This window comes from Leptonychotes weddellii, chromosome 3 (assembly GCF_054177405.1).
Source record: "Leptonychotes weddellii isolate Sample4059 chromosome 3, ASM5417740v2, whole genome shotgun sequence".
Lineage (NCBI taxonomy): Eukaryota > Metazoa > Chordata > Mammalia > Carnivora > Phocidae > Leptonychotes > Leptonychotes weddellii.
The window spans coordinates 92020696-92092784 of NC_138371.1; positions in this window are offsets into that span (position 1 = coordinate 92020696).

Sequence of the window (72089 nt, forward strand, 5' to 3'; positions counted from 1 at the left end):
TACCGTGGAGAGCACAAATGTTCAGGGTTTAATGCCCACCGAGGTCCTTTCCCCATGACTGTCCACCCACTTGGGCATTGCCCCTCCCCTCTTGCTCTCTCCTTCTGTTATCTCCTCAGCTGCTGGACCTCCTTCCTGGCTGGCTCATTTCTGTCTCTTCTTTCTGGCTCATCAATGGCTTAGCCAAATAACAAATGCCTTTTTAGCCACTCTCCTTCCAGTGATTTGCGTGTGCTTTGTCAAATGCTTCAAATTGCTCAGAGTCTGGTTGCAGGGTGTTGGAAAAGGTGCAAAGACTTAAGCCTTGGATTGGTGTCAGAGTGGCTGGGAAGTCTTTATAGATGTTGTTTACTAAGCCTGTTTTGCAAAGAGTTGCATTACAACCATGCCTTACTGCTGGATTTGATTGTCAATTGCACTCTCCTGTGTACTTTGGGCTACATACACATCAGATAGAGTCACTTTTGGAGAAAGAACCCACTCTTCAATGAAGAAGGGCAGAAGAGATAGCCAGTCATGTTAGCGACTTTTACAAAGTCCCCGAAAGGCTGTCAGTGGGAACATCCTTGCAAGCGCCTCCCCGCCCACACCTGCCTCCAGCAAGCACCCTCCCACTCTTTGTCCCACTGTGGGAATATTTGCGAAGGCTCTTTACCTCTTGGACTCATTTTACATTACATTCTGGCAGCAGTTGATAAATTCTGTCTTCTGAGCCCCAGGCCCCCCTGAGATGGCTACTTATAATTGAAGAAAGAACAGATACCAAAACTTGACTCAGGCAGTTTAGGTTTATGTGCTTTGTCAATTTACCTGGGTTATTCCCCGGAGGACCAGGAGGATAAAGTTACCTAGGAGTGAAAAACAAGAAAGAGAGGTCCTTACAATGGGGGTTGTACTTTACACTAAATAAAAATGAACAGTCAACCTCTGACGCAGGTGCTTTTATTCACAAAGGTCAAGTTAAGTAACTTGGAATTCATGTCCAGCCTTCACATAAACATCCAGCCTGTTGCCAGAAGTGCATCATTGTGTTGTGTGGCTTTTGTCTGTACTGGGCAAAGGCACAGTTAGTTAGACTCATGTTAATGACTTTGGGGCTCTGGTTGTGATTTCCACACAGGCCTGGCTTTGCCATGGCCACAGACTTTCTGCAAGAATCAGTATTCCCTAAAGCTCCGGGATCAGGCCTCAGTGCCCTCATGTTAGACCTTCTCCATCTGAGGGCGCATCTGGCCTCATGACTTTAATTACTCCCCCAATGTGAACAGACTTCCAGAACTTCCTTTTTCCGTCTTTTGCTATCTTTGGAGCACCAGTTCTGAGGCCCAGGTCAGGTGCCTACTATATTTTCTCTGTCTCAACCACCCAAGCACACACTCCCACCACCACCGAAAACGACATTTCCCTCTCAACTTTCTGATCTTTATAAACGGTGCTTTTAAAAAAGGAGACTACTGTCCCAATAAGAAGACTCATGCGTATGGATCCAATGCTGTTCGCTGCAAAAGAATTGAGTCCTCTGACTTAAGTGAGGGGCCAAAAACCAAGTTCCTCTCATTCGCTGTAGCTTTTTGCAGCACCGAGTGTCTCCTATGTTATAGGTATAACCATTTTGGCCTGTTTTATTTCCTGTTTTAGACTGTGTGAAATCCTTCAGGGCAGAAACCGTGTTGCTATTTTTTTTTTTTTATGCACCCCACAGAACATCAAATGGTATGTGCTCAGTAAACACTTGCTGAAAGAATAAATAAGAAAAGGACAAATGAGGGATGTCTGGGTGGCTCAGTCTGTTGAGCTGTCTGCCTTCCGCTCAGGTCATTATCCCAGGGTCCTGGGAAAGAGTTCTGCATTGAGCTCCCTGCTCATCGGGGAGGCTGCTTCTCCCTCTGCCTGCAGCTTCCTTTGCTTGTGCTCTGTCTCTCTCTGCCAAATAAATAAATAAAATCTTTTTTAAAAAAAGAAAGGAAAAAAGGGACAAATGAGCAGGTAAGACCTTCTCTTATGGGAACCTCAGCTTTGAGTTCTCTGGCCTTTGATGACAATACTGGGTCTTGTGGCATTCCAACAACATGCCTTCTCTCATTCTTTCTAAGTGCTCAGTGTACAGCTGGTAAGTCGCTTCTAATGCTGTTAGTTACATTTAAAAAGTGAGATGGTTGGCATTTGAGTCTCAAGAGTTTTCGAAAATCAAATCTATAAATACTGATGCCTATTTTCCTCACTCAAAGGACAGAAAAAGTGAGACAACGTCTTGGAAAAGGCACATTCCAGGAAAGTCTCTAGGTTGGGGTTGGGTAAGAATGAATGCATTACCACCTGAAAATGTGATACATATCATTGAACTTTGAGCACTAACCTTGTGGGAACCACACTGTGAAGTTAATCCGTAAAGAGTTGCAGTTCCCCTAAAGACATCTCTGCTTGGGATATGAAAGTCATCTAGAGTTCTAAGAATTCTGCATTCAAGGTCACCGAGTGGATTTTGATATTTTTTTCCTTTTCAAAAAAAAATGCATAAAACTGCATATGTAGAATAAAAAGCCAGGGTAAGAAACTCTCCTAATGAAGTGAGACCATCCTTTCCACCTCAAAAATTCTGAGTAGCGTATGAGTTAATGCTCAAGATGACTGGGCACACTCATCATAGAAAGATGCCAACTTCACATGATCCCTAGTGATTAGGATTACCATACATAATCAAATATCTGAACATCATGGTGTAATTGGCTGAAACCACTCCAGTGAATCCCAGCATACTTAGCATAAGATCCATACTCCTTCCGATGGATTGGGAAGTCCTACATCAAGTTTCCACCAGTTTTTCCCATCCCATCTCTTGCCACTCATCCCATCACTCTCGAAGTCCCATCCAGATCAGTTGTCTCTCGATTCTTTGAAAATATCAACTCCATACCTCACTCTACTCATGCACTTTTCACTTGCTGGTGTACTGTGCCAGGAATGTCCTCCCACACATTTGCATAGCTGGTTAATTCTCAAGCCTTTTCTCAATAATTACTGAAAGTAGTGTGCCAAAGTCTCTCCCAGTCATCGCGCTCCACTTTATTTTTTCTTATAGCTCTTTTCACAGATTGGAGTTTATCTATGTATTATCGTATACCTCCTATTTGCTTATTTACCTATCTATGTGCTTACTGTCTCTCTCTTCCACTAGAATATAAATTCATAGAGTAGAAAACCACAGAAAAACATAGCTCTCACCCTGGCACAAGAAAAACTGAATAATCTACAAAACCAAACTTTCTCGGAGCCCATCACAGACTGAGGTCACAAGACAACCAAGGAACTAAATTCCAAAAAGTGATAAACCTCTTCACATGGAGACAAGACCCACAAACTGGGTCTGACAAAAACAAAAACAACCTCATAGTCAAGAGATAAGGCATTGACAGAGCTGTGCTCAGAAACTCAGAGATAACACATATGTTGGAACTATCAGGCAGAGTCTTTAAAATAACTGTGATAATTTATATTAAAAAATCTAGTGAAAAACACAAACAGCATGCATAAACAAATGGGGAATTTCAGCATAGAAGTGGAAAATTGTAAAAAGGAGTCAAGTAGAAATATGACCAAAACCCTCAGGATATCCAAAATGAATGGATACCATGATGGGCTTATAATAAGACAGACCACACATGAAGAAAGAATCAGTGATCTTGAAGACAGGTCAATATAGAAATTATTCAAACTGAAATATATAGGGAAAAATCAATGACTAAAAGCAAACAGAGCATCCAAGAACTGTGAAACAAGAATATCAAGTGGTCAAACACATGAGTTACTGAAGACCCAGAAGGAAAAGACAGAGAAAACAGACCCAAAAATATAAACTTAAAATGATAATGGTTGAGGATCAAAGACAACAAATGATAGATCCAAGCAGCACGGAGAACCCCAAGCAGAATGAATAAATCCACATACCTAAACAGAGATAGTGTGAGATGGAGAGAGGGCTGATACACTGAGACAGAGCATAATAAAATTGCTGAAAATCAAAGTCAAAGAGAAAATTTTGAAGGTAGACAGGGATAAAGGAAACATAACAAACAGGGCAGCAAAGAATACAGCAGATATGTAGCCAAACCTATGCGAGCCAGAAGACAATAGTGTGACATCTTTAAAACACAGAAAGAAAAAAAAGATTAGCCTGAAGTCACAATTTGATATGCAGTGAAAATATCTTTTTGAAAATTAAGACAAGGGCGCCTGGGTGGCTCAGTCGTTAAGTGTCTGCCTTCGGCTCAGGTCATGATCCCAGGGTCCTGGGATCGAGTCCCACATCAGGCTCCCTGCTCGGCAGGAAGCCTGCTTCTCGCTCTCCTACTCCCCCTGCTTGTGTTCCTGCTCTCGCTATCTCTCTCTCTGTCAAATAAATAAATAAAATCTTTAAAAAAAAAAAAAAGAAAATTAAGACTTTTTTTTTTTAAGATTTCCAAACAAAAGCTAAAAGAATTTATTGTTAACTGACCTGCACTAAGCATTAAGTAATGCTAAATGAAATGCTTCAAGCAGAAGAAATCAGGTACTAGTTGGACATTTGTTTCAACACAAAGAAAAGAAATACACTTGAAATGATACACAAGAAGGAAAACACAGAATATATTTTCTGTTATTTTTAATTGCTCTAAAGGATGATGATTGAAAGCACATGAAAAGATGCTTGACACCCTTAGTCATCAGGGAAATGTTAATCAAAACCACAATAAAAAAAAAAAGAAAAACACACAATAAAGTGCTATTCCAGGGCCACTAGAATGACTAGCATAGAAAAGCTAGACAATAACATATGTTGAGGAGGACATAGAGAAGACACCAGAGACTTTCTACACTGCTAGTGGGAGTGCACAAAAGGGCAGGTGCCCTGAAACACAGTCTAGTGGTCCCACAGTTAAAAACAGACTCACCACAGGACTTCACAATTCCACTCATAGGTATCCACCCAAGAGACATAAAGATGTGTCCACACAAAAACTTGTGCAGGAATGTTCATAGCAGAATTATTCATTAATAGCCAGAAGTTGGAACCTGCTCAAATGTCCATCAACTGACAAGTGGATAGACATGTGGTATATTCATATGATGGAATGTTATTCAGCATAAAAAACAATAAAATACCAACACATACTAAAATATGAATGAACTTTGAGAACATGCTAGGTGAAAGAAGCCAGTCACAAAGGATCACATATTATACAATTCCTTGTATATTCATTTTTTTAAAATAAGCAAATCTTTAGAGGCAAAGGAAGATTAGTAGTTCCTAAGGGCTGAGTGACTGGAGCCTAGGGGATGATAGCCAAAGGGCACAGAGGTTCTTCTCGAGGTGATCAAAATGTTCTAAAATTTATCGTGGTGATGATGGTACATATCTGTAAGTATACTAAAAACCATTGATTTTTATGCTGTAAATGGGTTGTGTGGTATATGAATTACATTTAAATAAACTTCTTAAACTTAAAAGAAAAAGAAACTTACTCTAGGGCAAAAAAAGAGTAATAACGTATTGTGAACTTTATAACATATGGAGAAGTGTAAAATGACAATAGCACACAGGTTTGAAGGGAGCCAGTGGGGGTTTACTTTTGCAATCAGATGAGAATACTACAGCTGAAAATACAATAACTGGAATGATCAACTCAATAACAATAAATTAGGGACAGAAAAAGAATTCATAGCACACCAAGGATATGTTGGTAGAAAATATTCAGATAAAGGCATGGAGAGAAAAGGGAGTGAAAAATGTGAGAAAGAACATGTATGTTTAATTGGAATTACAAAAAGAGAAGAAAGACAAAAAGGCACAAATAATATTTGAAGAGATAATGGCTAAAAAATTTGCAAAGATTCAGGAATGTCTCTGAAGTCCAGGGCACGTGGCAGACTCAGTTAGGTACGTGTCCGACTCTTGATTTTGGCTCAGGTCATGATCTCGGGGTTGTGAGATGGAACCTGGTGTCAGGCTTCCCACTCATCAGGGAGTCTGCTTGAGATTCTCCCTCTCAAATAAATAATTTTTTTTAAAAGAATGTCTCTGATGTCCAAGCAAAATAAATACAAAGTAAGTCATACTTCAGCACATCATAATAAACTCCTGAAAACTGAGAGTAAAGAAAAACGTTTTTTGTTTTTTTTTAAAAAATATTTATTTATTTATTTATTTGAGAGAGCGAGAATGAGAGAGAGAGAGAGTACTTAATTGGGGGAGGGTCAGAGGGAGAAGCAGGCTCCTCGCTGAGCAGGGAGCCCGATGCGGGACTCGATCCCGGGACTCCGGGATCATGACCTGAGCCAAAGGCAGTCGCCCAACCAACTGAGCCACCCAGGCGCCCGAGAAAAACGTTTTTAAAGACCAGAGAAAAAGGACTCATTACCTACAAAGTTGCAACAAAATGACTTACAGTTGACTTCTAAAGAGAATTTGTGGAAGTAAGGAGACATTGGCGTGGCACTTTCAAAGTGTGGACAGACACTATCAGCCAACTTGGAATTCAGGACCCAGTGAACATATGCAATTTGCAAGTGAAACTAAAGTGGTTTTGCCATACATAAAGATAACTTGGTCCTAATAGTTCTGCACAAAAATTAAGTTGAAGACCATCTCTCAGATTGAAATAAGAAACTGTAAGAAGAGTAAAGCAATAATGGGAAGGTCTTATGTGGCTAAAACATATGTAGAATTTAAGTACATAAATACAATAGCACAAAGTGAAAGAGGAGTAAATGGAGATAAATATTTTACTTTGTATAATATCTTTAACATGGATGACTTTTTTGAATAGGTGACATTACACACCTAATCTACAGAACACAAATTCTTTCTGAGTGCAAAACAAGCATTTATCAAACTGGCCACATTATAAAAATAAGGCTGTTCTCAACACATTTCCAATGATTGAAATAGTAGTGTCTTCTCTGACTGCATAGATTTAAGCTAGAAATCCATCTCCAAAATAAATAAATAAATAAATAAATAAATAAATAAATAAATAAAACCTGGGAAATAATCAGATGTCTTAACATTAGTGATAATCTTCTGAATGATGCATGGGTCAAAGGGTTACTTGTAATGAGCAGTGGAGAATATTTTGAACTAGATGGTAACAACAAAATAATATACATAAGCTTTGAGATGCAGCTAAAGCCATGCCTAGAAGGAAATTTTTAATCATAAATACATCTATTAGAAGATAAAAAAATAAGTGATTGAAATATCCATCTCAAGAAATTAGAAAAAAATTAAACCCAAAGAAAATGGAAGGAAAAAATAACAAAAAACAGATATTAATAAATTAGAAAACAAATATATAGTAGAGAAAAATCAGTACATAAAAATTCTTTGGAAAGATTAATAAAATTGAAAATTCTTAATAATACTAAATGAGATAAAATGAAAGAAGCCACAAATCAATATCAGTAATGCAAAAGAGGACATCACGAAAGACCCTACAGATAACTGAAAGAAAATATTATCAACAACTTTATGCCAATAAACTCAACAGCAAAGAAAATGCACACATTCCTTTAAAAAATACAGCTTACAAAAACGGACAGGAGGAAAAAAATTAAAAATTCCAATTTTGTGAACTAAAGTTAATTCTTTATTAAAAATCTACTGTAACAAAACTCCATGCCCACGTAAGTTCACTTGTAACATTTTAAAAACATTGAAGAAAGAAATAAAACCAATCCCACAGAAACTGTTCCAGAAAATAGAGAGGACACTCTTCTTAACCAGTATTATGAGGCCAGCATAACCTTGATTTCCGAATCTTTTCAATGACATTAGAAGAAAGGAAAATTATAGTCCAATCTCTTTCATGAATTTAGACACAAAAATTCTCCATAAAGTATTAACAAATCAAATCCTAAGAAATATAGAAGGATAATAAAACATGAGCAAATTGGGTTTATCTGAGGAAAGCAAAGCTTATTTAACATTAAAGAGTTAATCAGTGTATTTGTCATATAAGTGGAATAAAAACTGTGCTATCATTTCAACAATTGCAGAAGAATCATTCGATCAAGTTTAACAATAATTCACAAAAAAATTCTTAGCAAATTAGGAATTGACAAAAATTACTTTAATTAATGGATTTCTTATAAAAAACCTTTCAACTAACATCATAATTAATGCTAAACTATTTAAACTTTTACCACTAAGAAACAAGACAAAAGTACCTGCTACCACGCTTCTGTTAACATTGTCCTGGAAGTTCTAGGCAGAGCAGAAAGCAAGAAAAGGAAATAAAAGCCATTATGATGGTGTATTAGGTTCCTGTGACTGTTGTAACAACGTCACCACAAATTCAGTGGCTTAAACGGAAATTTATTCTCTTATACAGGTCTGGAGACTAAAAATCCAAAATTGAACCATTGTACTCTAGGGGAGAATTCACTCCTTGTCTCTTTCAGCTTCTGGTAGTTCCAGGCTTGAGACTGTGTCATGTTAATCTCTTCCTCCATGTCCATAGAAACTCCCCCTGGGTGTGTATCCTCCTTTTCCTCTCTCTTATAAGGACACAACATGATGGCATTTAGGGTCCATCCAGTTAATCCAGGACAATCCCCTTACCTCAAGATCTTTAATTTAATTATATCTGCAAAGGGCCTTTTTACAAAAAAAGGAATGTTTACAAATTTCAAAGATTAAGATTTGACATCTTTGGGTAGCCATCAATCTACCCTAATGGAAAACGAGTAAATAAAATTATCATCCTTTACGGACAACATGAGTTTATGTCATTAACTAGAAAAATCTATAGATAAACTGTAAGGTAAGTGAATTTGCTGAGGTTGCTAGATACAAAGCACTATTTTAAAATTAATTGCATTTGACATACAATCAACAAACAACTAGAAAATAAACTTTTAAGAAGATATCATAAGCATTAGCATAAAAACCCACTGAGTATCTAGAACTAAGTCAAACCAGTGATGCACAACACCTCTACAATAAAATACGACCATAACTGAGGGACATCGGAGAAGGCCTAAATAACTAGAGGGGTAGATCATGTTTCATAGATTGAAATATTCAATATTGTAAAGATGTCAGTTCTCCCTAAGATGATCAACGGATTCAAGGCAATCCAAATAAAATTCTTCGTTGCTTTTTAAAATGGAAGTTGACAAGCTGATACTTGAATGTATGTGGGAACGCAAGGGGCCAATAATAATCGAGATAAGCTTGAAAAAGAGCAACAGCAATGTAGTTCTTAGACTACCAGACATCAAGATTTAATATAAAACTGAAGTAATTAAAATAATGGTATGAGTAATTAAGATATACTGGCATACTCACGGGAAAGAAAGTCCAGAAAGAGAGCAGCACTAACATTACTCTTTCCTTAAGTATTTTCTCCTTCCAGACTCCCACTCTCTCCTCACCCTTCCTGGCTTACCTAGTGCACATTATTTTTTTTAAATGCGAGAATTGTCTGTACATTGATCTTAACCCTCTGCTATTATAATCTTCTGGAGGGAGAGTAACAAATCTACTACCCTTTTATGTATAATAAATGCTAGCCCCCTCTGTAATTTCACTCACAGAAAGGAGACCCTGCAGAGAACCTTCTAGATGATCCAATCCAACTTACTGTCTTACTAAAGAGCAAACTTCAGTTCTGAGAGGTAGAGAGACCTGCCAGAGTAACATATGTAGGTAATGGAGGAACCAAACCTAGAGTCTGGGTAAGAGAAATTCTAAGCTGACAGTCAGGAAATTCTAATATCTCTGGCTCCCTATGAAAAATACAAAGAATATACTCTAACCCCGTATTAAAAAATAGCCTTTGCTCTTTGTATATTTCTTAAAATATTGTGATCTGTTTTCTATTAAGATCTGGCAAGTGAAAAAAAAAAAAAGATCTGGCAAGTCTCATCAGAATGGATTTTCATTTATAGAGTCAATCCTCTGGGCAAGGAGTGGGATGGAAGGGGAGACAGGAAAGGCAACTCCAGCATCTCTGAGCCCTCCCTGCTCTCTTTACACTAAACCTTGAGCAGAGAAGACATCTTGACAGGTGCTCCTGGTACTGCTGTTGGGGTGGGCAGATGAGGAATGATAAGGCAGCACCTGCTACAGAAGACAGGAGAAGAAGGAGACGCCAGCAGTTGACTGTGAGCTGAAAGAAGGTGAAGAAGTTCCACCTTGTGGGCCACAATCTGAGTTCTGAATTGATTTCCCCTTTGAAATCCTATCACGTATGAAAGTTCATTTCAGCTCTTCATAAGGTGTCATTGGAAGGGCCATAATCCAGACCTAAGGACGGTGTTAACAGACAGCGGTCCTACCTCTCCTCAGAGGTCAGTGCTGGGGGACAGGAGTAATCCAAGAGCACTCTAAGGGAAAGGAGAATCTTGGGGAACAAAAGGAGCCACCTTAATGGCCTGTGGACCCATCTGAGCCAGAAATCTCTCTCTATTGCACACTTTTCTCTACTACATGAATTAAGATTTATCTTATGAAGGAAGTTACTTGTATCTTCTGCTTCCTCTGGAAGCCTTCTGCTTCCTCTGGCATGTGAACCATTGTGCTGGGAAATCTGACCTCACTTCTTCCCATGTCTGGTCATACCTTTCTCTTATCAGAAAATTGGTCTCCTTAATCCATGGGAGATTTGTTCACAAATAGGCAATCCAACTTTTCACAGGCCAATTTTCTGTCTCTCTCTCTCTCTCTCTCTCTTTCTCTCTCCCCTCAGGCTTCTGTCACAACTTGAAGTTCTCTGGCGGGAAATGCATTTGCATCTGGTGGCTGTGAAATGCGCTGCCAACAATCAGGTGGGAGAGAGAAGAGCTGGGGCACGTATCTCAGCACCAAGAGGCCCAGACATCCCAGATCCTGGCAGTATTTCAACAGGAACAGAGAGAGACTTCCAGAGATGGGAAACAAGACTCTTCCAACTAGGAAAAAAAATTTAGTTTAACCTTAAGCTCCAAATCACCACAGCTAGCTGCCTCAGAGAGTCAGCCAGGCTCTCTTAATGGAAATAACTGGTGGGCAAGGGTTAATATCTATACCCTCAAAATCTCACCTGTCTCTGCCATGCTGGACAGGTCCATGTCAAGACAAGGTAGCCATGGGAAGAGAAAGAGCCTTATTTTTCTCTCTCACCTCTCCATAATGCCCTGTTGTGTCTGGGAAGGCATGGGGATAGAAAGTATGGTGAGAAATTTCACCACATCAAACTGTCTCAATCCCCTTTTTTATAGCTGTTATGGAAAATGGAGGAAGTTTTTAAGCCCTGGGTCCATATGTTTTAAAAAATAATTATAAAATAAGAGAAATATGCATTTCATGCATGAAGCATTTTAAGACACTGGAGTATGGGGCGCCTGGGTGGCTCAGTCGTTAAGCGTCTACCTTCAGCTCAGGTCGTGATCCCAGGGTTCTGGGATCGAACCCCATGTCGGGCACCCTGCTCGGCAGGAAGCCTGCTTCTCCCTCTCGCACTCCCCCTGCTTGTGTTCCCTCTCTCTCTGTCTCTCTCTCTGTCAAATAAATAAATAAAATCTTAAAAAAAAAAAAAGACACTGGAGTATGAATTTCACAAAAACCCACGCTTAGGTCAGAACACTGGTTGGCATTCATCACTTACTATAAACCTTGATTTTAGTGCCTGGATTCCTGGGGATCCTCTGTCTGCTTCAGCAGCCTCTGCCAGCTTTCAGAGTTCACAGCTCTCTGGTGTCACAATGTCACATTGTGAGAGAATGTGTCATTCAGGACATACTCCCATAGTCCTTGGTACAACCCATGGTGAAAATGACCAGGCGATATGTTCTGTGGCTTCCTTTTGTTTTTCCTTTGGAAAGATTTCAGGAGAGATTTGGTAGATTTTTTTAGGAACCATAGGCTTTTGGGGGGAAAATAGTGTGATCACTTATTTATTGAAACATTAGACAGTAGAACAGAATGTCCAAAGGTGACAAGTCCTAGGGCTAGCCTGCCTGGCTTTACTTCTCATTGCCATTAATATCCAGTTGTGTGGACTTGGGTTGTCTATGTCTCAAAAAAATCTTCATACATGATAAAATGGGGATCATAACAGAACTTGGCTTCATACAATTATTGTATGTAAAGGAACACATTGCTGACGAGTACATATTGGCTGGTAGCATTAAAAACTTAAGAGTTTCTCCACATCCATGTGGGAAACTGCCTTTTATTTGTCCTTTTAAAAATAAAATTTATGTATAAATAAATTAAATAAATTTATTATAAATAAATACAATAAAATAGAAAAGAGGAAAAAAACATTCTTGTTGCCGTTCCCCAAAAGAAAACCTTAGTTAAATTTAGTATGTTTCCTTCTGGTTTTTTTATGACATAGATCAAAAAATCGCACACATAGTTGTAAATTTGCTATTAATCCCAATCAAGGAGATGCCTTGTAAACATAAATGTACTGGGCGACCCTATGTCATCTTGCTTGATGCACTGTCCAGAGTGGTCTCTGTGGTCATTCCGTGGAGCACTCCTGCTTCCTCAGCCAGAGGGCAAGAGTCCCAGGGGGCATTTTTACCAATAATAGATCTCTCACTTTTATAAACACAGGTCTAGGCATATGATAAATTCTCAATAAATAGTTATAGAACAGGATTGCGAAACCATGGGGTTATTGATTATTGTTACAGTAGTAATATTGAAAACTCTAGATAGGGAAGGACCACTAACCTTGTTTGCTGGAATGGCTGATGTTTCTTTCCTTTTTTTTTTTAAGATTTATTTATTTACTTTAAGGGGGGAAGGGACAGAGGGAGAGAGAATCTAAGCTCCATGTTGAGCCCAACACCGGGCTCAATCTCACACGACCCTGAGATCACCACCTGAGCCAAAACCAAGAGTCAGATGCTTAACTGACTGAGCCACCCAGGCGCCTCTTGAACAGCTGATGTTTCTAAGGGACAGTTACTGTTAATGAATTCAAAGAAGAATCCCAAGTACTACCTTTTGAGGGTAACTTTTGGTCCCATTAGGGATAACATCAAAGTTTAAGAACTGGTTTGGAAATTTTTATACAGGAGCAAGGATACTTGAGTAGCCAGACCAAAGATGGCTGCTGATTATATTCCTTAAGGGCCCAGCTGGAAGAGGGTCACAGGTGGTGGGATGGTGGAAGAAAGGTACATCTACTCAGTTGGCGCCATCAGGTGGGGTGGTTGTCATAGTCTGGTTGATCTCACCTTGGATACTCTCCCAGGACTGGCTCTCATAGCGAAGTCAGTGTTTGTCTTTGAAGCCCACCTCCTCATCCTCTTCTGGGTGGTAAACTTACTCCTAGACTTGCTGAGCTACTTCTGCTCTATCCAGAATTGACTTTAGGAAATCAACCTTTGCCATTTGTGTGTCACTAGGAATGAATCACTGTGCTCCCCCCCCGGGTGGCTTAATTTTTGAAGCCTCATCTATCATTGTGAGAAAGGTATTTCTGGCTCCCACATCAGGCAACGGGGAAGGGAAGACTTTGGGGAACATTAGATCCACCCCAGGTCCTGGACTTGTACTACAAAAATGGTCACAGCACAATGCTGCCCTTGCTCTTATTTTCCCCAATGCTCCTGGAACTCTCCTCCTAATAACCCTGACTTCAGTATTCTTCTTATCTTCTTTTCAACTATGGAGCGGCACGAGTGGATTTTCTTATTGGATCTTTACAGTAATTAGTACAACTGGTAGGGAAGAGACTAATTATCTCCATTTCACAGATGGAGAAATTAAGATTTCAAAAGAACTGTCAAAGCTAAGGTACCTAGAGTTTAGTGGCAGAGCCAGGAGTAGAAGCCAGGTGCCCTGCCTTGGGCCCAGAGCATTCTCCCCAGAAGCACACCACCGTGGGGAGGTGGTGTCTGAAGTTAGGACCAGTAGCCCTTTCTCGGGGCTGGGTCTTTCTTGCCATTCAAGTAAGGACCAGGCTTTGGTGGAAGAGGTTGTTTGATCCCCGTGAGCTGCCACCCACATCCACAGGTCTGCCCACTGGTGAGACGAGAGGTGTGGGGTGGGTGGTCAGAGTGGCTCTACTTGGCCTCTGCTATCACCAGTCCCTGAGGCAGTCCAGGACTTTCTAGTGGAGCTGAACATTTTTTCCCCCAACACTCCAGAGAAATAAGGTCTTATATGTGCAATCTTTTTATTTTTTTTAAAGATTGTATTTAGTTATTTGAGAGAGAGGGGGAGAGAGTATGAGCAGGGGGAGAGGCAGAGGGAGAAGCAGACTCCCTGCTGAGCAGGGAGCCCAAATCGGGACTCGATCCCAGGACCCTGAGATCATGACCTGTGCTGGAAGGCGGACGCTTAACCGCCTGAGACACCCAGGTGCCGCTATTATGTGCAATCTTGCATGTCTCTCTAGTAATCCCAAGTCAAAATTCACATTTTTCTAGTCTATATTTACTCTTGACTCCCTTTTATTGATATCTGGTTGTCAAGGTATCATTGTTATTGATATGTGCTGAGGGAGAGGGGCTATGGAGACAATCTCCTGGGTGGGTTATGTTGATATGGGGTGGGGGGAGGTTACTTGTCCTAATCTGTCAGTTCTGAGGCTGATAAGGTAACAAGAGCCATTACTCTCTTAGTATTTCCTTGACTACATGCCCTTGGTGTCAAGCACAGATAATATATTTAACGTGTAATATGTGTGTTTATATCATATATATTTTTTAAAGATTTTGTTTATTTATTTGTGAGAGAGAGAGAGCATGAGCAGGGGAAGGGAGGGGTAGAGGGAGAAGCAGACTCCGCACTGAGCAGGAAGCCAGATGCGGGGCTCGAGTCCAGGACCCCAAGATCATGACCTGGGCAGAAGGCAGACGCTTAACTGACTGAGCCACCCAGGCACCCCATATCATATATTTATATGTACATATTTATGCTGTATACAATATTTGTGGAATTGATTTGAACTGAATTAAATTTAAAAAAATATGGTGTAAGGGCTATAACAGACATTTGATAGGACTACTTATACTTCAGAATAGAATAAATTAGTCCGTATTAAATTAGTCCTCTATTATACATTATATGTTCAATTGCTCCTCTGTTATAGGAGGATCCGTCCTCTTGTAAGTGTGAAGACAAAGGAGATGATAGCATATGGTCACTAGGAGTGTCAGGTTTGGAACCTGACACTCTCAGGCTTAAATCTGTTTTGACACTTACAGCTATGTGGCCATGATCAAGGTAATGAATTTTCATCAGTTTCAACTCTGCCATCTGTAAAATGGGTATGATAACAGCCCCATCCTGTAGGTGAGATAACTTCAGAGTTCATGTAAAGCACCTGGAACAATGCTCAATAAATATTAGGTATTGGTATCATTCCAATTAACTGGATGAGAAGACAATGTGGGGGTGGTTATGAAGTGGGAGACTCAGAGAAGTCAGGGTAGACAGACTTTCCAGCAGCTCTTTCAAGGACAAGCTGCAGGGGTGGGAGTCTGCAGATAGACGGTTGGTTCTGAGTCTATTTCAAGGACCCAGGGTGATGAACAGGGCTTGAACTTGAACTAAGCTGGTGCCCAGTTCAAGTGGTGGTGAGGACAGGATGGATTTGAGAATTCTTTAGGAGGTAGAATCAGAGGGACTTGGCGATGGGAAGGGAAGAATTGAGAATAACTCCTAGGTTTCAAGTCTGGGAGCCTGGATGGTGTCATTAACAAAAAGATGCTTTGTGAGAGGAAATGATGAGCTCAGTCCTGGCCCCGTTCCCCTCCAGGTGCTGTGGGATCCACAGGTAGAGATGGCTATAGTCCATGGGGCATGTGGCTCTGGGTTTCTGCTTTCTCTGTGTCCTTCAAAAATAAAGACAACATTTGGATAATATCTGCATAGGAGTAGTAGGGAAACCATGTTTGTGTGAATATCACCCAGGGATAATATGGAACAGACTTTCTCAGTTTTGACACGATTGACATTTCAGATGGGAGAGTTTCTTGCTGTGGTGGTGAGGAAATGTCCCGTGCATTGTAGGACGTTTAACAGTGCACCTGGCCTCCACCCACTGGATGCCAGGAGCATCCCCTCTCCCTGGGTACAGAAACCAAAAATGTCTCCAGAAGTCGCACAATTCCCCCGGTTGGGAACCACTGGCTAGAAGAAAGGCAAGAGTTCAAGGAACTGAACTCTGAAGTCTACCAACATTTTTTTTAAAGATTTTATTTATTTATTCAACAGAGACACAGCGAGAGAGGGAACACAGCAGGGGGAGTGGGAGAGGGAGAATCAGACCCCCCATGGAGCAGGGAGCCCGATGTGGGGCTCGATCCCAGGACCCTGGGATCACGACCTGAGCTGAAGGCAGACGCTTAATGACTGAGCCACCCAGGCGCCCCTACCAACATTTAAAAGGAAGACAGAGGAATCAAAGTGTGAACCATCATCGAAAGAGGAGAGTCCCAAGAAAGAAGTGTTTGGAAAGTCCACTTCTTTAGAGAACAAAAATCTTTGAATTTGGTGCTAAGGAGGTGCTTCAGGACCCTCTTCACACAACTGGCTGGGGACCAGGGCTCGAAGATGGAAATAAATGGAAGGCATGGGAGAGTCAGGGAAAGTAAACTCTACTTTCAGTAACTTTGAGTGAGAAATGAAGGCGTGAGGAGCACAGTAATTAAAGGGGTGGAGCGTGAAGTGAGTGTCTTCTAAGGAATGGAACCTCTTACGTAGTGCTAGTTGGTGAACACTTTGAAGGCAACGGCCATATCTTCCTTCTTTTTGACATGTCATCCTGGATTTATAGAAGAGGCTCAAGAAATATATGTCAGTTAAATCAGGGACTTGTTTTGTACTCTTCCTTGGATTGTGGATATTTTAAAACAGCTCCAGGAAGAAAGTGATGTTTAACACAAAAGGATGAATCACAAATGGCAGAATTTCAGACATGAGTCAGAGATATTTTGGGTGTAGACTTGCCTTGTGTCCTGTAACCATACCACCTACTCACCTCACATTTCCCATATGAACCGATTGTTCTTTTCTTTGCCAACCAGACTTCGTTCCCTAACTCAAGCCATGGGTAATCATTTCACCCTTGACTAATTGACGGTGACAAGTGGCTACTAAATTGGGCAGATAAGGAGAACAAATTTTGTGTCCTTGTTTTTCCTGGGCTCTTCAGGCTGGGCGAGATTGGAATGTTCCCCTGGATTGAATTGCACAAAATTGTACTGTCAATCTTAAGGATGTCTGCCTGAGCTAATGAGATGCAAATAGTGGCACATCAGAAAAAGAGCCCAACTGAAAACCTCATAACTTATAATGTTGTCCTAAGGGCGGCAGCAGAGTACATAAAAGGAGAGGGAAAAAGAACACAGCTCGCAGAATGACTTTTGAGTGATGAGTTGTTGGTTTACTATAGCTTATGAGCCTAATCTCAGCCTCAAAAGATGAATGAGAACAGATTCTGAGAAAGGAAATCTCTTATTCGAAGATGCGGAATTGTCATTTTGGAAAGCGACAAAGGCGAAGTTTATTTTCATTTGGTTTTGACCTCAGTTCGTGTCTTCTCCCCCAGAAGAACTCATAACCAGAAATAGCTTTTTGTTTTAAATTTGATAACCAATATCACTTACACCAAGAACCATCCCAGACCATAGCCGCGGAGAAGCAAGGATTGATTGAGGTCTTACTTATTACTCATGGCTGTGAGTTACAGCACTCAGCAACTCAGCACTCAGTTACAGCACTCAGTCTGCCTCCTAGCAGTAGCTTGGTTAATGTGTGTTGAACTAACAGGGAGTGATTTTTTTTTCTTTTAACTGATGCAGTTTAAAGTCAGATTTTGAATCTCTAATTTGATTTTACATAAAAATTCAGAAAAGTCAGCCTAGTATCAGGTGACACCATTGGCTTTGAGGAGAACAGCTCTTAGGTAAGCCCCGACTTTTGATGTATCGCTAAACAGCGAGCTTAATCAGAATGCCTTTCTTGAAGCCCATATGATAAGCAGTGAAATGCTAATTGAAATGTACTTTCCCCAGCGAACCACTTAACAATTTATATAAATATCAAAGCCCCGGGCTTTACTGTCAGTCTTTGTTTTGGAATGAGAAATTTATAAAAAACATATGTTTCCAACTGTCATTGACAAAGCGTTCTGAAAATATGGCCACTGAATCACATCCGACTTTTCTTTCTGCAGACACCAAACTAGTCAGGGTGCATTTCTCTGTTAATAACATCTTTTTTTTTGGTTTTTTTTTCCAGAAGGAATCTACTCTGCACTGGGGTTTCATTACCAAATTCCGGGGAGCTGTTAATAATGAAGGCGGTGTCGAAGAAAAGAATGGCCAGGGAGAAGGAGATAATATATTTGAAATTCTAATTCTGAAAGATGAGAAAAAGGAAATCAGTTGTGAGAGAATGGTAATCCTAACGAAAAATATGGTCTCGAGGCAACCATTAGATGGTTGAGTCTGGGTCCCTTTCATGGGCCGAGTTCTGTGATTGGGAGTGAAATCCTTCCCAAATCTGAAGAGCTTCCTGCATGAGTTGGGAGAGGGACAGTCAGACTGCAATCCTAAGTCTGGCTCGCAGAAGGACTTGGGAGTTGAGCGGAAAGTGTGAAATCCTACAATAACTGTATCATTGTGCCAGACAGAGCCTCTTTTGTCTCCTTAAGCTATCTGACTTTCCCATAGGGTTCCTTTCCCCAAACATGCCACAAATCGTGTTGCTTAATGAAAAATGCCACTCAGGACAAGGTAGCTTTCACCAACGGCCATACGTGGTGGACATTCTAGTAATTCTAGTCCTATGGGAGAGCAGGCCAGGCTTAGGCAGCTTGGGAAAATGAGTTCTGAGAGTGGCACCCAGGGAACTGCCCGGCTGGTGGGGCAGAGGGAATGGGTCATATGTCAGCCCATGCCCTCCGCGAGCCTCTCCAACGCATCTCGAAAATGCCACGGATCCTGAAACCCATGCAATCGTTTTGTTTCTGGTCTACGTATAAATCTTTTAATTGCGTGTCCTAAGCCTTGAGACATTTATGTGGAATTGTTTTGGGGAAAAAAAAAAAAGGAAAGGAAGGAAGAAAGGAAGGAAGGAGGAAACTTGCTGGCAGTCAAGCGATCTGCATTTCATTTCAATTTAGATAGTTTTGCTATACATTTTTTCCCAAGGTTTCCTGGATTTCAATAATATATCTTTCATCACCAGATCACCAAAAACTAGTTGTGTTGAGCTGTCCTTGGGGCTTTGGAGTGCATATCAGGGATTACTTTATAACTGGGAACTTATGAATTGTACTGGGTTTACAAATGACTTGTTTTTCTCAGTTTAATGGTCAAACCATGAAACTGATAACGTATTGATGGAAGGGTATGTGTATGATATGTTAATGGGTCTTTGAGAACAGGATTAAAATGCAATCAAAACACACACACACAACTAGTTTTAAATAAGACATTTGCTGGGTAGATGAGCTGACTGCCATGGATTGCAGGCTTTAAAATGTCCATTTTAATGTGTTCTTATGTCTCTACCCTTGACACCCCTATCCCACCTACTCTAAGAGCTTGGGGGTTGATTAAAAATTTTTGGCAGCTATCATTTGCCATTGCAACCCAAGCAAGGCATTGTGCAGCCCAGTGGACTGCTGGCAAGAACCAGTCCTGAGCTCCAGTGTTCGCTGCCGTGCATGGTGGAAGTCACTGGGTGCTGAGGGTGGTAGGCTGGGAAGGGCAAGGGAGCATGGCACTTTTCTGAGCACATCTGTTTTATTTCCCATCAGTCTGATGGCTGTAGAAGGGCATAGGGGCCCATAGGTGGGGGAGGGGGTTTCTATAAAAGACATGTTTGGATTTCCATTTTATTGGAATGAAAGGCCCTGCGTTTGCCAAATTGCAAGCCCATAGAGCTTCCTGGGCCGGGAGTGGGGAATTCAGCTGCAGCCTTTGGAGTGGAGGTGATTTATGGCCGGCAAAAGGAAGAGTCCAGGTCCACACAGTGAGGGAGTTGGGAATTGAGAAGGCAGCCCAAGAAAATGCAAGCAGCACTGGAATGTTCCTGCCTCTCCAAATGCTCTCTCAGTATAACATTGTGAGGAGTTGGGTGTAAACGAATCAGAAACATATGGATTAAACTTCCCTCCAAATGGGGGAAAGAGTGGGAAACAATGATTGTCAAACTGGGGGCGTGGATGATTCTAATGTGAACTTACTTGAAAAATATCCCAGCTGACTGACAGATGAAAGGTCTCCCCGTGATAGCCTCTCTCCAGTTTTGGAGGACAGTTACATTGAAAGCTGATAGTCGAAACTGCGTCTATTATTCCTGAGATGATAGATGTTCTCGCATTCACGGCCTGTCCCTTCCTGCACCCTCCACATCCAAGGCCACCTCCAAACTGTAGGGTCTTTCCACTGTCCTCTTAGGAACCCCCTTGGCTGCCACTCCTCTTACCTTTTTAGGTTCCTTTTCAACACAGTGATTTTACTGGTAATTTCCCCCCCAAAGATAATGGAATAAAAATGCGTGTTGTTTAAAGTTGCAGCATCGTTTCTCTGCCACATGCATCCTATGCATGACAATTTTGGTTAATGTTTAAAAAAAAATTGGAAATTTCATTTGGAGAGTTTGTAGTTCTGTGAGGTGTTACTGGGATGCTAAAGTGATTCTTGGGATGAGGTGCCCTAGAAGGAAGGTTGGAGGAGTGAGAGACGGAGGATTCCGCAGGTAATCTGAATCCGAGGCTGAACATAGCTATGCGGTTCCACACTGGCATGGAATAATCGTCATAACATTTCTGGGCTGCTGAAAATGCTCTGGGCATGATGCTAAGATTTCAATGTGTCCTCTGAGAGTAACTATGGGAGCAAGTGTGTAGGATACCCATTTTACAGATGGGAAAACTGAAGCACAGAGATGTCAATCACTTATTTATGTGTACAAAGCTCATAGCACACAGGAGGACTAGGGTGAGGTTCCTCAGCTGCAACATTTAAGAGAGGGCCCCCAAACCAAGGAATCCAGATAAATGTTATTTATTTTTTGTTTTTCTCAGTTTAGTTAAAAAAATTTTTTTTTTATTGAAGTAGAGTTGACACACTGTGTTACATTAGTTAACATTCGTTCCAGGTGTACCAGATAAATGATATTTAAAAGTAAGATTTTTTAAAAATTGAAATTCAAGCAAAATAATTTGCATTGAGCATGTTATCACAGTTGTAAAGAAGAAAGACTGTGACCTTGCACTTACACCATCCCCACCTCCCCCTTCACCCCAGTCTGGGCCCTGGTGCTCACAGCTCCATGGATGTAAGAAATCAGGACCCCACCCTGCTCCCATCAAGTGTCCCCACCACCCACCAACGCCCCCATCCCTGGTGCCCAGGGCCTCGGAGCAACAAAGTCAGAAGCAAGAGAGGGTTGAGCGGACTAGGGGTGAAGCAAACACAACCTGTCTCTGAGGGGAGGAAAACCATTGAACCCAGGTGACAGCAAAGTAATGAAGTGGGAGGGACCAAGAAACCAGAACTGCCCAGGGTTGTGGAAAGAAGCGAAATTGGGTAGGGAGTGCACCCAGGGTCTGGAGGAACTGTTGGGGTTTGTAGTCCTGATTGTTCCAGACTTCCCACCTCGCTGAGGGGGGCAGACAGCATAGTCGGGTCAGGGCAGGGCTCCACAAAGTCCCTGCATGTGAGCATGCCGACAGGGTGGGAGGGCTGTAGGCTTTTGGGGTGGGGGGCGAGGCTGGGAGAGGTTGAGGAAATGGGCAGTGAGGTCTGGAAGGGAATATAGGGGAACTGTGAGTTGTCAGCAGGGAGAGGAGCCAGCTTCACCCCCCTCACTTCAGAGAAGGACTCCTGGGGAGTGTTTATAACCAAACAACTCATTCCTCTCCACCACAGTGGTAACTAGTGTACTTCTCTTTAGAGATGGGGAAACTGAGGCAATGACCATTCAGTCACTTGCCCAACTCACATTTCCCATGAGGTAAAGGTAGATTGTGAACTCCGGCAGGCGGATCCACTGGTCTGGACCCCCTCGTGGGACTAAGAGAGGTCAGGGCAATGTGGAAGACCAAGAAAGGGAGTTTAAAACTCTCAATCCCTCCCCTGGAACTGTCCTGGGTGAAATCTTACCCCCTGTGGAAAAATCCCCCAGGGGTCAGGGCTGGGGATGCATCTATTAACCCTGCCCTGATTTCCCATAGAGTGATGATGAATAGATAGACTCTGGCAGCAGGGAGACCCAGACTGGAGTCCCCTTAAACTCACTTTCCTCATCTGTAGAATGGGGTAGTAATCCTACCCACACAGAGCAGTTGTGAGGAAGAAACAAGAAAACACAGGTGAAGACAGAAGATCTTTAGTGACCTGAGCTGCCCCGGTATGTGTTAATGTCATTAGGGGTTGGATAATCATCACTGTGAATATCATCTGCCACAATCATTATACCAGAAATAATAGCAGTAATAATAGCTAATGTTTATAGAGTGCTTACCATGCTCTAGGCACTGTATTCCCTCCTTTCATCCTTTACCACTGTCTCAGAGGTAAATACTGTGCTATACTCATTTTATTGTTAAATTAGTCTGAGTGCTCATGTTGTAGGCATTGGTTGACCACTGTGGGTTTGTTTCACCACTGATCACATTTTGAGATTTAGGAGGCATTTTATAGTGAAGTTGTCTTAGCAGAACAAACTCAGTGTCTGCCCACCCTCAGGACTCAGAGCAGCCCTCGTTCCCTCCGTGGAGTCCCCTGTGACCAACACGGTCTGCTGTGGTCCCTTCCAACCGTGAGCGATCAGTCCAACTTCCTGGGATAGCCGTACCTCAACTGGCCGGGACGGAGGTGCGGTCTTGTAATTGCTCTTGGATCTCCTTCCCTTCTATTTGTGGATGACCTGGAGTGGACACTCTGTCTCATGTTACTTTGTCTTCCTTACACCCTCAATGAATAAGTGAACAAATGGTATACCAGAGAATATTCCATGACTTACTTACATCTGTTCACGTTTAGCTAAAAGTAAATGTGATTTCCATTCTCAATCAACTATGAGGGGAATCGGTGGTTCTGTTCTGTTTTATTGGTGGTTTCATGTCCCTTTGCCAGAAAAAGCACTACCACCCTCCATAATCCTATGGTGCTTGCCTGAGTAACAGTGCATTTGAGTATTTGTCTTTCTAATCGTTATTTCATGGGAGACCTTAGAACGTACGCAGGGGAGAATGGCAGGGAAGATGTCAGAGAATTCAGTTCATGGCTCCTTGGCCCAGTGATATGATGTGTAAATAGCTCCTTGAGTTTTGGAGATGTCAGCATGCTGAGTGCATGACAGGTAATGAAAGAGGATTGTTCCCACACATTGTTTTTATGGGCTCATTGGCTCCAGTTGTGGAATAATAGAAATAAATCCTGTTTGAAAACATAGCACTGTGCTTCCAGGTAGACTTAGCACCTTGAGAACAGTCAGTGCAACCTGCAGCCTGGACAGGGATGAGCACTGGCTTTTATATCGTCTTGGGTAGCAGAAGTCTGTGAGGGATGAAAGATAAGGAGCCTATGTGGTCCCATTTCCCACTCTCTTATCTGTGACAGTCATCACTAATCAATTATAGCAGATTTTCCCACTTTGCCCAGTTCAGTTTCAGAATTTTCAATAAAGTGTTCTAGGCAGTCATTCCCAATCAGATGGTGTTGGAATGAGGAAGGAAACTTATTTGCCAACTATGTTCTTTCTATAGGCAGGCTCACGTTGAATTTAGTATTGTTTGGTAGCTAAAGTGAGTTTGACTCTTAATGGTGGAAAGTATCATCTATGTACTATATATCTGACTTTAAGAATGTTACTTAAATTTTTTTGAGCCTTGGTTTACTCAGCTCTGAAGTGGAGAAATAATGGTAAATCCTGCAGAGCTATGGGAGTGATTTATAAAGTTATACACTTAAAGTGCCTAGCAGAGTTCTGGGCCATTTAGTTAATTATGGCTCCTCTTATGACTGGCTTTGAGCCTGGAAGAGCTTGAGATTCCACTTGGTCTGTGAAACTGCATCTAGGCTGAATCCTGGTATATTTTGTTAAGATTTTATTTATTTATTTGACACAGAGAGAGAGAGAGAGAGAGTGAGATCAGGAACACAAGCAGGGGCAGAGGGAGAGGGAGAAGCAGGTTCCCAGCTGAGTAGGGAGCCTGACACAGGGGTCGATCCCAGGACCCTGGGATCATGACCTGAGCTGAAGGCAGACGCTCAACCGACTGAGCCACCCAGACGTCCCTAGACTGAATCCTGTTTAAACCTTTCCCTTTTGGGGTCTGACTCTCAGATGGTGAGAAACTTCATCTGCTTCCTTCCTCAACCTCCTTGTAAGTTTTACAAATACCTCTGTGATAATACAAACTGGCAGATTCTCTCACAATGATTTTCCTTCAAGAGGGCATGACTGTTGGGATTGGCACAGAGATTTGAATTTAAGGTAGTGACACCAATCATTTGGATAAAGTTGAAAAACTTACTCCAGTAACGATACTGCTATTGCCTGTCACTGTCACCATGTTAATGGCCTTGGGATTGGTCACCTATCCCTACCACACAACAGTGCATTCTTCACACAGTTCCAGTGTGTTTTAAAATGCAAATCTGACAAGTGCCATTCTCCTCCTTAGAGATTTTCAAAGGCTGCTGTACCAGTCAGCATTCTGGTAGGAAATGGTGAGCTCACTCATATGGTAAGCAGGGAAGTTCAATACAGGGATTATACAAAAGTGTGGGCAGGAGTAAGGAAAACCAACAAGGAATGGGCTAGCAACAGTGGGAGCCATCACCACCTGGAGTTTGAAGGGTAAACATGAGGGAGTGGCTGTAACTCAGACATTCTCAGTAGGGTGATATCACTCCCAAGGGGGAAAAATCGGTTGGGGGGTTGTGAAAAAAAAAGGTTCTCTCTGTATGTACAGAGCACATGTATGTGTAGAGCGCACAAACACACACATACAATACATAAACACATCTCACTGGGGAGTGATTAGGAAAACAAAATGTCTTAAAAAGTTCTGTAGGGAGGTGATAATGGAAAGAAGATTGAGAAACGCTGCTGAAGCTGCAGGATTGTGCCATCTCACAAAATCTATGACCTCACTCCTTGTCTGTCCTCCAATAATCTGCACACGCTGTCTGTGGGCAGAACCCAGCTAGAAGCCAGAGCCCAAGGGACTTGTTGATGTAGACCAGCAGGTCTGCCTCCTGGTGCCCAGAGCAGGGTGAGGAAGGTAGAGGGGACGTTTGGAGGGGCAGATGGAGAAGAGCCAACGGCACCATCAAGAGCTATTAGAACAAAGAGCCAAAGACTTATTTTGGCTCATGAGGGTCTGGGCATCTGGTCTCCCACCCTGCTCTCCCCTCATGCCCCTTTCACTTGACGCTACCAGTTTCCCAAATATTGAGCTAGCTACTGACTCAGGTCCTGTGCCCTTGAAGATGCTGTCCCTTTGATATGGTACATGTTTTCTTCCCTCCTCATCCTTCCACTCCCAGCTTAAATGCAACTTTCTCAGGGAGCCCTCCTTGACCCCCTGGCAGAAATCCATTTTCCCCATTATAATTTCTCCAAGAAGCACTCAGGGCTTCTTCTTTATAGCACTAATTATAATTGTAATTTAAATGCTTATTTGTGTAATCATTTGCTTAACTTCTGTCTCTCCCACCAGACAAAATGTTTTATGAGGTGAGAACTTAGCACATAGTGAGAGCTCAGTCAATATTTGATGAATAGATATGGACCAGCAGGAAATAAGTACACCAAAGGCACAGAAGCTTCCTGAAGCCACTGTCTGTGTTAGAACATAGCTTTAACCACTTATTAGTTGGGTGATCGTAAGCAAGTTGCTTCACCTCTCTTTCTCCCAAACTTTGCTCATCTATGAAATGAGGATAATAATAGTAGCTATTTCATAGGGCCGGGGAGAGAACAAATAAGTTAGTACATGTGAAGTGCTCATGAGAATTGCTCAATAAATGATATCATCATCATCATCATCATCATCATCATCATCAAAACTTCATTGTGCAATTCTATTGTTGACTGGCTGTTTGGCGGTGATATTTGCACTAGTCAGAGTGGGAGAAAAGCGTATGTTACCCTGAAGTAGTACTGACTCTTACCATATCATTTTTGGAACTGAGAACCCAGTTCTCTTGAAACCGGATCCTAAAAACCTTTTTGTTTTTCATTTGTCATATAGTTAGCATCTGGGGAAGAGTTATTTGACAACAAATCAAATTCACCCTGTAAAAAGCAAATATTCATCTTTTTGCTATTCAGATGGTACGGGAAGGCTTGTGCTGCATTGCAAGTCCTTGCTTTGTGGGTTCTTTCCCAAGACTTTGCTCCTGACTCAACACCAAACAAATTAGGGACAAAGGCGGAGAGAGGATAGTAAGTGGCATCAGGATCGCTCTGAGTTCCCAGGGGCATGGTCTTGGGGCGGTCAGAATTGCTTCCTGGGAGGTCACTGGGAGATGCAGGAGACACCTGAGGAGCTACTAATCCCACTGAGTGTGGGCACAGATGAAGGACCAGGAGAAGCATGCAAGGCAGGAGGAGGGATACCACCAGACGGGAGCTCTGCTGGCATCTGTGAGACCCATCCGATAAGTTCTTCTGGATGGAGCGTCTCCTGTGTGGGAACAATTTAATGAGATTGGGCATACAACACTGACTTTTGCATGCAGCCTTTTAAGGATTTCTTCCTGATGCTAGCCACAGGAGTCTTGCGCTAGTCAGAACCTTTCCACTCTGTCCTTTAAAAGTGGGAGAAAGTGAGGTCTAAAGAGGTCAAGTGACTGACCTCAAGCCATGCAGCTATGACAAAATCGGTGTGTGATCTCGAGTCTCCCTGACTCCACGTTATTGCCTTCCATGACTTTCCTTTCAATTCAGCTCTTACCTCCTCTTGCTGCCCTCTATTCAGACTGTAAAAGTTAAAATTCATTCCCATGAAGTCTTGCAAGCAAATCAACTCCATTCTTTGAGCCACACCACCTGAATGGGCATCATGACAATCACACACACACACACACACACACACACACACACACACACACACTACCTGCTAGCCCAGCTCCGTTTCTGGAACCTGAGCAATGTCAGCACCATGTGTCCTTGATTTTTCCGAGTGAACCGTGCATTTGACATGGGTGGGGGCACGCATGGCCGAGCAATCACTGTCACAAAGGGAAGAATTTATGTTTGCATCTGTGTCTCACCTCTTTTCACATCTGGTCTTGGAGGGCCTTTGGGGAATTTGCTGGGGAAGGGGAAGGAGAACAGTGAGGAGGGCTCTCCGTACCTCGGGAGCCAGGGCTGAATAAAGATGAGATCGCCACTCTCCTACCTCAAGAAAAGCAGTGGCTTGATGTCCTTGGTCTGAATGGTTCTCTTGTCAGATATTAAGGGCCTTAGAAGCATCTCATAAGGTCGGTTTTATGGTTCACTGAGCCAGGATTTTTTTTCTCAATGAGGGTCACCGAGGAGAAGGAGTGTATCGTATCTTTAGGGATATGTCTCAAATAGGTCTGGTTTCCCTTATTAACCAGGGGTAGATTTATTACTCACGAATCCATCTAGACCATTTTGAAATAGTACATTTCTGTATCATCTTTGAGGTAAGATCCCATTTGTTTAGCTCATGTTGATAAAGTAGGTCTTTCTTTTCCCTGTACGCGGGTGCAGAACTCAGGGGGTGAGTAGCAAAGACCTTCTAGATATTCTAAAGGCCCATTTAATCTCTCCTCAGCCTTTATTCTCAGAGTTAAAAGGTCTGTGTTCTTTGATCAGACTTCATATGATAGTTTCTCAATCCCATTGCTTATCATACTTGCCTCCCACTTGGACCCCACCTCCTTTGGATACCAAGGACAGAACCATATGCAATATTCTCAGTCTAGATATACCACGGGCTAGGCTTAAGAAAAGGGGAAAGTCTTCCCTTTGGTCTATTTTGACCTTCATGGAAATGCTGCACATTTGGAAAATGTGGTTATTGTTGATAGGATACGTCGCCTCTCTTTGCTATAAGGGTGTAGTAGCTTGATGATATCAAGGGGTTCATTTTATCTACACGGATTATTCCCTAAATGCAGATGGGTTCAGAGTACATCACCTTCCAAACAGTATCCCTTCCACACTGATGTCGGCTGGACAGCTGCCTGCTCAGCTTCCCGGCACTGTGGGGCCATGCCCTGGTGACCACACAACCTTGTCTGATCAGTCCACTTGCTCGGCACTACTGATTTAGTTCAGTGCATGAGAGCTTGGTGTGGAGGGCACCCCACCGGCTGGGGTGAAAGACAGGCTTGCTGGCAGGCACCATCCTTTCTACAAGCATGACCCACAGGGTGTCTTGCAACAGTGTATTCCAGGCTTTTTTGTCTGCAATGCCCAGAGATGAATATCTTTTACATTGCAAATCAGTTTATGCACACGAGCACACCCATACACACACACACACACATCTGAAACCAAAATTTCACAAAATAATGCTCTTATTAAGTGATTTAACAATTAAATTTAAAAATAAATTTAAAAATAAAATATGGTAGAAAACCATTCCCAAACAAACAATATTTTTAAAAGATGCTGGGTGTTTACTATTAAATTGATCTCTGACACAAACTACTGAGCTGAGGCTAGCAGATTGAAACACAATAGGTTAGTAGAACTTTTATGTGAAGGACCCAGACTTTCTCTTCATTCTTTTCCTTTTAAAATTTCTTTTCCTCCCTTCCTCCTTCCCTCCCCTTCTTTCTTCCTAGCTCTGTTTCCTTTTTGAGAAATGCTTTCGCGAAGACATCATAGTACAAAGTTAGCAACATGCCAATCTGATCGTCACTGGAAGATCTGAAATTCATTCCATTTCCCAGCCTATGACTCATATCCTGGGTCATAGGCTGTTAAGTATCCTCAGTGTTACTGGTTGTTGCCAAATTATGCCCCAGGAAGGTTACACCAATTTACCTCCCCAGCAGCAGCGTATGTGGCTTCCCAAGTCTCCACATGCTTGGTAACACAGGTATTGTGAAACTTTAAACATTTTTACTAATCTGATGTGAAGTTGTTCAGAAGATCATTTCCATAATTATTAGTGAAATCGAACACTTATCTGGCAAATGTAGATCAATCAGATTTTCTTGTATGTGAAATGACTATTCATACTTCTGGTCTATTTTTCTATTAGGTAGTGTTTTATTATTTATTATTTTGTAGCATTTTTATATATTCGATGCACCAAGCATCTCTATACCAAACATTTGCTAGTTAAATGAATAGCAAATATTTTTCCCTGTAGCTGAAGGTATAGGAATTGCAATTAATTTTTTCCCAGTTGTCCCCAACCATACATTAAAAAGTCCCTCCATGTCTCTCTGATTTGCTAGGGCATTTCTATCACTTTACAAAGTTTTTATATATGCACGGGTCTCTAAGATTTGTACTCTCTTCTGTTGTCCTATTTCTTCATCTTTGAACAAATATCATACTGTTTTAATTGCTATACTTTCATAATAGGTTAAAAATCTGGAAGGGTAGGGGCGCATGGATGGCTTAGTTGGTTAAGTGTCTGCTTTCAGCTCAGGTCATGATCCCAGGGTCCCTCAGCCCCTCCCCCCGCTTGTGCTCGCACGCTCTCTCTCTCTCTTTCTAAAATAAAAAAATAAAATCTTCAAACAAATCTGGAAGGGCAAATGTTCTGTCGTCCTTCAGGTTTACTTAGCAACTCGTGGCTCTTAATTTCTCTATCTGGGTTTTAGCATATTTATTTAAACTCCATAAAAATTCTTGTTGGTATTTGAATGGAATTATGTTGTGTTTATTGACTAATCTGGGTAGGTCTGCCATCTGTCGAAACTTCTCAAACTGTTTAACAAGGTTTACATCTCTATTCAGATGATCTTTTATTTTCTTAATATTTTGTCATTTTTCTCCATTAAACTTATTGAAAATATCTTGTTAGATTTAGTCCTAAATAACTTAAAGTTTTGTTAACATAATCTTTTCCCATAATATTTTCTAATTGATTATTTTTGATGTATAAGAATACTATTGATTTAGTCAGTCTAGAAATCTTTATGAGCCCTCTTTCTACTTCAGAACTTTGGGTTTTCTAACTAGACACCTGCATTATAAATATAAGGATGGCTTTATTGTTTTCAAATTTTTGTAGTGTTTGATTATTACAAATAAAGCTGTTATGATTATTCCCATATAAATATTTATCTGGACAGAGCTTTTATTTTTCCTAAGTAAAGAGTGGAATGACTGGGTCATATGGTATGTTAAACTTTTTAAGAAACTTTTCAAAGGGCTGTATGATTTTCCATCCATTCCCACTAGCAATGTAGGAATGTTCCATTTGCTCAAAACCCTTGTACACTTGCTATGGTCAGCCTTTTTAATTTTAGACATTCTGATCAGTGTGTAGAAATACTTATTGTTGTTTTAAATTGCATTTCCCCAATGCCTTATGAGGTTGTGTACATTTCCATGTACTTACTTGTCATCTGAACATTTTATTTGGTACAGGGTCTGTTCCCATCTTTTGCCCAGTTTTTAAAATTGGGTTGTCTGTCTTATAATTAACTTGTAAAAGTTTCTTATATATTCAGGATTAAAGTCCTTTGTTAGGTAGATGTTTAGCAACTCTTTTATCACAGACGGTGGCTTGTCTTTAATTTCTTTAACAGTGTCTTTTGGAGAGAAGAAATTTCTAATTTGATGAAATCCTATGGGTTGATTTCATTCTTTTATAGTTCATATTGTTAGTGTTGTGTTAAGAAGTTTTTCTCAAAGCCAAGATTATTAGGATTTTCTCCTGTTTTCTGTTTTATTTTTATAATTTTAGCTTTTACATTTAGGTTTATCCATTTTGGGTTAATTTTGGCATCTGGTAAGAGTTGAAGTTTTGTTTTATTTTGTTTTGTTTGAATGTGTTTATCCAATTGCTCCAGCACCATTTGCTGTAAAGATTTTCCTCTTCCCCATTAGATTTCCTTGGCACTTTTGTTGAAAATCAGTTCCATAAATGTGAGATCTACTTCTGAACTCTCAAGTCTGTTCCATCGATCTACATGCCTATCTTTTTGTCAAAACCACACTATCTCGATTACTGCAGTTTTATAATAAGTCCTGAAACCATTAGTTCAATCCCCTGACTTTTTTCTTTTTAAATGTTGTTTTGGCTATTTTAGGTCATTTGCATTTTTTTAAGAGAGAGAGAGAGAGAGAAAGTGCATGCAAGCATGGGGGAGGGGAAGAGGGAAATGGAGAGAGAGAATCTTAAGTAGACTCCAGGCCCAGCGTGGAGCCCAACACAGGGCTTGATCTCAAGACCCTGAGATCACGACCTGAGCCAAAATCAAGAGTGAGATGCTTAACAGACTGAGCCACCCAGGCACCCCAGTCATTTGCATTTCCATATAAATTTTAGAATCAGCTTGCCTATTTCTGTAAAGAATAAGCTTGCTGGGGGGCGCCTGGGTGGCTCAGTCGGTTAAGCGACTGCCTTCGGCTCAGGTCATGATCCTGGAGTCCCAGGATCGAGTCCCGCATCAGGCTCCCTGCTCGGCAGGGAGTCTGCTTCTCCCTCTGACCCTCCCCCCTCTCATGAGCTCTCTCTCTCTCTCATTCTGTCTCAAATAAATAAATAAAATCTTTAAAAAAAAAAAAAAGAATAAGCTTGCTGGGATTTTGATTGGGATTATAATTAATATCTAGATCATAGCAGCCTTTGCTGTAATAGCCCCAAACTGGAAACAACCCAAATGTCTTTCAAAAGGTAAACAAACAAGCAAATTGTGATATATCCATATGATGGAACACTACTCAACAATAAAAAGAAATGAACTTTTGATACATGCAAACACATGGATGAATCTCAAAACCGTTATGCTGAATGAAAGACCAAAAAAAAAAAAATGTATGGGGTATACTTCCATTTATATAAAATTCTAGAAACTGCAACCTAATCTGTAGTGAGTAGTAGAAAGCACACCAGTGTTCCATGGTGCTGGGGACTGGGGCTGGGAGGGGAAAAGGAAGGGATTACAAAGGGATATGGGGACATTTGGAGGTGTTCTGGATATGTTCATTATTTTTATTGTAATGAGGGCTTCATGAATGCCTATATATGTCAAAAGTTAGCAAATTGTATATTTATTGTGCAGTTTATTATAGGTCACTTATACTTTAATAAATCTATAAAAAATATCTTATAACAATTAATTTAAAAAAAATCCTTTTCCCTATCAACAACACTGTGTAATCTATGGATGATGGTGGGCATCTTGGTGTTGCTCCTGATATATAATGGATTGCTGCTCTGTTGGTTCATAGGGATCGCCCTTCTCCTCTCCTCCCCTGTCTCTTTGTCCTGTCCTTTCTTTTCCCTCCTTTCTTCCTCCCTTCCCTCCCTCCCTCCTTCTTTTCCTTCCCTCCTTCCTTCCTTCTTCTCTTTTCCCCCATAGGTTTGTGACAAAGTCTATCAAATTAAAGTTTCCTAAATCTCTAATTTTTTTTTCCTAATCACATGTGAAAGTTGAAGTTTCCAACTGTTTTTTTTTTACATTTAAAGAATTAACATACATTATTATTCTTACTTTGTTAATGTAAAAGATTATATGCATATATATGAATATACACACACACACATATATATATATAAATGTCCAAATTGCTTGCATTTTTTTGGATAAATCTTATTTAGGCTTGAGACATTTTTATTCTTGAAATGATAGATTTGATACACTACAGTTCATTTAGGGTGTTTTTTGTTGTTTTGTTTCTTTTTTACATGAATATTCCCAAGCGAGATTGACCAATAATATTTCCTTGCCTTTGTTTTTCTAGTTTTGATGTCAAGTTTGGACTCATAAAATGTGTTCAGACACTTCCCTACTTTTATATTTTTTGAAGCAACTTATATAATATAAGATATAATATATCTTTTCTCTGAAGGTTCACAAAACCTCATCTAAAAATCATCTATTGATGGGACTTTTGGATGGTGCAGTCATTTAAGCATCCAACTCTTTTTTTTGGCTCAGGTCCTGATCTCAGGGTTGTGAGATTAAGCCCCGTGTTGGGCTCTGTGCTCTGTAAGGTGTCTGCTTGTCCCTCTCCCTGCTCCTCCCCCTGGCTCATGCACACTCTCTCTCTCTCTCTAAAATAAATAAATTGCTTAAAAAATCATCTATTGTTGCTTTAGGGGTAAGGTATATGTATGCATATTTACAGATTCAATGACTTTAATAATTATGAACCTTCTAAGTGTTCTATTTCTTCCTTTGTTAATTGTTTAAAAGACTTTAATTTTTAGAGCCATTTTAGGTTCACAGCAAAATTTAGTGGAAAGTCCAGAGATTTCTGATATGTGTCTGGCCCCCACACATGCATAACTTCCCCCATTATCAACATCTGCCACAGAGTGGTGTATTTGTTACAATTGAGAGACCTGCATTGTCACATCATAGTCACCTGAACACCATAGTTGGTGTTACAGGGTCACTCTTGGCGGTGTACATTCTGTGGGTTTGGACAGATGTATAATGCCATGTATCCATCACTGTGGTATCATACAGAGTATTTTCACTTTCTAAAATTCCTCTGTGCTCTGCCTCTTCATCCCTCTCTGTCTTAACCCCTGGCAACCACCAAACTTTTTACTGTCTCCATAGTTCTGCCTTTTCCAGAATGTCATTTGGTTGGAATTATAGAGTACATAGCCTCCTTAGGCTGGCTTCTTTCAGTTAGTTATATGCATTTAAGTTTCCTCCACGTCTTTTTATGGCTTGATAGCTCATTTCTTTTCAGTGTTGAATAATATTCCGTTGATTGGATGTACCATAGTATTTATCCTTCTTAGTCGATTTTTGTAGTTTGTATTCCAGAAATTTTACCATTCTAAACTTTTTAAATTTATTTTTTAAAAGATATTCATAGTGTATATTTTTCTATGTCTATGCATTATATATGTATACAGAGAAAGAAAATCTCTATTGTATCTGTGGTTTTGCCTTACTTGTAATCGCTAATACCATTTTCTTGTGTTTTCTACTATTTGCTTGGCTAGACTTGCTTAAGTTTTCTCATTTAAAAGAACCAGATTTTGGGGTACTTAGATGGCTCAGTTGGTTAAGTGTCTGACTCTTGGTTTTGGCTCAGTTCATGATCTCAGGGTTGTGAAATGAAGCCCCGCATTTGGCTCCATACTCAGCAGGGAGTCTGCCTGAGATTCTCTCCTTCTGCCCCTCCCCCTCCACCTGCACTCACAAGGGCTCTCTTTCTTTCTCTCAAATAAATAAATAAATATTAAAAAAAAAAAAACACACCAGATTCTGGTTTTGTTGATTTGTCTGATTTATTAGTGTATTCTCTGGTCCATTAGTTTCTTCTTATATCACTATTTATTCCTTTATTCTCCTTTTTGTTCTTATTGCTTTTCTAATTTCTTGAACTAAACACATAATTTTTCAATAAATACATTTAAATACATTTAAAGCTATGAATTTCCTTCAAAGCACAGCTTTAGCTTCATTTTACAATTTTAAATATATTTATCTTTCCGTCCTAAGTCTGGGCTAAGTCCTCAGAACTATTTTGCATTTCACAGTTTGTTCTGTGTCTGATCTAGACTTTATTCTTGATGTCTTTTTTAAAATTCAATTAGCCAACATATAGTACCTTATTAGTTTCCGCTGTAGTGTTCAATGATTCATCAGTTGCATATAACACCCAGCTCTCATCACATCATGTGCCCTCCTTAAGACCCTTCACCCAGTTACCCCATCCCCCCACCCACCCACCCCTTCTGCAACCCTCAGTTTGTTTCCCAGAGTTAAGAGTCTCTCATGGTCTGTCTCCCTCTCTGATTTCTTCTCATTCAGTTTTCCCTCCCTTCCCCCATTGTGCAGATCCTCTGCACTATAGTTAAAAATAGGGCTACCCTAAGACCTAGCAATTGCACTACTGGGTATTTACCCCAAAGATACAGATGTAGTGAAACGAAGGGGCGCTTGCACCCCAATGTTCATAGCGGCAATGTCCGCAAGGGCCAAACTGTGGAAGGAGTCGAGATGGTCTTCAAAAGAAGAGTGGATAAAGATGTGGTTATATATATAATGGAATATTACACAGCCATCAGAAAGGATGAAAACCTACCATTTACATCGACGTGGATGGAACTGGAGGGTATTATGCTAAGCAAAATAAGTCAGTCAGAGAAAAACAATTATCGTATGTTTTCACGCATATATGGAATATAAGAAATAGCTCAGGTGTATGTTTTTTTAAAGTATTTTATTTGAACAACTACACTTGTCATCTCTAAGATTTCTAATTGGCTTTTTTTGTTTTAACCTAAATTTGTGAAAAAATATTTTTGGTTGGGGGGGGATTCTAGATTGAAACATTTTCTTTCTTCCAGTATTTTAAGATGTTATTTTATTGCTATTTTATTGTTTGCCTTCAGTCTTCTTGCTGCCTTTTTGAAAGTAACATGTTTTTCTCTGTGGCTTCTGCATGCCTTAATTTTTTTTTCTCTATCTTTGATTTTTAGCCACTGGACTATGCTGAGTCTAAGTGTGGTTTTCTTTGGGTTTACGTTGCTTAGGGTTTCTGAATCGGTGCGTTAGTTCTGTCATCAGCTTTGCGAAACTTTCCTCTAGAAGAATGCCTACCTACATATCCTTATTCTCCCACTTGTTCTTTTGGGACTCAGTTACATGTACTTAATTCTCTACATTACTTCTTACACGTCTCCTATGCTTTGCTATGATTTTTCATACATTTTTCTCTTTAAACTTCAGTTTGTATATCTGCTATTCCCTCATATTTAAGTTCCTATCTGTAATTCTTAATTTTTGATGTTGTATTTTGTAGTTCTACAATGCTCATATAATTGTCTTTTATAATTTGTATCTCTAGTAATTTTTTATTATATACCAGACATTTTATTAAAAGGAATTGTAGAGGCTCTGGATAATATGTTCCACCAGAAGAGATTCTCTGTCTGAGACATTGGGCAGATCAGTATGGAGCTGACCACATCAATCTACTCAACTTAGGTTGGGACTGGGTTGCAGTTTTAGTGAGATTCATTTCATTCACCTCTGTTTCCTCTCCATTTCTTGGACATGTCTCCTAAGCTTTTGCTTGACAGGCTTCTAGGTTCCTATCTCCCTAATTTTAAAATACCAGAGAAAATTCAGGCTCATCCTTCAGAAGTGTGCAGTTTTGTCCCTTCCAAACTTGGTAAATGTTTTGTGGAAGAGAACAGGCATGCATGTTTGAGGTGGGACACTGTTCCAACAGAAGAGTTTCTTCTAAATATTGTGAGACCAGTGGACATTTCCCATCTTGTCAAAGTTCCATAGTCTTTCATGCAACCCTAAATTTTTAAAAGAAGCCATACAGGAAGCCAGTTGTGCATTACTGGATCCTGAGGTTTCCAAATTGTTAAGCCAGCCCTATACCACCTCCAAAAGTTTTGTCCATTTCTCTTCCTCCTAACAAATCCCTTGTGTTTGGTAGGTCTCATCCTCAACCAAAACCAAAATTAACAGATAGTGCCTGGAGGAAAAGGACAACTATTAATTGACGACTCACATTGGAAGAACTCTCTCTACTCTGAAAATGTAGAGGAAAAGGACAACTATTAATTGACGACTCACATTGGAAGAACTCTCTCTACTCTGAAAATGTAGTTCATTTACTTCTTTGTTTCTACAACTCTTGATCTTTAAAGACGTGATTTTTTGCAATGTATCTGGATTTTTAAGTTGTTGCAGTGAAATCAGTGGTCTGCCACCACCTACTACATTTTCCCCAAAACCGTGATCATATTTTAAAGTCATTTTAAGATTTCTCTTATTTTTATTTTATTTAGGGTAAAAAAAAATCTAATTTGATTTTTTTAACTGCCATTAATCATCTTCGTTCATGTCTTTGGGATTTTGATTTGCAGGTTCATCTTGAATTTGATTTTTTTTCTTTTTTGCTTCCTTTCTCTTTGTACTTATCACTTAATGGTTTAGTGGTTTTGTAGTTACCTCCTTTTCTCCTTCTGGGAGCTCCCAGACCAATGCTGTGCTTTGTACCGGTGGTTCCTGGCTCTTATTCCCATGGGAATATGGAGCCAGCAGGATGCTTCTCTTAAGTCTTGATTGCAAACTTCCTCTTCATACCTAGGACAATGTGAGAACAACTTCTTCAGCTTTCTGCAATGGGCAAGGATGAGCTGCCTCAGTTTCTGTTTCCAACCAGCGAGTTTAGCTGTTATCCTGCTTCATGCTTATGTGTGTGTATGGGAGGGGGGTGGTGTTTTCAGCCTGTGAGCTACAGGATATGAATTCCTTCCACCCTTATCTTCTTCTAGACCTGGGTTCCAGCAGGTGTCCTGCTGTACCCTTGCTTATTGGTATTTCTGTTCTTTCATCTTTCTACAGAGGTGCCCATCATGCTTTTGACCATGACTATCTTTTTTAATTCTAGTTTTTATTTTTTATCCATCTTAGCTATGTGTTTGAGTTGAGAGGAGGTGAACATGATCAAAGCATAACATTGCAATGCAATATCCTCCAAGAGTTGAACTCTAGATTTTTTTAGCCATTGTATTTTGGCTTTAAATAGCTAGTGCATAAAATCTTCCTTTGGATACAGAACAGCACCTCCCACTGTCACCTTTGTGTACTCACAGTGTTACACAAGTAGGCTTGGATCGGTCACCTTTACAGAATGTAGTTTTGAATTCCACAAAAAATGGGTCATGAATGAGACTCTCCACAGATTTCCCAAAGGAAATGAGATTTAAATAAAGCTCCTATGTGCCCTCAACCATAGTGATATATATCTAATACACATTGCATACCAAGAATTGGACCACATCTCTCACCATTGTCATTGATAATAAAAGGCCAGAGTCTTCAAGCAAGTTTAGTTTTCTTTTTATCCTTGGTCATTTGCTAAATTTTTTCATTTTTCCTTAGATTACTCATCTTTCACTGGACAAGAATTTATTGAGCGTAGTGTTGTCCTTAGTACATAGGCAGACAGATCCTGGGCAAATCCATTCAGGAAGCTCTTATGTTGCTTTCCTAAAAATATCTCCCCAACATTCTTGACTGGTATGAAATGCCCATCATCACTCTCTTTTGAAGGAAAAAAATGAAATTTGTTATAGTCAAATATCTTACTGGGTTTTCTTTTTGAAAAGCCCAATTGCCATCATATATTAGAAGAGATGAGTTTAACCTTGATTTGGACGGGATACAAGCAAGTGCAAGAGAGAGCTGTCCAGAGCAGTGTATTTATAAGGTCCATGGGAATGCCCTAGTTACCAAGAGATGGTGGGAGGACACCATTCAATGATGACAGACAGGAGAAAAAAAAAATCCAAGAACATGGGATTCCATGCATGTAAAAGCAGGTATCTTCCAAAGTGTCTTAACAAACAGAAATGAGGACAATTCAACTGCTCTTAGATGGGAATGATCTCACAGGAAGAGAATTTTAAAGAGCTTAAAAAGTTTTTATATTTCTATACTGATGGGTTCATTTATTCATTTTTTTCATTTGGTTAGCAAATATTTCTTGAGCGCTTCCTATGTGTTAGGAAAAGGAAATGCTAGGTGCTGGAAATACAGATGAACAAGACACAGTCCTTGTTCTCAAAGGGCTCACCGTTGATTGGAGAAGACAGACAAGCACACAAGGAAACATCCAGAAGTGTAGAAGGTGCCCAGAATGTTCCCCTCAGGAGGAGGGGAATGTACCCAGGAGTGAGAAGGGGCTGAATTCCCATCCAGAACATATTGCTTCTTACATGTTTTCCCTAAAGAAAGATGAAGAAGAAGAGCCTTTCACATTATGAGAAGGATGTGGGAATGTGAGAGGAATCTACATCATGTTGGCAAGCAGGGTTTGGAAGCTTCTTTAAGTTTAGATCTTTAGAAAACCAAAGCTCCCCTCCCCCAACCTCTTAACTCCACCTCCCCACCAAAAGGAAAGACAGTGGATGAGCAACTATGAGACATACAGAACCTGTGGGAACTTGCACTTGGCCATCAGTAGCATTTATCCAGACATGCAATCCCTTGGTTCAGCCCTCTAGGAACTCAGACTAGGCTGTTCTCACCTGTTTTCAGGATCAAAAAGAAGTGAGTACTGAAAAGGACCCTCCATTATCATAAAAAATGAGGCTCATGGGCTCATATCATATCCCACGATTAAAAAACAAATGACTAGGAGGTAAAAAAAGAAAATATAAGTATTCTAATGTTCTTGTTTCTGTAACATGAAATATTAGAGGCTTTGCAGATATCCTGAGGTTGGGCATAGTGTAGAATAATGATATCTGCTGCCATTTCTTGAGATATTACTATGTGACGTGTACTGTATGAAGTACTTTATAGGCATAATCTCATTTGGTCCTCATCTTTTATTATTGTTCCTGTTCAGTATATTAGGTCTAGAGGTGAGAACGTGGTGCCTCCTGGGAAGTAAAAGAGATTCATTTTGAGCAGAGTGTGCTCTGCAAGGTGGATGATGCTGATGGATGAGGCTGCGAGATAGGGAGGGGGGCATATTCTGAAGGGCTCAGAAATGTGGATTTTTCTGAGTGCAAACAAAGCAAGTGAGATTGAGGAATTACCACATCCAAATGCGCCCAGCCAGCAGGAAGTTTTGGCATCGTTACTTCTTTCTCATCCCTGAGGTTCCCAAATTTTTTCTTGCTTGGGAAATCCCCTCCAATGACAGATCTCTGCCCATCGACCAACCAAATCCTCCCCCTCCTCTCTGCAGATTGGCCCATCAGCAGCTGGGAGAGGGCCACACAGTGCTGCAGGGGCTAGTGAGGGGAAGATAGCCACCAGTGTTGGCCTCCACCCGGCTCACCCAGAAAATGGTTTTCTCTAGGCGTAATTAAGGATGACTTGATGTCTACACAGCTACACTTAAGTCTTTGTTGGCCTGCTATTGTTCCTACTGAGCGTGACAAGGCCTAAAAGCTCTATTCTGGTTGCCTCAGCCAAGCGCCAAAGGGGAAAGAAATTAAAAAAAAAAAATCACTACTTTCTTTCACTAAACATGCCCATTTACTTGTTTTTCTATTTTATTGCATTAGTCATTGCTATAAACCCTATGTGGTCTATTTTTTCCCCCTTTTATGATAGTGACATTCCATAGCCAGGTAAGCACTCAAACCATGAAACAGACCTACAACATGTATCCAAAGGCAAACCATGAAACAGACCTATAACATGTATCCAAAGATGTTGGCTAAAATTCCAACAAATGGTCCCCTCCATATGGATCCCCAGAGGCTCCCAGACCAGGGGAAACCCTTGTTCCTTCACTCTTCAGAGCATCTCTGAAAGGAGAGTGATTGTAATTATCGTCATTATCATTTTGGTGTATGGTATTGGCCGTGTTCTTCTTTATTCCAAAAACTAGAGTTGCCCAATTTAGCAAATAAAAGTATAAGACACTCAGTTAAATCTGAATTTCAGATTAATGACAAATAATTATTTAGGATCAATAATGCCCCATACAGTTTTTGGAACAGACTTATCCTAAAGTATTATTTAACCTGGCAACCCTACCACCAACTCAACTCTATAAACACATAATGAGTGCTATCTTGACTATCACTAAGTGCTGAAGAGTCACTCATGAATCAGACACACATTTTCCCCTGAAGGGTTTCAAAGGCCAGGAAGCTGGAGATAAGAAGCAACTAAGAAAAATAAACCCGGATATGGATCAGACAACTCACAATATCCACTCACCCAAATACTCACACATACACAAACACCAACCAAAGGTAATTTAATTATGAATTTCAACACACACAAAAATGCAAAACAATAAATGTTAGCATGTATTAAAGTATTCAGGACTACAAAAAAAAAAGAGTAATATGATTCAACCAACTAGGATTCAACCCTGGAATGCAAGAGGGAGTTCAAAATGCAAATATCTACTAATGTAATACATCACATTATTATGTCAAAAAATTGATAATCTCAACATGTAATGAAAAGGAACTTACCAAGTAAATATTTGTTCATGAAATTAAAAAAAGAAAACACTTAATAAAAGCAGGAATGGGGCACCTGGGTGGCTCAGCCAGTTAAGCCTCTGACTTTTGGTTTCAGCTCAGGTCATGATTTCAGTGTTGTCAGATCAAACCCCACGTCAGGCTCCCCACTCAGGGGGGAGTCTGCTTCTCTTCCTCTCCTTCTGACCCTCCCCCTGCTCACATGCTCGCTCTCTTTCTCTCAAATAAATAAATAAATCTTAAAAAAGTAAGAATACATAGACAAGTACTTAATATGATAAAATACAGAAATAAATTTATTCCTAAATATGAGAACGACAACAAAAGTCTTAGAAAAACAGATATAAAACCTGTGTGTATGTGTGTGTGTGTGTGTGTCCCATACCAAAAGTCAGAATCATACTTAGTGGTGTAGTAGCAATATTTTCCTTAAGCCAGGAATGAAACGATGATGGTTATTATCACAGTTATTATTTAATAGTTAACCATTACAATTAACCATTGGTAATGGTAAGTATTAACCATTATAATTGGGCAAAAGAAATAAAAACTAAGAGATATAAATACTTAAAAGGAGATACCAAATCTGTTATCTTCAGATGATATAACTAAAGACCCAGAAAATCTAAGATCATTTGAAAGTGTTAGAAGAAAATTCAACATAGAAGAAAAAATTCAATAGAGTGTCAGTTAACAAATGCTTGTGCAAAAGTCAACACCCTTTTCTATGAAAAGCAAGAATCAATCAGAAAATAGAACAGAATAAAAATTCTACCAATAATGGCAACCATAGACATAATATCTAGAAGTAAACATAATTTATCATATGTGCAGGTCCTACACGAAGTAAACTTTAAGATGAAGGATCACAAAAGAAGTTCTGTGCTAATAAAAGATGTACTGAGTTCTTGGATAGGAAGCCTCAATTTTATAAAGCTATCAGGTTTTTTCAAAATTAATTTCTAACCTGCAATCTTAATGAAAATATCAAGAGGGGTGTTTTTAGCTTGACAATAATGTGTGAAATTCACCTGAAAAAATAAACTTTTGAAAAAGAAGAAGGAACAGAAGAGATCTGTTTGACCAGGTATTCAAATGTATTATGTAGTTATAGTAAATATTATACTTTGGATGTGAAGAAAAAAATTTCAGGGGAAAAAAATCAGTGGGATGGAATGGAGAGAACAAAATTGTACGTGAGCACTAAATATAAGATAAAACGTTTAAAATCTGTTGGATAAAAGAGAATTTCTTAAATTCACATATAGTGAACACACAATGTTACACTAGTTTCAGGTGTAACAGAGATTATTTTAAAAGATACTTCAATTGAGGGCACCTGTGTTGCTCAGTTGATTAAGCATGGACTCTTGGTTTTGGCTCTGGTCACCATCTCAGGGTCCTGGGATCAAGCCCTGCATCTGGCTCTACACTCAGTGTGGAGTCTGCTTGAGATTCTCTCCCTCTGTCTCCCCCTCTGCCTCTCTCTCCACTGGTGTGCTCTCTCTCTCCCTCAAAATAAATAAATAAATCTTAAAAAAAGATACTATAACTGGACCACGGATTTAAACATGTAAAAATACAGTTATGTAAGTTTCCCAAAATGAGAAGTGTAAGAAGCTTTCATAAAGCAGATACATAAGTCAGAAATTGTAGAAGAATAGCCTGGCAATGTTGATGAATTAAAAATGTAAAGTATCTGTAAGCAAAGCCATATATAGAAAGTGAAAAAAGAAGAAAAATATTTTTATACATATCAAAAAAGGCTATTGTGTTTTAATTAACAAAGAGCTCATAAAAGGCACTGAGAATAAAGAATAATAACCACTCAAAAAACTGTATGAAGTTTGTGAATAAGCAACTAACAAAAAATAGAATGGACAATTTCTCATAATTTAATAAAATCAGCAGTAATTCTGTGTAACTGATCAGATGGGTAAAAATTAATGGATTTGGTGGTATCTAGAGTAGGCAATTTGCATGGATAAATCAGCTTTATAAGCCATTGGTGGGCATGTAAGTTGGGATACCCTTTCTTTTTTTTTTTTTTTTTAATTTTTTATTTATTTATTTGAGAGAGAGAATGAGATAGAGAGAGCATGAGAGGGAGGAGGGTCAGAGGGAGAAGCAGACTCCCTGCTGAGCAGGGAGCCCGATGCGGGACTCGATCCCGGGGCTCCAGGATCATGACCTGAGCCGAAGGCAGTCGCTTAACCAACTGAGCCACCCAGGCTCCCTGGGATACCCTTTCTACAGGACAGATATCTGGGTGATATCTACCAGAACTAAAAATGCATGCTTGCTCCCTTTGACTGTTAAGAGCACTTGTAGGAACTTATCTTTGTGTAAACATATGCCAAAGTAAATGTACAAAGTTATTCACTAGAGTATTGTTTGTAATTTGGGGGGATAAAAGTGGAAGCATAGTGCCCACCGTTAGGAGACTGGTTAAAACTTGTGATACATCGGTTTGATGGACAAAAGGGAAACCAGTGAAAAGAAGGGGGCATGAGGTGGATGCTGATATGGAAAGATCCCTGGAGAAGTGTTGTGTGAAAACCCAAAGTGGAGGTGAATGGTGTAGTATAGTCTCATGTGAAAAAAAAAATGTTTTATACATAACAGATAAAGAGAAATACATATGGATATAATATTATGCAAAAATATATAAATATATAAATATGTATAGGTAGGGACTTACCTATGATATTCATATACTGGGAAATGCAAACATTTTTTTGTAAGAACAAAAACTGTTCATTGTGTTGAGCACTAAGAACAGAGATTGAGAGTCAGAAGAGGGGCAGATTATCTTCCATTTTATGCCTTCCCACACGTTTTGAATTTCCTAAGCATACACATGTATAGCTTTCTATTTTGTCCCCATGCCACCTGGAGTTATTTGGGGCTGTGGGATGAAAGACTTTTTTTAAAAAAAATCATCTGTTTTTTTAAAAAATCACGTACATTTTCCTTGTGATGATAGGGGTCAATGCAATGCTCAGAGGAGTGACTGTCCAGATTTGGTAACATCCGACGCTAGCAAGCTCGTGCCTGTTCTTTTGCCTCTTCTCCCACTCCCAGCAGGACAGCTCAGTGTCTGTCATTTTCCTAGGCTCCCCTCCTCACTTCCACGCCACGCTCCTCCTCCCTAGGCTCCTGCTGAGGTCCAAGCATAGATGGAGAACTGCTGCTGTTGGATTAACTGGTGCAGTCACAGCTCCAATCTCTCGCACCTGCCAGGCTCCTGGAGGTCTCTTCTTTGGCCCCCCAGCCCCACCGCCGGGGCTGGTCTAGAATTCCCCTTGCTTGAGCGGTGCCGGCCTCCTCCCAGCCTGGCCCTCCTGAGTGAGCTGCCTAGGGCGGTTGCCCAGGGAGGTAGCGCCCCACTTGGAAGTCGGTGGGGCTTTCAGGTAAAATATAGGTGCTGCCTCTTGCTGGGTGATGACCATGCTTCACTTCTCCAAGCCTCAGTACCTTCAACTGTCAAATGGGGGATGATAGCATCTTCCTCCTAGCTCTGCTGTGGGCAATACAGTGAAATAATGTATGTCCCCCAGTCGGTGAGCAAGAAAACCTAGCTTTCTTTTGCTTTTTTTTGCTCTTTATTTTCCCATAGTTTTCTTTCCTTATGGGGTGGGGAGAAGGGAAGGAAGGCTATTGCTAGGTTGCCAACCAATGTGACAGAGTTATGACGTGACTTAGCAATGACAGCCTTGGAGCTATCCATGCTCCAGACCCTGTCCATCCCTCCATGACCAGGGACCTGAGTCTGGGAGCTTCCCCGTCCCAGTGGCTCCCAGAAGCTCTCCTGGGATGAGCTCAGGCTTCGCCAGTTCCTATTTCTTCATCATTTGATTTACAAGACACATTGCCTATGATCTGGAGGTCTCTGGGCATGGGCATCTAAACAGAAAAGAGCCATTAAGATTCAATCAAACCTGCTGGGTAAAGTTCCAAGTGTGCAGTGAGCCGGGGGCGTGGAGACAGGAACTTCCTAGGAAGCAGCACGGCCAGCCCCAACCAGGTGCTGACAGATTTTAGTCCTCGCTTTGATTCTCCCCTCAGAACCATGGGGCAAGATCCTATTGCCATCGTTACCGTTAGGGATAATTCAGCTTTTGTTTCTTTTCTTTGGAACTTGACAACTCTCCTTTAAGATGATTCAAGTAAATCCCTTATTTTAAAGCCCGTGCTCTTTCAAAAGAGAGGAAAGAAATGCAGATGGTCCGCACAGGTTATGGGGCAGCCTCTGGAGTCCACACACCTGCCCGCAAACCCCACATCTGCTGCTGAGAAGCAGGGGAGCATGTGAATCTCTGAAGCTTTGGTTTCTTCATCTGTAAACTGGGATAATAGCATTCTCTACGTTAGGCTCCAGGTAAGCAACAAAACACCTAGCAAGGGCCAGGCACACAGCGCACAAGAGGTGTTGTCCATCACTATACAGATTGGCCCCACAGGAAGTGAGTTACAAGTGAACTCCAGAGGCAGAGTGCCCGGGGTCCTAATCCAGACTCTGCCATTTGCCGGCTGCGTGATTTTGTCATTACTTAACCTCCCCGTGCCTCAGTTTACCCCTCTGGGAAATAGGAATGATAATGGTCTCCACATCAGGTAGTTGTTGTGAGAGTTAAATAGTTAATATGCACCAAGTGCTATTTAAAGTCTGGTGCGTAGTAAGTACAGGAAAAATACTGGCTTTTGAAAGTATTGTTAATGACAAACACCCAACTGAAGGAGTCCAAAATAGCAAAATTAAGGAAATATATATACACGCATATGACCAAACTCAATGGAAGTAGATAGAAGGCAATGTCAGAAAACAAATTCTATACACAGAAAAATAGAATCGATAAATACACTGAAGTGAAGTAAGCACACACACACCCACTACTGAAAATGCAAGCTTCTGGTGAGCACCGGAGGGATAGGAGACACCTCAGTGAGATCAGCAGCAGTGAGCACGGGGCTTTCCGAAACCGAGGCTGGAAGTGCCTGTGGTTGGAGGTGGGCCCAGAGCAGCCAGTAGCCGATGGAGGCCTTGCTGGAAGAAGGCCCGCGTCGGAGACGTGCACCCTGCCTCTACGTGGGGCCGCTTCTACCTCTCCCTGCCTGGATACCAGCCACCTGGGGCCAGCTATTCTGCCCCTGCCCAGAGCTCTCTTTGTCATCACTGGTCTCTGGGTGGGTCTCTGAGAAGAGACCTAAGGTTGGCACTGTCTTCTGCAGGAGACCTGCCTCAGACCTTTTCCCCCCTCGCCTCAAGGGGCCCAGACCACCCAGCTTCTCAGCCAGCTTCCCGCCTTGCCAGCCCACCCATCGACCATCTTCAGCCTTACGACCCGACCTGAAAAATGATGGAAGGGATTTTCGTCCTCCTCATGCAGTCCATCTTCTGGGTGACCCCTGCACCGAAGACTTTGAGAAATGGATGTGAATCAGTAAACATGAATTCGTGCCCGATACTCACAAAATATTGGGCTGGTGTGGTAATATGTTAGGGGGTGTATTTATATATTATATATATTTATATAATTGACTTCCTGCTGCTTTCCAAGAGCTCAAAAGGGTGAAAGGGAGAAACAGTCCAGCTTTGGGGTGCGACCAAAAATAAGTCAATACAGTAATCAGTGGAGTGTTCGCCAAATCTAAGGGTTTGCCCCTGGCAGGGAGTGCCCTGAGCAGACCAGGAAGGGAAGAGACGGGGCCCTACTAAGGGGGAGAAAGGAACCTCTTTGAAGGACCTAAGACCTGGTAGGTTGGAGACACAGGTGAGAGAGCACAGGGGAACCTGCATGCACAGGGGGTATCCAGCACTCCTCTTACCCTGCTCTGGGTCATAAAGTGTGAAGTGCTCATTCCTTTAGTCTTTACAACATCCCTGTGTGGAAAGCACCACGATCAGGGCCGTATCATAAATGGGGAGACCTAAGCCCAGAGGAGAAGCCAGCCCGTGGTCTCACAGTTGCCAAGCACAAGTGTGGGGCTCGGATCTGTGTCCTTGACCTCCTGGCTGAGCTGCCAGGTGAGATGGTGTGTGTATTCGGAGTCCGCACTTACTAGCAGCCTGTTTCTTTGGCCTTAAAATGGAAGTAATAATACTACCCCTTGGGGTTTGGGGGCCTAAATGAGATAAGGTAGGTAAAGTCTCTGGTTTATTTTACTTTTTTTAAAGATTTTATTTATTTATTTGACAGAGAGAGAGGCAGCAAGAGAGGGAACACAAGCAGGGGGCATGGAAGAGGGAGAAGCAGGCTCTCCACTGAGCAAGGAGCCTGATGCGGGGCTTCATTCCAGGACCCTGGGGATCGTGACCTGAGCCGAAGGCAGACCCTTAATGACTGAACCACCCAGGAACCCAGGCACCCGAGTCTCCGTTTTATAGTAGGTGCTCAGATGTCCCTGGCCATCCCCTCCTCAGTCCCCTCGAAACTACCTTGAGCTTTATGCACTGATCCTTTACTTCATAGCACGTGTGGTCACCATTTCTGGAACGTCCATCAGATTTGCAGGTCTTTGCTTGGTTTGCACAGGTTTCTTCTACCTGGGATGCCTTTTCCTTCCTTTTCCAGGCTTCCAAAACTGGGAAGCCTCCAAGTCCCCATTTAGGTAACAGTTACCCTGTGAAACCTTTGTTCCCTCCAGCTCTAAGAAGCTTTTCTTCCCTCTGGTCCCCTGGGGTCTTCTGTGTGGGCTGCTTCAGAGCACCCTGGGTCTCAGCTTTGCCACCCAGAAAAGGGGACGATGATAGTCTCCCTATTGGAGCTGTGCAAGGTATGTTACACTTGACAGAGCACAAGAAGCTCCTAATAAGTGGTATCCATTATTCTATTCTCATTATTACTTGACAAACTCTTGCTCATAGTATTGTTTCCATTGAATCTGGTTTATTTTCCTTCTTAGCTGAGGGATCAGGGCAGGGATATTGTTAAATAATGCTTTGGTTTTTTTCCACAATGCCTGGCACAGAGCCTAGAATGTAAGAGGTGCTCAGTGAATGACAATCGACTGAAGGGAACAAATATCAAGCTAGAGATCACACAGTGGGGGAGACTGACCTGGATTCAAAGGGATGAGGCTCTGTTCACACCTGCTATGTGCTAAGTGCTTACAGTCTGCAAAGCCTCGTGCTAAGTGCTCTAGTGTATGGGAAGAAGCTCTGGGATTGCTGTCTGGGCCCAGGGATTAGCCTTCTGGTTGGGACTAAGCTAGAGGGTCCAGCACACGGTTTTTCAGCAATTCCAGAAGCACTGGGGCCACCCTTGGGAAAGCTGTGAATGAGGTCCGGCAGAATAGAAGTCCTATGGCTACATGGATATTCTCTTTTTCATCTACTGCTAGATGTCCTATATCCAGCCAAGTGTCATGGGGCCGCTCAAAGCACACCATGGGTTCAATGAATGAAATGTGGAAATCATCCTGAGGAGGAGGAGAGAAATGCTGTGGATTGCTGGGGAAAAAAGAGAAAGGTGTTTTATAGGTAGACAGAAACAGAAGTAAAAAAAAACGCCCCAAACAAAACAAAACAAAAAAAACCAACTATGAAGGGAGGACGACTAGCAGAAGTTTTGCTGGCAAAATATTGGGGACAAACTGTATATCCAACAATAAAAAAGTAGTTATGCAAATTATGACACTCCACTCAATGTAATTATTTAGGGGCATTAAAAATTAAGTTTGCAAAGACCTTATAACAAGATAGGATTGATAGTGACAAATGCAATGACAGAAAATCACACAGCAGACTATTAGAAACCTCTTTCTTTAAATCCTAGGTTTATGCATGATTGTTTTCTTTTCTCTATGTTCTATTTTTCTGGGTTTCTCAAAACTTCTATGACCATGAACAATTTTTAATATGGAAAAACAATGAAATTATAAACTTGAATTATATAACAGATCTACATTAATTAAAGTATTTTCTAGATATAAGCAGACTCCTGGAGTTTATATTCACAAACTCTAGTGCAATGTGCATAAATATCCTTTCCCTTTCCTGATTTTGATGATTGAGAATATACTGAATATGATTTACATACATCATATTTTAGGGTGAGCATGTGTGAATCTCTTGCTATGTCCTTTAACTTGAGATGATCACATATGTTTATATCCTTATGATATGTACATATACATATATATACGTATATATACACACACACATGCTGGATCAGAACATAGTTGTGGTGGAGAAAGATGGACAGATGGCTAGACTGGTGGGTAATAGAATAGGATAGACCCCTAGTGCGTGCTGGCAAGTTCAAAGGTGTGTTACAGACTGAAAAAGGGAAGACGTTCTAGCAAAAACACATCCTGTCTTGAAATGGACTCAAAGTTTGAGAAGAAATTGGACAACAGAGACTATTTGTGGTTTCTTTCCTTCCCATCTCTCTCTCTCTTTCACACACACACACACACACACACACACACGCACACACACACACACACACCCTCCCCTCCTCTCCCTCCCCATCTCCTCCTCTCTGACTGATGTATGAGTTGTCCGGCCCTGAGGCAGCTGCAGCTGAAGAACACTGTCCCTGGGCATTTTGCCCGCTAGAAAGAGGCAACCAGGGCTTTGGAGAAATGTGTCTGACAATGACAAAAGCCCAAAGTGGTCAAAACCGGCTGAGTTTTTGAGAGAAAAGATCTATTTTTTAGACCTGTCTGGGCGGGGCTGTGTTTTGAAAATAATTATTTAAGATTGAGTGTAATCCGTTTAATGTGCAAGGAAGTTACTAATTTCAGAGAGAAATAAAGATCCTCAGAACCCAGATTCCTCTGAGCTCTACCTCAACCTTAGCCTGGGGTGATCACTAAAACTCCTTTGGTGAGAAGATAATTTTATTTTAATTCTCATGCAATGGCTGAGAAACTTCCATACAAATGCCAGCTATCAATCTTTATGAGTAAATAATTGTCCTCACAATTTGGGTGTGGTACAGGAGAGGATGACATACTTTAGGAGCTATAAACCTTCTTGGATATAATTTTCTTCCTAGGCTATTATAAACATAACAACCTTTTTTTTTTTTTAATAGCTTAAGCTATTGAAAGAGAAAAAGAAAAGATTTCAGCAACAGTGCAGATACCGCTTTACTTTTTTGTTCCATCCTAGAAAGAAAAATGACTTTCTCCCCACACTTTAAAATGTGAATGAATTAATTTGACTTTGAAATTCTCCTGACACTCCTTGAGGTAACTGGAGCCACATGTGGTCAAATCGGATTTGGCAAGCAAGACTTTTCCAAGCCTTTTTTTTTTTTTCTTTTTTCTTTGTTGCCTTCTCTTGGAGCAGACTAGCTTGCAAGGACCCCCTGCCCCCCCAACTCACTGGAGAAACACTTCTCCAACAGATAAGACACCCAAGCCTGAAATCCAAGCCATGACTTCAATGGGGGGAACGAAATACTTGAGGGTTTCAGGGCTCTTGGCCTTTGGATTCTAAGAAGGCGTTAACTTCCCAGAATTCAAAAGGACAGTGGTCAGATGCTTCCTGTCTTTTATTTACCTGATAAGGAACTTAAAGTTAAGGGGCTCAAATAAACTGCCAGAGTCACCCATGGTTGGGGACAGGGCTGGGACCAGAACCCAGGGTTGTGGGCTGGACCCCCACCTGGGGGTGGGGGGGCCCCACAGTTGCTCCTCTGGCATCCACAGCAAGCCCCAGCCCCGCTCACCATGGACGCCCCAGTGGTACCTACCCCAGAGGGTCGTTTGAAGGCGAAGTGAGCCGGTTCGGGCAAAGCGTCGACAGCAGTGCCCGGGACAGACAGTGTTCCTTCTTATTGGTTTAACTGGAAGAATGGTCCTCAAAACAGGAGAAAGCCAGCCAGAGGCATTCGGCACTGACCTCCCAGGCGAGGATGCAGACACCAGCGTAGTCACTGATCACGTGCGAAATCTGCAACAAGCAAGCGTTCAAGTCCCTCGCCCTTTCTTTAGATTTTTACCAGTCATTGAGGCCAGCATTTTTGAAAGCAAGGCTTTGGAATTTTAGTTGTTTGCGTTGAAAATACTTAAGTGTTGTCCCGCATCTTTCTGTGAGGAAAAAGAAACTGGGCTGGTTCAGGAGGTTTGGTGCCTTTGTCACAAATAAAGAAGGCAGTTGCTTCCTGTGTTAAAGCCAAGTTTAATTTAGAGAATCCTTTGGGGTTTTTTTTTTTTTTCCTAAAGAAGCTGGGTACGGTTGTATATAACCAACAACTCTTTCAGTCTCCTGTGTGAAGCTGCACTTCTATGCCTTGTGTCCTCTGTAAAAAAGATGCAAGGATCCATCCTTCTTTCCTATGCATGTTTGAATGGTTTTATGTAATTTGTTGTTTCCAAAGAAGAAAATCGCTTGGTGAAATGAGAGAGGTGTTTGTGTTCCCCTCCAGACTCCTTTTCCAAAATCTGCACTTTACACCAGCAGCTGGACTGCCTGCTAAGTTTCTGGAAAGTTGTCGGCTCCTCCCCACTTCCCAAAGTCCCATAATTAGCTCCTCTCCTATCCCCAAAGTCCCACAATTAGCTCCCCCCAACTTCCCATAATTAGCCCCGCCCTCCTTCCAACGCCGGGACGCCACAAAGGTGCCCGCGGGCTCCAGGCACTGATGGTCTTGCTGCAAGGGTCCAGGAGCCACAGGGCCCGGAGGAAGTACTTCAAGTTCAGGGGCACCCGTGAGGAGACTGGAAGGGCAGCTTCGGCCCGTGGGACACAGTGGGTCTCTGGGAATAGGCGCCACGACGCTCCCCGACCCAGGGGGCTCCATTGCTTTGCTGGGTGGGTAAAGCTGCTTCTTGCAAGAAAAACTAGCCCCTGCACCTGGCCTGCTGGGCTACTTGACAATAAACACTGCTGTTATGGAGGGCATCCTTTGCACTTGACACTGGGTTCAGTGCCATCCACCAAGCATCCCTTTGAATCCCCCGCAGTACCCCTCAGAGGCCATCCTCACCCCCGTGTCCCAGGTGCAGGCTGAGCAAGGTGAAGCACTCAGCCCAAGTTCACACAGCCAGCGAGGGGCAGCGTCCCCATCCTTGGTGATTCAGGACAGCAGAGCGGTCCCCTAATGTCTCCTGTTTTCCTCCTTAACGAGAGAGGTTCCCTGTGGGTTGCTGTAGTGCCTGGGACCTGTCAGCATCTGCCTCCGCGGCTTTCAATAGAATGGATGGTTCACCCGTTAGATAAAGGATTGTATTTGATCTTATTTTCTTAGATTCTCAGTATCAATCCTGCCTAGCACCTTCTTTGCATTCGTGACAGCCTCGAGATGTGAGCATAAAGCTCTTTGGTCTCAGACGCTGTTTTCTGCTTGTGTTTTCCCCAAGTTTGCCCCAGCCTGGGGATTTAAGAGGATGAAGCCATTTTCTCCTCAACTCCATTGGATTGTATTTAGGCAAAATGAAAATATGCAAATCCTCTCCCTTCAGGCTTGCTCTCATTTAAAACTCAGACTCCCAAGTCTGGAGCTGAAGAAAGAGGTTGGGAAGAAATAATCCCTCCCTCACACCCGCCAGGCCATGAGCGCCTAAGTCCTGTCCGGTCCAAACTTTCCACCAGCCGTCGTGGAGGCCCCGATGGGTTTGCCAATGGTTTCCTGAAATCTCCTAGGACTTCTGTCCCATAAATACACCAGACACAGCTTCCTTTTCGGGTGCCTCCCTCTTGGTAAGGGTTAGTTTGGGGCCCATAACCTAGAAATTGTTTCCTCTTAAATAAATCATTGTGTCTTGGCTTTTGACCCTGCACCCATTCATCAAAACCGGTTCCTTTCCTCAGCTTCTTCAGTGAAGTTCCCACCCAAACCAGTTCCCCTGTGAGTGGAATTCCCAGTTTACGGGTTACTTTGATGTTAGTCTTGAGTGTTCTCCTCCCCACTAGTGATGTGCGGTAGACTGGGTGAGGGTTACGTGGGGGAGCCCTTCCAGCCTCAGATTCTGACCCTTTGAAAACCAAAACAGTGTAATAATGAAGGGTGGATTTTTGTTTTTGTTTTTGTTTTTCCGGGGAATTCTGACACACTGGGTGTTTGATAAGGCTACTCTCTACAATTTCTACCCTGATGTACCAAGCTGGCTTAGGCTCCATCCTCACGGCGTGCCCCTGAATCCCATGTTCGATCTATTTTTTAAACCCTTATCCCAAGGGAAGCAAGTACTCAATTTTCTCTCTTATTTTCCAAATGCAGTCAGGTCATTAGATTTGACTTAATGAAGAATAGTTGGTGGGAACAAGCCAGGCTCTGAAACACCAAGGAAAGAGTTGAGGGCTCTGAGGGGGTGGGGGGGAAAGAGGTGGCAGAGAATCGAATATATGCAAGTAAGCACTTTTCCCATTTCACATTAAACAGTTTGATGCCATTTTTTAAAAGAAGGAAAGAAATATTTTAGATATTCTAAGCAGAATGCTTAAACCACAAATTCTGTAAAAAATGAGCAGCATAAACTATTAGCGCTGTATGCGTCATGAACACCTTCGGCGAGACAATCAGACACGAACACCAGCAGCACCTCCGAGCCATCCGTCTGCACAGCACTCAACTTCTGCAATTTCATAAGATTAATGCCTCCGCTGTTTTAAGATGATGAAAGTACAGCTGAGACGAATCTCCGTATTTTTCACCAGTGATTTAATAAAGGCCAGCTCAGAATAAATATGGAAAGGCTACTCCGAAAGCTTTTTTAGCTTTGTGCTGAAATGTGTTGGAACTTTCTTCCACAAATTGATTGTATCCCAAGTTCCGATTTGTCCAAGCACGGAAGGAAGACGTTTACTAAGTCGTGGACTCAAAACATCCCACGTGACACGCTGAGGTTTAACAGGGAGTTTAGAGAAAGGTGCTTCCTTGGGCAAAGCCAGGGGCAGGGGATGGTGAAGTTGACCCTACTTTTTTCTGGCCCGAAATGGGTACCAAGAGAGACGGAGGACAGAAGGAATCTGAGTTCTGGATTTTGCTGTCCCCCAGCTCAGGCTTCTCAAAAAAGTGCTTATGCCCATATGATGTCACACTTTGGGTTTATTTTTGTGCCTCAGGATGTCTTAAACACATGCAATCGATAAGTAGCGAGACAGGCAGATGGATATACACATGGACAGTCAGAGGGGCAGATAGATAAACACACTTCAAGATATTATAGGTAACTACTTCCTAAAGTAGTCAAAATCCTAAGGGACAAGGCTGACTATAATTTTAGAGGATCTATTTAAATCTTATATTCATGAGTAAGAAAAGCTTTTTTTTTTTTTTCATTTTTGATGAGTGGGAGAGGAGGGCAAGCAAGAGAACAAATGAGGAGGAACGGATTTATTAATATTTCTTTGGGCCCCTGTTCTCAGCAACTGGCTCCTTAGTATGTCAGCTAACCCCTTCCAGAGTTCCTGATTAGCCTGTGCACGCGCGTGTGTGCGTACGTGTGATTGTCATTGGTCTGCAGCCCACTTTCCGGCATGTCAGGGAAAAACAGGGGTCCATTTGCAGGATTTGGCAGGGGCCGGCAGGGTTGGCTCCTCTGAGGTTGGGGAAGCGCCCCCCCCCCCCCCGCCGCCCCGCCTTCCAACGCTGCAGCGGGGAGGCTGTGTCTGCCCTGGCCTACCCCCCTGCTCTGGGCCCTGCTGACTTTAATTACTCCCTCCTTGGCCAAATTCACAGGTGGCTTCCCTGGGAGGAGGCGGTTACCTCTCCCCAAACCCCCGGCTGCTCATTTCCTCAGTGGATTAGCAGGGCTACGATGAAACAGAAGCTTGTGGCTTCTCCATTCTTTACACAACCTGGTGTTAGAGGTTGACCTTTCACCCCTGGAGATTCGGAGGATTAAGGCCGCTTTTAAGTCCCGCTCTGGTAACTAATCCACCACTTTCACTGGATGTTATGTAAGCACTTCCTGACTTACCCTTTAAATCCTGTAAACATAATAAAACAGAGTTTAACCTTTACCTTTGGATTTCCCCACTATCTTTTGCGCTGTCGAATCAACTGGACGGATCCAGGAACAGAAAGCTAATAAGTGATAGCCTGATTTTTTTTTTTTTTTTTTTTTGCCCTGGGACATGTAACAAAACATTACAATCTTTAATATATTCAGGTCAAATAGTTGTGGGGGAGCACCAAAAGCTTCAGGCTGGGCAAATAATGTTTCTCTCCCCTTTAACTGCATATATTTTCCCACAAAACAATGAAGCAGATGGTATTGGGTGTTTCCTCCCCTCCCCCTTTTCAACAAATTAGAACCAATAAGGTCCAAATGATAGCTGGAAAAATGGGCTTTTGAGGCGGTTTGCAGTAATACAGATTTTCACCGCTCCTGTCTCAAGCCTGCAGCCTCCTGAGAGTGTCCCGAGAGGCCCGCTTTTGCAGACTTCCCGCTTTTAAGCATGAATATTATTAGCTAGCCCCGATTTCTAGGCCCAAAGAGCAAATCCAAAATTGTTTTGGACAAACATAAAATGCATTCATCCTTCTCATTTTCTGTTCGCCCTTCGACTGGTCAGATGCCTTTCCCGAATGTTGTTTCTTAGGGACTGAGTTACAGAATTGAAGGGACTGTGTCTAAAGAGGTCCCATTTGCTAGCAGATTGTCACCAGACTCCCGGTTAGTGAGGACCAAGCCTTCGACACATCATTATTGTCACCGTGAAGTCGATGGCAACCACCAGAGCTCCTGAGCTGGCCACCTTCATAACGTTCCTTACTGGTGAAAGAGAAGATTCTGGATTAGACTAATTCTTGTTGTTGTTGTTGTTGTTCCTGTTTTTGCCACTAAGAGAATCTAGCAGACTTATCTGGGCAGCAGCTGGGGGTGAAAGGAAAGTGGTCATACACTAGACCGCCAGCCAAGCAATGGGACGGCTTGGGACCAGCCAGCCTGTGTCCCCATGCATGTCACCAACCGTAATTGGCCCTCAATTTCCCCATCTTCATATGGTGATAACGTCCCTGACTCCTTCCTCTGGATCGCCAAAGGAAAAATTGCGTGCAGGGCTTTCATATTGAGCGAATACATGGTTGAATGTTCACAGAAAGATTATGATTGGCTGGGTGACAGACTATAAAGAAAGGAACTCCCTGTATCATTAGAAACTCTAGTAATTGAATTAAATACAGAGAAGACAGCTCTTTCAGCTGTCCAATGGGCTATACAAATTTATCTCCTCTTTAGGCCACGTGGTCCTCAGATAAATCCAGAGGGTCTGAAATCCTCCATGCGTCCCCAGCCCCACATTGCTACCTTGCTGGGCCCTGCACTAGGTAGGGATGCAGCTGATTAATTTAATCCACGCCACAGCTCTGTGTTGTAGGTGTTAATAGCGTTTGCACCCCGGGGACACTTAAATTCAGAGAGGTTAGTATGCAGCTGAGATGCACACCCAGATCTGCCTGAGCCCTGCCTCAGCACACAGGTGAGCCCGTGTAGACATGGCACGTTGTGCCTTTGTACCTCTTTCTCATTTCAACTTCTCCAGTCCTTCCGGCTTCCCAAGCAAGCCTCAGAGTTGCTTTCATTTGAGAGTTGAGATAATGAGGAGCCGTAAACGTAAAATGTGATTTATTGTAGTGTATGGATATTTCGAAATATTCCCTGGAGAAAATGTGAAGTGCCCCAGGGTGGGGTGAGAAGTAGGAATCAAAGGGTTTGTTGGCCCAAGCAAGTGAGGAATCGCTGGATTTGGGGAGGGTGGCAGGGGGGACTTCCCTGGGATTTCCTTAGCTTCTCCACTCTTCTGGGCCCCTGGAGACACCCTGCAGGAGGGGAACTTGGCCTTCTCTGCCTATGAGGGACAGTCCTTCCCTGGGTCCTCCAGGATGGAGGTCATGCGAGCTGAAGGCTGAGTCACAGTCCGGCAGCCTGCTTCTCCTCCACGCCCCTTACCACAGACCTTCCCATGGCTGGAGAATTAATGGGCATCTGAACACTTAAGAAATGCTTCTGGACAAGGAACATGTGTAATTTGTGTCTTGTGGTAAATGCTTTTCAGTGAGTCTCTGCAGAAGTGTAATGTCCTGTTTGTGACAAACGTGTCCTTTCTTGCAGGTAGATGTGTCACCGCTCAGCTCTCATGCGAAGCCCTCACACATAAGCTAGGATGTGCTCACGGCTCTACGCACATGCCACGCATTATAGCTGAGGGAGGAAGGCCCAGCAGCACCTTCCTTGGCATTCGCTACCTGTCCGTGAGGTGATGAGGAGCTGGAGAGAAGGCGACATGTGTGCCAGAATGAAGATGCTCCAAAGCAGGCTGAATCCACATCTAGCTCTGCTTGGGGACATCAGGCTTCCCAGCGGTCAGGTTCCCCCAGTGTGCCCACTCCTTTACACACTCAGCCTCTTTGCCTTCTCTCCCCCAACAAAGTTCACCAAGTCCAGTTCTTCCTGGGTCCTGCCAGGCGGAAAGGGGAGAATCCAGGGGAGTCTCTTCATCTGTGAAACGAGAAGATCAATACCTGACCCACCTAGTTCTCAAAATTTTTTTGAAGGTCACAGGTGATGATGGGAGTGATAGAATTTTTAAACTGCAATCCAAATAGAAAACTCTGATCGAATGTAAGTTCCATGAAGATGGGAAATATACGCGTGGTGATTTATCTTCACAAACCGGAAGTGAGAGCTCAGGGTAAGAGAGGAGGCAGAAAAGGCACTGAAAATAAAAAGTCACGCATGCTAAAAATATCTAATATAAGGACAATGGATAAAGAGAGAAACTTCCCGACAAGTTCTTACAGCCCATAAGTATTCAATTTTTAATCTTTAAACAACTTGAAATTCTTCCTCTTTTTTGTTTTTTTGCATTTAATTGAACCGTACATCAACAAATATTTATTGAGGGCTCACTATGTACTGGACACGGGGGTTAGAAAAGTTAAGAAGTGGTAAGGTAGTCCTCCCTTATGGAGCTTAGATCCCTGAGCAAGATGAGCCATAGCGACCAATGTCTCTCGTATGGCAGGTCCAGCCCAGCCCCTTCTCCCGGAGGCACTGGGACCGTGGAGCATCAGTGGTGCTCTTGGACTTGGGAGCCGGCTTCTATGAAGACATACATCTCTGACACGCAAGCCGTCCTCTGCATCTCAAGAAGCTGTTGCCGTGGGAAGTAGAAGACGAAGGGAATAACAGAGGTATGCCTGTTGTCTCCCTGTCTGCTCATTTAGCCGAAAAGCAGGAAGCTGCCATGATTCTAATTCACCTTCTTTTCTGGTTCCTGAACCCACACGGTTGATTTTATATCGTTAGAATCCACACGTGAGGTGCCTCCACAACTTTATTGTGTACTGTTAGTGCTGAAAAGCGGCAAGGCCGTGTGGACACAAAGGCTCTGGGGTCAGAAAGACCTGGTGCATTTCTCGCCCCTGCCTTCTAGAGTGGATAAGTTACCTTATACTTCTTTAGGCCTTTATTTGCTCAGCCATGAAGTCGATGAAATGACATCCACGTGGTAGGGCTCTCATGCAGGTTTGACCTATGGAAAGCCCTTTACCTTGTTTCATATAGAGGCTTAGTGAACAGGAACATTTGTTATTGTGGCAACTTGAAATTCTTAGTGATAGCTCAGAGTTACCAAGAAAAGCTTAAATAATATTTTGGATCTGCTTCCAAAAGACAAAGATGTAGATTTCTAGCCAAAGGGAACTGTAATGACATGTATGTCGAAGGATAGCTGGGGTCCATTGAGGTGACAAAGAACATGGACCTTGGAGTCAGGCAAAGCCAGGTCCAAATCCAGGCCCTTCATTCCAGCTGTGAGTCACCAGACATGTGACCAAACATGGAGAAGTCTTAATTCCTTCACCTGTTAAAAAAAGTGGGGTTGATTGTAAAGATCAGATTAAAAGACATCATGTTAATAAGATGCTTGGCACATAATAGGAATGTGGTCATGCTCACTGTTCTTTTTCGCTGGAAAATTCAATCGTATTGAGCATCCCAATCTCAGCATCACCCATGGTATATTAATAATCAGAATGATAGCAATAATTAATAATCATATCAGTTATCACCTAGGGGATGATCAGCAAAGAAACTTAACCCCCCCCAAAAAAACCCTCAGTGTTAAGAGGACATTTTTTTCCTAAAAATTTTTAAAATTGCTAGCAACAGATGCATTTGCTAGATTTCATGCCATAAATAACCATAACCACTTAGAATTGTAGTTACATGGCTTCCTTGTAGCTCACACTTATCAATCAGTAGGGGTTGCTTAGGCCAAACGGTTCCCAAATACAGTGGCAATGAAGAAAAGAATCAGAGTAGATGTATTTTATGGTGTAAGACCCTTTTCAAATTGAAGTGTGAAAACAATCAATACAACCAGGTGTCTAACTATCCCCAGAGTCCACGTAGAGCAATTACTGAAATAACAGAAAAAAATCAAAAAGAGCCTTCCTACCAAGGTAATTCTGGAAAGGCAGAGTAGCACCTTGTAAACCTTCTGTTTCCATAGCTCCCCAACAAACAAGGGCTTTGGACTCATGTGAAAACTGCATGATCTACAGCCAAAACACTCAGTGTGAAGGTGACATTTCTAGAAGGAAAAGTAACTTAGTTGGGGTATTGAGTTTCTAGATAATTCTTTCTGTGCTAAACACGTTTAATATTTTGTGGGTAAAAAATGACCCTCTTTTAGCATCCATCTTGTCTTCTAGATATCAAGTAAGTAGGATTAGTGTTTGTTTTCTTTTTTTTTTTTTTTGAATGAGGTGAGGATTCCTTGATTCAGTGTGTAAAACAGATGAACAGAAGTTACTCTAGTTGGTGCTGGAGTTCCTTCTCCTCACTGCCCTCCCCCTTCACCTGAGGGACCCCATGGAAACTCAGAGGAACCCTAGCACTCAAGAGAAACTATCAGAAATTACTTCCTCTTCTCATCCAGCTCTAATCATCTAGTTATTTTAGTCTTACACTAAAAAAAAATCCTCCCCAGTCAGAAATTTCCCATGTTTGGAGGACACATTTAGAGGATCAGGACTGCTAGAGAAATTTTTGAAGTTTCTAATAAGGGGAAGCCAGCTCCCAAAGTGCTAGAGACAGGGACATGAATGACATTTCTGATGACAGAGAGCACATCATAAGCAAATGGCCCTTGGGAGATCCAGAGGGATGAGGGCTGGTCCATAGTAGGGGCTACGAGCCATGTCCATCTGTAGTGTTCGCTCTTCAGACTCATATAATGCCCAAGGGGAAGAGACCTCAACTTGTTAGTCCTGGAATATTCAGTGAGTAATAGAAGAGTCAGTTTGGGGATGCTTGAGAAGGTGGTAGGTCCATCCCATGGTGGGCAGACAGTTCTGTCCCATTATCTTAAGACTTCCAGGGAGGAGCTTCTATGACACCCCTTGCTTACTATTACGGGATTTTATCACCTCCACGACTGAGAAGCCCCATTTTGTCAGCTAACATAAACCTTTCATGGAGGAATCAGTGCCCATTTTTGTCTAAGAGACAATTAGGAATTGCTGATGACTATTCTCAACACCTTTGAGCTTTCTCAAGTCCCATATCTTCGGTTTATTTTTTCCGTGGTGTGGAAATTGCAAGTGACTTCAAGCTACAGACGTTGTGAATTAATTTCCTATGCCTGCCCCTGGGGCCCTGGGAGGAAATGGGTGCACCTGCCCCAAATCAAATGAATAATTCATATCGCATCTGGGTCTAAAAGGTGATAGGCAGCATAGAAATGGAGAAACAGCAGGAAACAAGATTAGGGATGTCCCCCCTTCCCTCCCAAAAAACGCTAAGGCAGAAAGGTAAACTTCAGGTGATTGCACTGGTACTTATTCTCCTGAGCTTTGTGAGCTCGGGGGTTCTGGCATGCGTATTCCTCTGAAAGCGCTGGCTGGGGCGTTCAGAGGACAAGGAAGGCAAAAGAAGACAAGGCTCAGGGACTGGCTATGTTCTGCATATTAGGGGGAGATCACCCAGCACTGGGGCCTGTCGAGTGTGCCTCTGGGTACTCAAACATCTGTGGACAAGTGTGTCTCCCTCCAGCTGGGAAGACGGCATTGTTAAGGAGAGGCAGGTATTTCACTGTGGCCATATGTGGGAGAGGACCCCAATCTGCTGTTGTGTCACTATGGGAGATCGTTTTTGCAAAGGCGCCCTAATATACACTCCATCCCATGTACTTTTCTTTAATGTGACACTGACACTGATCTTTGAGAAGTGGGGTCTATGTTTTCTTCCTTGAACCTGGATGGACATTTGTAATTGCTTCAGTCAATCAAATAGGATAAATGTGGTGCTGTGTGGCCTTCGAGGAAGGTCACAAAGGTGTGGCTCCCATGTGGCCCTTTCTCTCTCTGGATGCTTGCTCATGGGATCCAACCACCATGTTGTAAGGCAGCCCTGGCCACATGGAGAGGCCACACAAAAGTGCTCCAACTAAACAACCCCAGCAGACAGCCCAGCTCAACCTCCAGACACGTGAGTGAGCGGGCCTGCAGATGAATCCAGCCCCCGAACTTCAAGTCTTCAGCTGAAGCCACAGACATTGTAGAGCAGAGACAAACCATTTCCACTATGCCTGGCCCACAGAGACGGTGAGAGATAGTGATTATTGTTGTTTGAAGGCACTACGATTTGGAACTCAGCCCCCTTGGGCAAATTATTTGCCTCTTTTTGGCTGCAATGTTTGTATTCTCTAAAGAGTCTGCTCTCAACGATTTTGAGGTAAAACAAACAAGATAACAGATATACAGGGCCTTCTGTCTAGTATGTGGTGTGTAAAAGGGAGCTAATGTAACGTGGGGGGCTGAGACAGCCAGGACACCCCCTTTGGGCATCTTTGCATATCTCCTGGGGCCAGTTACGCTTATGGTGGCACCAAGCACACGACACCTGCTGTCATCCTGGACACCCTTGTTTGTCCACCATTTGCCCTGCTCAGGCCTCCACCCCTGAGTTAGATGGGGAGCTCCTTGTGGGCTCAGCCTCAACACTCCGGGCACATAGAAGGCACGTAGCAAATACCAGTAATCCTGTTCGTTTTTTAAACTCAAGGCTGTTGCCGATCCCACAGAGGTAATGTGTGTTGGGGGAAGAGGTGGGGTTAGAGAAGGAAGAGGTGGAGTTCCCTTCCTCCTTTCTGTGCTGATGATTGATTCTCTCTAGTCTTTCCAGACTCACTCGTAGGTCCCATCTCTTTGAAAGCTCCTGGAACCTCCCTCTCAGTTCCTGTATGCTTCTAGGGGAACCCATGTTTCCTTCTATCATACCACCAGATTGTCTCTATTATCTACCACTCCCCATTAGACCATAAGCAAGATAAAGTGTTCTATAGCCGTATCACCAATTATCTGTCTGTGGCACAGAGCAGGTGCTCAAAAAATACGGACAGATGAATAACACATGAATGAACGAACAAATGAGCACGGATTATATTCCAGGCACTCTCTGAATGTACGGACCTTTCATCTCCTCGACGACACAAGCAGCTTGGTACTACTGTTTGTACCTTCCACTTTGCAGCTGAGGAAACTGAGGCACACACGGGTTGAGTAACTTTCCAATGCTGCAGAACTGGTAAGGCATGGAGCTGGCATTTGAACTTGGGCCTTTTGGCCTTAGAGTCTGCACTTTTGACCACAGCATTAAGCTGTCTCTTCAAACTCACCTACACAGGAAGGAGGAAATTCCATCCCACCTACCGGGAGGCCCAGATGCCTCCAGACCCTGTAGACTGGGGTAAAACATACCAATAAGGAGATGTCTTGAGGGGGTTTTATGACAAGCTGGAAAGGACTTATCTAAGATATCTTCCTTCCTGGGTAACTGCTGGCTGGAATGCTGCCATTAGAACTTTGACTTCTGTGGCCTGCCCTTCGGAGGACCCGCTGAGTCTCGATGTTCCCAGGGTGAGAGCTCACAGCTGTTTAGTAAGAATTAGTTCTCAGACTTTCCAGCTTCCTCCCTTTACGCCACCCCCACCTCTCAAGTAACTGGCTTCATTCCCTCATCATCTCTCACACAGGCCCTTTCTTGTCCCTATGTTTTTGTCAATCCATTCACTTTGTCAGGGATGCACCCCCCCCCATGTTTGCTGTTTTAAATCTCACCCTACCTAAGATTTAGCTCAAGAAGTAACTTCTCTAAGAAGTTTTCTCATATTTCACCAGAGGGACCTCATTCCTCTCATATAAGATTTGTTAGAAGAACTACACTTTTTAGCAAATAGTAAATTACCCACTGAAGTGAAAGACTTGTCTTCTCAGGAGAGATCCTTCTTCTATGTGGCTCTTCCCTCATCAAATCCAAACACCCTTTCTTAGAATAAATAAGCTTACAGGCTGATTCCCAGAGCATGTATAACCCCTCTGATAACCTTTTCAAAATTAGTTGACTCCATCCGCCAGGTAACTTTACCCTCACTTCTTTTAATCCCACATTAACCTAGGATGGCGTCTGAAGTTATTTTGGCCCTTGATTTAGACAACTGCTCTCTTATAAAGACTTGCCTCTCTTAGCTTCTCAAAACACATCTGAATAGGGACATAATAGTTATTTTTTTTTAAAAGATTTTATTTATTTATTTGACAGAGAGAGAGACAGCGAGAGAGGGAACACAAGCAGGGGGAGTGGGAGAGGGAGAAGCAGGCCTCCCGCCGAGCGGGAAGCCCGATGCGGGGCTCGATCCCAGGACCGTGGGACCATGACCTGAGCCGAAGGCAGACGCTTAACGACTGAGCCACCCAGGCGCCCCGGGACATAATAGTTATTAAATGTAGCCCCTCAACAGAGAAATGTTGAAAATAAAGTGCAGGTTGGACCACTGTGGAAACTGCTATATGACATATTTGGTCTAAAATACAGCTGAACTAACAAGAGGTTATAGAAAGATAACACTTTGGCAACAAAGAGAAAATTTCTGCTGTCTCTGGATTGGAGGGCATTTTGTAGAAAGGGCGATTAGTCAGTCTAGAAAGTATCACAGTCAACAGTTGCTCATCAGCACAGTGGAGGAAGGAAGAAAATCCAAGAATAATTCTCTGGTGCTCTGAGCTACACCTCATGATCTGGTGGCCACAACCCATCAGTCAACAAACATTTATTTAGCACCTGTGCTGTGTTCAGCGCCAAGTTGAACACTGAGAACCAGTTTGACATCCCAGTCCGCTCAGATAACAGTTGTGGGAGGCTGTGTGCCATCCAGGCCACAGGGAGGGAGACCCAGGAGGGTGTGGAGCAGTGGAAAAAACCAGGCTGGAATTACAAGGGAGCCACATGTAATCCATAAACAGGAAAATCCTCTCCTGCAGAACCGAGAGTTGACTGCCTAGGTGCAGACCAGGCCAAGCCAGTCAAGACCTGCCTTGCGCTGTGGGGAGGGTGGGACATGAGCAAGCGCAGCTCAAGCCCTCAGTTCTGTCCTCATCTCTGCTCAAGGGCAGCACCGCATCCTCCCATCCAGGCGTGGAAAGCAGGGCTGGAGGGGCAGCCGTAGGTTCTCCTTCATTCCTTGTCTGGCTGGACAGATAATGGGGAGATGCTGAAGGAATTGTTCCCAGGGTTTGTGATGACACTGTCCACATTGGACCGTCCCCAGTGGAGGTGGAGAGTGGCTGGCCAAGGGTCCCGGGAGCGTGCTTTGTGGTGCGTCCCAGGCTCCATAAGTTTCCCACAAAGCTGCCTGTTAATGCGCCTCTGCTTGGGGAAAGTGCCCTGGAGCTCAGGCTCATGCCCGGTGGTGCCTAAGCAGCTGGCCTTCCCTCTCTGCCTGAATTGGTGGTTTCAACTCTGACGACACATTAGAATATCCTGGGGAGATTTAAAAATAGACCCATGCCTGGGCCCACTGGAGATCAAATGAACCTGACCCCCTGGGGGTATGGCCTGGACATGAGAATGTTTGGAAGCTCTCTGGGCAATGTTAATATGCAGCCAGGGTTGAGGACTGATTATTAAGGGCACTCTTTGGGCTAATTAATCTCTTATGGTCTGTCTTTGAAAATTACCCCCCCACCCCACCCCCCCGAATCCCTATTCAAAATCCCGCTGGAGGCGGGCCCACTTGTCCGGAGCCCAGGGTCACAGCCCCCCCTGCTGCCAGGTGGGAGCACTGCCACACACAGATTCAGCCCCCGCAAGGATCTGGGTGTTTCTGGGTTGCCTGGGGACCCCCTCCCCAGGCCAGAAGCTAACATCAGTGGGCTTCCTGCCCTGTCGCTGTGCTGCTTCATCGACATTCCCACCAGTCCTCCTCAGTCCTGTGAAGAGTCACCCCACTGAACGCACGAGAAAACTGAGGCCCAGGGAGAGAAGGAGCTCGGGAATTGCTTTCTTCTATGTTTCTCCTCAGAGCCCCAAGCCTGGGTGTCCCGAGTGTTTCCTCAGCTGGAACATTTCCTGTCTCCCAGGTCTCCTCAGAGATCTTGCTCATCCCAATTCAGAGAGCCCCACCCCTACTGGCAGCCCTCCCCATGGCCTGCTCCATCCCCCCACACCTAGACAGCCACTTGGCATCTTTGATCCTCCATGCCTGCTGGCTGAGAAGCTGCTGACCCATGGCGTCGCCTGGGGTCTGTAGGATGTAGCAAGCACCTGAGGCCCAGCCTTCTCTTGGTCCAGGGAGAACAAACGCCCCACAGGAGGAGCCACTTCCTTCGGCAGTTAAAACCCAAACTTGACAGGACATGAAACCATGGCTGCTCAAAAGCCCAGAAGGTGTTCTGATGCACTCCCCATCATGCTCACACAGGCAGCAACCCTGTATGAGGGCTCTGAGTGTTCCCATTTAAGCTGTGGAGTGAAATCCTGCAGTCATGGGAATCATTCACTCACTTTACTGACCATGCAAATCAAGGGAGGAACGGTCCAGAATTCGAAACTACCACTTTCTTGCTCTGTGGCCCTGATATGTAACAAATGGAGCCTTTGTGGCCTGATCTGTAAAATGGGATCATAATGGCCTTTTCCTCACTAAACTTCTGTGAGGTCTTAATGAGGTAATAAAAGTGCATTTTGTGCAGCGCCTGGCATGCAGTAGGCACATAATAAATGTTGCTCGTTGTCTTCACCTTGCTCTTCTTGCCTGTAGCCCTTCCCTCCTTCCCTTTTGTCCCCCACCCTCACCCCACCAATAACGTAGCTGTTACTTAAAACCAAACCCAAAAGCTTTGCCTCCTCTCAGAATGTTGTGGAGTTAGTTGGGCCTCTGAACGGTTTCGGCACCATGAGCCCACATGTCCCTGCCTAGGTCAGCGTAGACCTCACAGCCCCTGCCTGGATCCTACCACCGACTGTCTCTCCACAGACTCTCGGCCACTATCTCTTCCACACTCCAGCCTGCGGCTGGGCCAGTCTTGCAATGCTGATCTTGTGACTGTGCGGCTGAAAACACTTTTGTGGTGCCTTGATGCCTCTGGGGGTGAAGCCCAAGCTGCCGGCCCACCATGGTTGTTGTCTCCACGGGGCTTGGTCCTTGCTGGCCTAGCCAGAGCCCTCCATCCCCACCACGGCCGATAAGCTTCTCAGCTTTTAGGAACAGCTGTCCCTCTTCTTAGAAGGGCACCTACCTGACGCCCACCACCACCCCACTGTGGACCTACACAACACAGCAGCGTATTTATTGAGTGAGTCAGCTCCACAGATCTCTTCTGGGAAGCCTTTCCTCACATACCACACCCCGAGCAAACAGACCACATCCTGCGTTTGTATCTTTAAATAGACTTTGATCCCTGCCACTGCATCTGAACAATTAGTTCTGTTACTTACTTCTTATACATCTGCCGTCATCTTGACAAGGGAGACATCTGAATGAAAATTAGCAACCACAACAACAAAACAGCTCACCTTTATTGTTTGCCAGTGCCAGGCACCATTCAAGGCACTTCAATACCTATTATTAATTCACTTAATCTTCATGACACAGTGAGGAAGTTTCTCTTATTAACCCATTTTACAGATGTCAAAACCAAGGCACAAAGACATTAATAACAATTCCAAGATCAAGCAATTAGTAGGTAGTTTATGCTCAAAGTTTAACACAGTGCTGGTGTATAGTAGGTGCTAGGTAAGTTCTGTGGGGCTGAAATATATCGTTTGTGGTTGAAGCATGCCAAATTCAGTTGGGTTAGAGGCTGGCCTCTCCCGCCCTGGTTAAGGCTCTTCACCTTCTGGTCATTAGCTTGTATTCCAGGCTGAGGCCACATGGTGTGGGACTCAAGCGGGTGCCCGGCTAGCACGCATTCCCCCTCCAGCTTCTCAGTTGGTTGTTCTGTGAATTCATAACACACAAATATTTTATGACTGCATTTATTCTTCATAACAATATGAATGAGCAACTGAATAAAAGCTGAATCCCTTGTGAAGCCAGAGGAAGAGTGATTAAACTATAATCATCCTGGATTAATTAATCTATAATATTTGCTCTTTATATGAAAGAAGAAAATCAGCCTTCAACATAAAGGTTATGTACTCCTGAGGTCTGTGTCTTAATAAAGGAAAGGCTTGGGGAAAAAACTTGACAAGCCCCCAAGATACGACATGTTGTAAATGTAGACAGAAGGTTATTACTGATATAAAATATATTCAGTGTAATTATCAGCCACAACAAATAATCAGAGCAATGATAATGAATAATTAACATTTTTATGCTCCTATAGTAATGTGTCTAATAGATAAGTGCACAACATTGAATTAATTTATTGTGCTATAGTGCTTTTAGTAATGAAAATTGCCTAATCAAAACATCTCTTCCACGGTATTGCCAGATATTGGCAGAAATCACCGATAAGGTTTGTTTCTTTGTCTTCAGATCTCATTGTAGTAGAGATGCTATGAAATATTTAGAAAAACCTAAGTTGAGAAATTGCAGGAAGAATAAACTCAAGGCAAGCTATAGATCTCAGTTAAGGGGGAAATAAATTTAAAGACATCACTTTCCATCCTTGGCGTTAAGGGTTAATAAGGGTGTAGGAAGCAGTCGTGTCTGCCTGAGAAAAAAAAGGCTATACACAGGAGAGGGGGTCTTGTGAGTCAGATTCACAAAGGTCTTCCGTGGGTGTCCCTTTATTCTCCTCTTCCTGGGGTCTTCTTTTCTATAAAGCAGGAAAGGGAAAGATGACCTTCATCAGCAATTTCACCGTGGAGTTCAAAGTCCCGTCATTTTGTCCGCATGTTGGACTGTAATGATCTGTTTCTTACACCCACCTTCTTCATCAAGCATGGCAAGGGCCATCTTCTGTTCATCTTTTTATCTTCAGGGCCTCACCCAGTGCCTGGATCCTCAGTGAAATCATTGAGGAATAAATGAATTGTAAGCCTATCTATGTCTACTGCCGGTGGGAGATATAAATGTTAATGGATTTAACATGGTCATAATCTCATCCCTTTAGAATCTATTACCTAAAGCAAGCCTGGTGGCCGAAGATATTGAGGAGCAGTAATATGTGAACAATGACTGATTCCATTTCTATTAAGGATGCCTATGAAGCATAAGTCAAATACAGGAGCCCCCTCTTCTGAATGTGGAGGGAAGTGCTACCTAGCAGGGCATAACATCAGTTAAGACTTATGGGGAGAGACCAAATGGCATCTTAGACCTCTTCTTCCTGTTGTTCTTACCAATGGTTCTCTATAGCAGCCTCTTTTCGAGCTCTAAGGTGCATACCAAACACCTGCAGATCTTGTTAAAATGCAGATCCCAATCCTGTAGATCCCAAGTGCAGCCTGAGATTCTGCATTGCGCTCATAGGCTCCCAGGTGATAGTTCTTCTGCTGGTCTGCAGATCCCACTTTGCATTGCAAAGATCTGTAGGGACCTCTCTGTCTCTGTTTCACTCTCTGTTTAGGTACTTTTAGATATGTTTATGTTTGCAAGATACATACATAAGGGACAATCTGCTGGTCTCAACTTGCCAGGATATGGTTGTCTTTCTAAAAAAGCTACAAAGGAATCGACTTTGTTCAGCCAGTATCTGAAGAGCCCAACTGTGTGTACAGGACCTAAAGAGAAACAAACAGCTTCGTAAGTGTTAAGCATATATGCTAAGTGCACATCTGTGGTGTGACTGTGTCTCATTTTCAAATGTAGTGGAGTTGCATGGTATGTGGTCTGTGACAACCAGAACATGCCTGCCGATGTAGTTTACGCATCCTCCTCACGTTAGTATCTCTGCATTATTTTCACGCCAACCACCAGAATTTTGTCTGAAGAGTGGAGGAGATAAAAAGAAAGAAAGCAAAAGGAATAACCAAATCGATCATAACAACTACTTTACTCAGGGCCTAGTTCTGTGACAAGCCTTTTACCTGTCACTGAGGCAACTGAGGGAACTTAGGAATCTGACCAAAGTCATAGGTCTTAGATGTTGCAAAGTCGAGAATTAACTTCATAGTTTGGACAACTGCAGAGACTGTTCAGGCCCCGTGACTTTGTCACAATGGTCTAAGGGACTATAAGACCAGAAAGTATACAACAGACATGCGGCCTATAAGGGCTTACACTTTGATAAATGACATAAAGCATACTCATGACAAGAGAAATCACCATGGCTCTGTGGATTCACCCCAATGAGGGGAGGGCCCAACATCAAACAGCCTGGCAGAGAAAGAGGAATCATTGCAAACCAGGATTGCCACTGAAGGCTTCAGGAAGATGGTTAGGACCAAATTCAGCTCTAGGGACTGAAGTGATAGTTGGATATCAATAAGGATGGAGCAAGAGGAAGGCCTGAGCAAAGATGGACATGAATAGGGCTTCAGGGAGCAGTGAATGGAGCAATCTGGCCAGACCAGAGAATTCTGTGTGCCTTAGGAATGTGGTTCCCCAATCTGGCTCTGCATCAGACTCCCCAGCAGAATGAAATCAAAACACTCCCAGCCTCCCTTTCCCCTAGACTGATGGCATCAGCCTCTCCCCAATAAATCCTTGCCAATATGATTCCCAAGAAGTTGCCTACATGGGTAGGCAATTGGCTTCTGGGAGTGCTCTACCAGCCCAGGAGTCTGTGGGGGTGGGACATGTGTCCTTCTTCTCAGTGTTCTCAGCCTTAGTGAAGTGGCTGGTGTGGAGTAGGGGCTCAGCATGACAGGAGAAATGGACCAGAGTGGCCCCAGGAAGGAGCGAGAGATGAGGAGGCTCTGCTTCGAGAATCTTCAGAGAACGGTTCAACCCTGGGACTCTTTGCTAGTGGAAGAGGAAACTTGGAAATGTCTTTCCACAGAATAAGCCCATCTCAAGTGTGTGCGAGTTGTGGGCCCTTTGACCAGGAACAAAAGTGGGCTGCACCAATCCTGGCTGGACCGGAGACCTCTGTCCTGCCATGCCTGGGACTGAACCTGGGCCTTGAGATGAACTTGGTGAAGCAGGCAGAGCTGGACTTAATGAAGAACACATACTTTTCTCTGCTTTTATGCCGAAGGCGGCCCTGACCCCCTCTCACCTCCATGAGGACTCCTAATGCAATCTCTTTAATTCTCGTTTTCAGATTTCTTGAGGGGTCCAAAGAAATTTGAAAAGAGGAATCTCCATGTTTAGCCACTATTGATTTATTTTGGTTCTGGTTGGCCGATTTTTATATAAAAACAAAGAACAAAGTAATTCTCCAGGGCTGGCCTAAGCTGATTACATTAGAACCTGTTCTACCCCGTAGAACTGGAGAGGGCCTGATTTCTATCTGAACAGCGAGTCTAAGACCAAGAATGATGCAGACACACCAATAGAGGAAAAAGAAAACTTAAAGCAAATACCTGGATGTTTGGGAAGTAAAATTCTGCTACAGAAGGAGTGAGGCAAGCAAATGACTTTCACTGCTGAGTCAAAATCTCGAATCAATTGGTCGACCTATACCGGTTGAATGTATTACTCATCGATCCTCTAGATATTCCCAGTGTAGACACACAGCTTCAAAGATCCGTCAGTTAAGAACTGGCTATAAGTGACTGCAATCTGCAAAACAATGGCTTAGATGATTGAAGCACAAATGAGTTATCTGGAAGGAGGTCAGGCAGGGATGTTATAATGGCTTCACAAAGCCATCAGGGACCCAAACTTCTCCTGTTTTCTGCTGTCATCCTTCCCCTCTGCTTGTTGCCTCACAGAGATAAGACGGCTGCTCTACCTTCACTATTGCTTCCAAGATCCAGGCAGAAGTAGAGAAGATAAGAGGCAGAGGGACACGTGCCAGCTGAGTGTGCTCTCTTTTTAAGGAGATTGCCCCAGAAGTTCCACCCAAAACTTCAGCTAATATCTCATTGACCTGGACTGTTCCTAGCATGGCATTTGCCATAATCAATATATCAACCATGTCCGTCAATCTGAAAGTTTCCAGTGTGCCCATTCCCATTGATCCTCACTTATAGCCCTACTGCCAGGCAACCACTGATCCCTGCACTTTCTGAAGGGATCAGACCATCATTCAGTTTTGAGAAAGGCCAAGACAGACTTCAAAAGTGGAGGACAGTGACTCTAGAAACCACAGTAAAATGCATATATGGTTCTGGGGATTATGGGTCTTTGCTGCTGGCGGGACATAGGTGGGTGAAGCTATGGGATCTGATGTGATAAGACAGAAGAATGGAGAAAGGAGCAAAAGAGATGAGGAAGTGAGAGGTAGGAGAAGGAGAGAAAAGAAAGAGCGAGTACTCATCAGACGGATGAGAGAGACTGGTCCAACAAAGCTTCACTGAGGAGATGCAACAGGTGAGATTCTAAAAACTATGAGCACAGTTTCCAGGGGCAATGGAGAAAAAGGGCTTCCCAGCAGACAGAAGCACAAGTGCAAGTGCATGCGAGCTTGAGAGAGTATGAACTGCAATTAGTTCTAGCAGGAGGGACCATAAAAAAGATAGCCAAGTAAGTGAGGGTCACACGTGACATTGTAAGCCCTGTATGCTGGGGAGAGTCATTAAAAGATTTCAAGGATGGGGAATCATAGGATCACATTTGCGTTCTAGAATGGAAAGCCTGGCTGAAATCTGTAGGTAAGATTGAAGAACAGCAAAATTAAGGAGTTAGAAACTGGTACAATGAATGATCCAGGTGAGAAGTCACATGGGTTGATATGGAGATAGAGTGGGAAGAGGGAGGAACGGACT